This window comes from Rutidosis leptorrhynchoides, chromosome 10, assembly GCF_046630445.1.
Source record: "Rutidosis leptorrhynchoides isolate AG116_Rl617_1_P2 chromosome 10, CSIRO_AGI_Rlap_v1, whole genome shotgun sequence".
Taxonomy (NCBI): Eukaryota; Viridiplantae; Streptophyta; class Magnoliopsida; order Asterales; family Asteraceae; genus Rutidosis; species Rutidosis leptorrhynchoides.
The window spans coordinates 346,262,156-346,334,244 of NC_092342.1; the positions used below are offsets into that span (position 1 = coordinate 346,262,156).

Here is a 72,089-nt window from a genome sequence, read left to right on the forward strand (position 1 = left end):
AGTATTTCCTAGTAAAAATAATACTATTTCGTACCCTCACGCTACATCATCAATAATGTTATAGTAACTATCATTATTAATATTAGTGTAATTAAAACAAATATTTGTAACACCTAATTATTTTGATTACTATTATTATCATTATTACGAACACGATATAAAAGACGATTAAAAGCAATTAAACGAAACGATTAGGAAATAATGGGTAAGAGTATCATGATGAAATTAAAATATTATAAGATATTGATTTAGATAAAATTATCGTTCTTATTATTTTTATCATTACTATTATTATTAAAATTATCGTTAGTATTAAAACTATCATTTTAACAAAAATTATCATTTTAATAGAAATGTCATTGTTACTATAAAATATCATTATTATTATTATTATTTTAAATAGAATTATTATTTTAAAGATAATATTAAAAATTATCGTAAATATTAAAGTTATCATAATTTGAATTATCGTTTTATCATAATGTCATCTTAGTAATTATAAATATTGATATTTTTATAATAATTATTATTATTACAAAATAATACAACTTTTACTTACTATCATTATAGATATTATTTTATCAAATAAATATTTGATACAAACATATTTTACTACGTGTAATAACTTACTTTAATAATACCTATCATATTATCTTTATAATATTAAATGGACCCTATAAATTTTATTACTTAATATATATAAAAGTATATTTTATTATATAAATATAATATAAAATTTTATTTATTAATAAATAAATTATATTATTTACTCTAATAAATCTTTTAAAAATATTTAAAAATATAAAACGATGATATTTAAACTATATATTAATCATGTATAGATTTTTGGAAATTATTTTGAGTCAAATTTACTTTTGTTGACTTTTGCATATTAGTCTCGAGCATTAGGATTGTGGTACACTATGACTTGACCTAAATTGTTAGACAAATATTGACCAACACATAAATATATATAATTAATTTAGGTTCGTGAATCCGAGGCCAACCTTGCACTTGTTCAATGACGTTATATGTATTTTTACTACGAAATACAGTATGGTGAGTTTCATTTACCTTTTTACCCTTTATATTTTTGGGACTGAGAATACATGCATTTTTATAAATGTTTGACGAAATAGACACAAGTAATTGAAACTACATTCTATGGTTGAATTATTGAAATCGAATATGCCCCTTTGTATTAAAGTCTGGTAATCTAAGAATTAGGGAACAGACACTCTAATTGACGCGAATCCTAAAGATAGATCTATTGGGCCTAACAAACCCCATTCAAAGTACCGGATGCTTTAGTACTTCGAAATTATATCATGTCCGAAGGAGGATCCCGGAATGATAGGGGATATTCTTATATGTATCTAGTTAATGTCGGTTACCAGGTGTTCACCATATGAATGATTATTTTTTGTCTCTATGCATGGGACGTATATTTATGAGAACTGGAAATGAAATTCTTGTGGTCTATTAAAATGATGAAAATAAATGATTATGATAAACTAATGAACTCACCAACCTTTTGGTTGACACTTTAAAGCATGTTTATTCTCAGGTGTTAAAGAAATCTTCCGCTGTGCATTTGCTCATTTTAAAGATATTACTTGGAGTCTTTCATAGCATATTTCGAAGAACGTTGCATTCGAGTCATTGAGTTCATCAAAGATTATTATTAAATCAATTTATAGTTAGATAGTGGATATTTGAAATGGTATGCATGCCTGTCAATTTTTGATGTAAAGAAAGATTGTCTTTTAAAAACGAATGCAATGTTTGTAAAATGTATCATATAGAGGTCAAATACCTCGCAATGTAATCAACTATTGTGAATCGTTTATAATGTATATGAACGGGTCCTTTCACTATTGGACTTAAAAAAACTTCTTTAAAAAAGATGAAAGTAATACTTACCATCATTAATAATTTAACATTAACGAAAACGTATATTTACAACTTCAATTTAACAGACGGGCTCATAAAACACTATCAGAAATAAAAACTTTTTAAAAAACATGAAAATAATACTATTATTATTACAATAGCGAAAACGTATATTTACAACTTACGTTCACCAGACGAGTTAATAAAACGTTATCAAAATTAATTTTTTTTAAAGAAACTTGAAATAGATTTTATTGTATATTTGACATTTGCGAAAACCTATATTTACAATTTCCGTCCAACGGACGGGCTCATAAAACTAGTTGTAAATTCACATATAGGTAATTTGGAATTAGTTGTTAAGGTAATGGTAAGTTTAATTCTCTAGTATTTATCGACTCTTTGTAACCTTGTTTGGTACCTTGATAAATTAATTCAATACACAATCAATTAAATTGATTAAACAATATTAACATGACCTATAATTCTAATCAAAATGTTTAAATCGATTACCTCCTTAACAATGATCATGACTGAAAGTAGCGGCGGCGCTATCCAGATCTCCTCTTCGCAAAGGTTTCATAGTGTCGGGTGAAACCTAGAAATACAAATAAATTGCATATCTAGTCCTCGCGAGCTTTCATTACGCACGTTTGTATTCATTATGCACGTTTGTTTTCATTAATCACTTTTCTTTCCTCTCTTTTATCATCTAAACTAGTTAAAAATATGTTTTCCACTTTTATCTTATAAATGTATGTTGTAAATTCTCTAAAAAGTGTTAGGATTTGATTCGGGGATTCCAATCTTTTGCTAAATGGGGCTTTCGAATTCTTTTGGACCTTAATTAGTTTTTAACAAAAGACACCCAAATCTAAAAATAAAAAATAAAATAAAATTTAGGTACTTTACGTAATTTTTCATACATATGTCCAAAACTAATTAGTTTTCGAGATTGTAACGGTGTTATCACTAGAGTCTTGATGATGAAAGGTCTACGAGGGTGTCTGTTAGATTTTTTATTAATACTAATTCTAGGTAGACTAGTTAACAAATATGAAGTTGATTCAATAACATTTACTAACTTTCAATTGTAGAATATGAATTTGGCCTAGGTTTAATCCTTCAGGCACTACGTTTTATATTTCTTTTGTTCTTTTTTTTTACAGCCACTACTTTTTTCTATATTTTTTTTGTGATTTTGTTTACAATAGTGTATTGCTAATTAACTTATAATTATTTAACTATGATATATATACCAACTAAATTATGATTATTTAACTATAAATATACATGGAAACAAAAAATTGACGTTTAAAATATATATTCGTTTTACATGATATCTAATAAGCTATTTGATTTATATAAATATTCATCGTATCGTCAATATTAACCTTCCGAAAATTATATTCAAGATTGGCCCCATCAGAAATTGTGTCCAAGATCCGCCACTGAAGATTGGGTTATTACTCAACAGTGTATTTTGGTGTCGAAAGACTTCCTTCCCACAGACGGGAAACCGGTGGAGAAGTGCGGCGTATCCCGGATAGTTTATCCGGCGGTATTAAAAGGAGTCATAGTCAGCAAATCACGAATTGTTGGGGTGTTTAACATAATTGACAGACAAGTTCGATTACGTTTTGGCGAGTGTAGTTGAAGTGCTCTTTATCGAAAGCTACCAGTTTGATGGGTTGGAATGTGCGTGTCCCAAGAAGCTTTCTTGGCGGTATAGATGAGTACGTTCAATGAAGTCGACTATTCTTGGCAGTATATATATATATATATATATATATATATATATATATATATATATATATATATATATATATACATTATTATAAAGCGTGTGCCAATAAGTTTATGTGTAATTTTCTCAATTAAATTGATATTAATAAGCTTATGTGTCATTTTCTCAACTTAATTGATTTAAATATTCATTAGTAATGCTTACATGTAATTTTTTGAATTTAGTAAAAATAATAACGAGTAGATATCTTAGGAATGGATCACTGTTAATCTTTTCTTGAATATACTTTGCTTATATAAACTAAAGATAAGCATGCATATATAAGGTGTCATGCTTTTTTTCGGTGAGATATATTAGGAATGGATTTTTGAGTATATATATTAAACCTTAGATAGAATTAACTCGGAGAACTAGACTATATTTACATTTATAACAAATATAGATAAATAATAAATAATAATAAAAAAATATAAGCGATAAATAATAATATAACTTGCTTTTCAAAAAAATAAAATAATAATAATAATAATAATAATAATAATAATAATAATAATAATAATAATAATAATAATAATAATAATAATAATATAACTCAACTTTAAAAATAGAGTAGCTATCTATTCTAACATGTGATTTGTTAATTAGCCAAATACAATGTAAATTTAATACTAGACAAAGTTAGGCGGATGATCGGTATCATATTTCACGAATAGTCAAACTATCATTTTTTTAATCTATATATACTTTATATTATTTTATATCACGTGTCACTCCATTATTTTTTATCTGAATTCTTTTGATCTATTTCTTTTTAGTATAAATAACGATTTAAATAAACAATATACCACATAAACAGGCTCATAATATATGCATTAGCATTCAATACTAATGTTTTTTTATATAAATGCTATTAGTAATAAACGATTTTTTTTTTATTGTAATAAATTGATATTGATATTTTCACCATTAGATTTACTTATTCCACTCAAAATTCCTATAATACCCTTAACGATAGGCTTACACAAAATTTTTAAAACTTTTTGTTCTAATTTATTAAGGGTATGTTAGGAAAAAAAGCATGAAATTATGGTGGAACAAGTAAAAATCATTTTGGATATATCTTCTAATACTAATATTATCGAATATTAATTTACAAAATTGTCGTGCAATGCACGTGCTCACGTTAGTATTCAATACTAATGTTTTCGATACAATTATTATTCAAAATATATGATTTATACATTTGATAAAGTACAATATCGAATACTAATTTGTACAACAGCCGTGCAACGCACGGGCTCATAAAACTAGTATATATATATATATATATATATATATATATATATATATATATATATATATATATATATATATATATATATATATATATATATATCCATCACATAAAGCGTGTGGTTTACATGCACGTGTCTGCAGCTGAGTGATTAAAGGAATTTTTAATGACGTGGATTTATTCTAATTAATCATGATTATTGTTAATTAATCTGACATTATGACACCTGTCACTGTATAACTTGCGGATTAAATTAATTATTAATCAATTAACTAAAACATAAACCGTTTCTCAATCGTTTTTACGTTCTTCCTCCTCTTCAAAATTAGGGTTGCGAAATTCAAATCAAAGGAACACAACCAAATAACACAACAATGAATTTCCGAACACGATGATACAGATTTTGTTGGATTTTACATAAAAACGGCGTGCATTAGGGTTTCATATATTTGGATTTTATTGTTCATCTTATTCGCCAAAATGATGAACATCGTCTGTTTCGTTACTATTTCATCCGTTTGTATATTGAGTTGTTATTGAAAAGTTTGAGGTATTGTTAATTGTTGATTATCTTCTGTTGTTGATTTCCGTCGCAGGTTTTCCCTTTCAAATTCGTCCTTCTTATTTTGCCCTTTTTTTTTAATCATTGACCAATAGCTACAGAATTGGAATTCCTGGTAACCGTTAGGGTTTTCCTTTTCTCTGTTTATTGCAATTAACCCTAAGATTTGATTTTTTCGATTTGGTTTTAATAGATTTATGTATATAAATATATGTAGCATTTTTTATGCTCGTGATGTTTAGTAACGTCATGCTTATGTTTACAGTTTGTTTCCATAAGTATAAGAAGGAGGTCGCACCTATTGTTGTTGTCGGCAAATCTCGCTCCGATAAACTATTATTACAAGATTAATGACTTTAGTGTTTCACTGTTATGTTGTTTGTTTGTTGATTTTGAGTGTATAATTGAATTTCTCCTAAGCTGGCTATAGCTACAGAATTCACAATATATGTTTTTGCTTTTAAAACTATAGATTGAATTTACACTTAGATACTTGTATATGTGTGTATATGATGCAATTATTTTGTAGTTCATTATGAGTGTTTTATAGTTCATTATGACTGTTCGCATTGTTAAACATACCATGGAGATAATTTATCTCTTGACTGATGCCAACCCCATTCAAATCATCATTGATGCCATCTTCAATGGGTATAGTTAAACTCGTCGGTTGTTTTAATTTGGTTGTATAAACGAAAAATGATGTATTTTTGGTTATTTATGAATGCTAATTGATAATCTTATTGAAAAATCGCAGTGCACCGAGAGAAGATGCTACCAGAATTGGGTCTGCTGGTGTTGTTAGGCGTCAGGCTGTTGATATCTCACATTTAAGGCATGTTAACCGGGCTATCTATCTTCTCTCGACCATTGCTGAGTGCCTTGCTGATTAGCAGATTGCAGATTGGGTGAGGTCATACCAGATAATCTTATTGAAAAATCTGCCAAGGGTTCTTCTAACAGGTACATGTATGTCATACCAGATTGCAGATTGGGTGAGGTCACTACTGTGGTATACAGAATGTATGTCACTTTAAAGTCAGTTGATGAAAATACACTCATATATATGTACTTAAGTTTAAATGCCTCCTCTAATCAGAGTTTGTTGTAATTGCAGCGGATGTTGCGTCTCTTGAAATTATTCTTCAGATGAGAGGTATTACGTTTGTGTTTATTTCTTTACCAAAAGCTTTATGTTGTCAAATTTTGTGTATACTCTTTTTATGAAATTGTGGGTTTCAATGTAAGACTTAAACATAAACTTTCATGATAATGCAATTAGGTATCATTAAAGTGGATGATACATGTAATTTTTTAGTATCATTAGGTTATGATCATCATGTGCAATCAGTTGAATTATCAACCTTTTAAGTTTATGAAAACTAAATATTTTATGCCCTTTTGTTGCGGGTTATAAAACTTGGGTTTGGTACTTTAAGTTGTTTTAAGGGAAGATCACACAACATAACAAGGTACTTTAAGTTGTTGGGGGAAGATCTTGAAGAAATAAGGGAAACTGGGTATGCTAATGTTGGTACCATAACTTAGTAGGCTAAGTTAAGGCCTTTGTCAAAAAAGTTTAATTTCATTAATGATTTGTTTCATCAGTGTAAGTGTATAATACAAGAAATTTGTATCAGTATTAACGCATTCGAATACTATATTTTGGGTGAATTTCATGTTTTTTTTTAACTGGTAAATATAAAAAGTTAGTTTAAAATGGGTCAAACGGCCGAACTGGTTAAACGAGTAGAAATTTATCCACAATGTATATCGTAAATGCATTATCTTTCCTGAATCGTCTATTTAAATAGTTATGTTACTGTATTTAAATACTCAGTTCTATCTTAAATACCTTATTGACCTCGTTTAAATAGAAGTGCTGATATTTTTGGAGTGAAATTGTTTCCTATGAAGTACCCATAACGACAATTGGTTAACGTTACCCAACTCGACCATTTAGCCACCTGTAGCAGTTGGTTGTGTCCCTTTCTGAATCTAATTTAGTTTTTATTTTTATTTTTTTATTTATTTTTTTTTCTTTTGGGGGAATTCTTCGCTCTTTTAGACGAAGCTTGGTATGTGCACATTTCTTTTGTTTTTGCATACTATTCTATACTGTTATAGTATCTATTTGACTACTTATGTGTTCTATCTCAAGGCACCATTAGTCGTATGTATTATTATGCGGTTTGAGTTCATTATTACATGTCTCTTCTTCACAGAAACAACTGCAATCCTTAATTGAGACGCTCAGTCACACTGTGCCACATTATGTTCATTGTGTGAAGCCTAATAATTTTCGATGTGGGGTGAGTTTGCCATCTATGAGTTATATCATATTACATAACAGATCATAAGGGTTAAACTAAAAAAGTTCTTTAAAAGAGAATAAACCAAGTGGGTTGAAACTTGAAAGTTTCCTAATGTGTATATATTTGAATATTGTGATATATAATTTAGTAATGGATCATCAATGTAATATTATAGTTAAAGTCGTAGTTGTAAAAGTCGGCTGAGTCGGCCGACGCATTGGTTTGGGGACTAGCCCGTCCTGACTTGCCTAAAGGCGCTTTAAAAGTAGGTCAACGCTAAAAAGTCGGGTCAAAGTCAATAAAAACTGGCCGAGTCGGGTTTGAGTTGGTCAAAGTTAGGTCAACAAATTCATATTTTTTGAAATCAGATTTTATGCCATATATTTATATATTTATGTATTATGTTTGATGATATCAGTCTATCAAGCAGCTGGATTTTTCCATCAGGTGGCACATGTTCTAATGGTTGGTCATTGATACCTATTTTTTCCCTGCACTTTGCTACTCTTAAATTGGTGGGTTCTTTCTTATTTTATATCGGTTACAAGGTGTGTGGGTGGGTCGGGTTGGGTTGAGTAACAGTTAAAGGTTTAAACATGTCATATTTTATGAGTTGGGATGGGATAGTTCGGGTTGACCTACAAACATCTTTTGGTCCACTAATAAAAATTACAAGAACAATACTATTGCAATAATAAGAACCACCTATGGAAGTCTTCCTAATGCATCAATTGGTATATATATATATATATATATTAAGCAAGTGTTTTCCTACAAACTTTAATCTTTGTCTTTCGTAATATATGTGACTAGGTAAACACTTCTCCATGCTGGTTAATCGCCACCTATTGAACCTGCCATCACAAGTGAATAATGTAACAATATCACATGTTAGTTTGAGCAGCATTAGCCTACTTCATTGTAAAACAAAACATTTAAACAACATTAATCTAAGTCATATACATTATTTATGTCATTGTAGATCTTTTTTGAAATAATCCTTAACATTTGACGCAAGATTGGTGCAGTTGTAAGTTTGCCCGTGATTGATTTCTTCGCTGGCAAAAGGTATGTAACATTTCACTGTCTTCGTTGAAGGTTTTGATACGAGCTGAGATGCTCTATAGTTTCTTTAGCTCACTAAAGTTCTTTACCTAAGATGCAAAGGCTATACATTATTATTGTCTTCGTTGAAGATTGCAGTAGCCAATTGGGGGACTTCTTATTCTGTTTTTCTTTTGGGGACTTCTTATTCAGTTTTTCTTTTGGTAATGCGGGTAATAGACTTGGTTGATGCTACATGATGTGTAAGTATTTAAAATTTTGATGGTGGTACAAAACATATAATTATCAAAGATGCTACTTTTTGGTTGATCTACCATCCATATGCAAAGTTTTATATTTATGGGATTGGGTATAAACTTATTTGGTATTTGTATTATTTTTGAAAAGTGGAACTGAGATGTACATTAATAGTCCCTCCTAGGTTGTTTTTGGTCATTTTGTAGTTGTCATGTAATCGTCATTTTGTACTCTCTTTATCATACCGTTAATTGATATAACATATACATTTCCAGTTTGTTTTGATTAACAGTCGCCGTACAACGCACGGGCTCTTAAAGGCTATATATATTTCTAATGTCTAAATACAAGAGATCATTGAAAGATACAATTGCTTAGAATATTTGCTTGAGTTTCTAATTTTCTATGCTCAATATATAACAATTCTGGTTCATGTAAACCATGGGTCAAATGTAGCTTAATGTATAAGCCTAATAACTTTATCCCATGTATTATTTCATATTGGAGTACTTATTCTACTACAAAGATCACTTAAACCACTCATCGCATAGTTGTATCGAACATTAAAAAGGTTTTACAACATACACAATGACGTACTCATAAAAGCTAAAGTTTAAACCTTTCCAACACTGCTAATGTAAATGCTGCCTCACTATTGCTATTCAAATTCGGAGTTCATCCGCCTCTGAGTCAAGAGGTTTAAACAAAGCTTCCACTTCACCTGTTTCAACTTCCTCTAAGCTTGATGGATTCCACTTTGGGTTCTAGTACAGTTTTCAAGGGCACAATCGAAAAGTCAAAATACAAAAATCTATACGAGTTCATTCATTATATTTATCATATATCATATAATAATTTGCTTTATATTACAAGTAAACCTTTTTTGAATTTTAAATTTAAATTTGTTATAACTAGTTTTTTAAAGGGTGTAGCAAACCTGATCCTTATCCACCAACACTGCCCTCACCCCTTCAGCAAAATCACTTCTCAATGAAGACCTTATAGCAATGCGGTATTCAATTTTCATAACGCCATTCAACTGCATAAAACAAAAACCAGTATGTAACAAACAAATAAACATAACCAATAAACAATCAATCTTAAAGAAAGAGTGAATATAACGATAATTATAACGAAACTTACCCTGGATAGCTCATTTTCATTATTTTTGCACGCAGAGGCAACTCGAGAGAAGTAGTGTTGTGTGAGGTAAAGAGAAAATGGAGCACCTTTTTTAATCCCAAGAAGAGCATCTGTTGCCCACTGTGAAACTGCAAACTCAAATAAATAATATTACTACTAAATAAAGAGCCCCAACATTAGGTGTAAATGAACTGGTCGATTTCAGGGCTGATAATATTACTACTACCTGTTAAATCGGCATTTTGCTGATAATTTTCCAGAGCTTCCATTATTTCTTTAACAGATTTGTTTGAACCAAACGTTGAGACCACATGAGGCAGGAGTAATTTCAATCGGGACTCTGACTCAGGGTTACTAGCGTATGTTGCTAATATTGCTTGGAGTTCATGATGTGGATCCTCAGAACTGTAACATGATACATAATCACTTTGAAAAGGTTTCTTTACATATAGATATAGTTCAACTATACAAATTGGTCCCCCACTGCATCAGATAAAAAGCCTCTAGTATACGATAAAAGGAAGAAAAAAAAATGAACTTTAGAAGAACGCATATCCCTTTTGGATTTTTATTATTATTATTTTTTTTTAAATGAAGGCCCAAATTAAATCATAGAAGATCACTAAGGCAACATTTTTTAGCAAGATGGCTTATATAAATATCAGAATATGAACATAAAAAGGATGGCAGGAGATATACAAGGTAGCTGATAAGAGAGCCTCCTTAAGTGATCCAAGATTTGCAGACGACACAAAGTGTGCATCAGCTGGAGTTGATATCCTGTTTCCAGTGATTCCGAGATACGCACCTGTGAAAAACAGGCATTTTTTTAAACACATAAGAACACTAAGATGGACATAATACTTTGGTAAACGGATAAACAAATAAGATTTTTTAAATGTTGCAGATCTAAAATCTTTTTTGATAAATAGCTAAGCACATTGAACATTAAAACTTTATAACAAGTAGCAGAACTTATAGTATGTGGCAGAACTCTATAGCATGTACCAGAACTCTATAGCATGTACCAGAACAGAAATGTACAAATAATTATAAGTATGTATCCAAATTTTCAAAATGGATGTCCTATATTTTGTGTCTCCTTTTAGTGTCGGTATCAATACTTCAATATAATTCCAAACAGAAATAATTTCTAAAAAGAAGACATTTACATACCAACTGATCCTTCTCCTGGACTTTGTGCAGCTATGTTAGCAAACCCAACATCTGGGAACAAACCAATTCCACTCTCCAGCATAGCAAGAAGAGTTTTCTGGAAGAAAAAAAAAAATCATAAATCATTAATGTATAATATACAGTTAGTAATGCTATATGTTAACCATAAGCCTGTTATCAACATCTTACCTCCGTTACAATTCTGTAACGGCCATGTAAGCCGATACCAAATCCCATCGTCACACCATCCATGAAGCTTACATATGGCATTTTGTAGTCGGATATTTTACATATAAGAGAATACTCTTGGGGGATAAATATCCCCCATAATCATCAAACCACCCGTGACTCCATAACAGAAAGAGAAACTATTGTTGATAACCCCTTTATCCGAAAGGTTATCAACCATCTCGAGTTTTCCATGCCCAAATCTTATAATTCCATCAACTGATATGTGCGTGAAACCAAATTGCCTATAAATGCATGCGAAAGGCAGGATTTGTAGACTGAAGTCACTGTCTTTGCCAAAAGCTATCACATCTTTACCCATGTGCCCAATGAGAAAACTCTCATCTTAATAATGTGACTCACTCACACATTTGTTGTTTGGATACTCGCATTTATTGCACATTTTTTGTATTTGGTTCCTTTATATGTGGAAGATGCCAACGAGTTAAATGGTGAATTGTGTTAAAATAATAAATGGATTAGATCACTTAATTTATATATAATCATAATCTAATTAGACTATTTTAGATGTAGGTGTGACCTGATCCGTTTAATATTTTAATAAAATCCACCAATTAATCCATTGACAGCGTCCACATATAAAAGAACCAAATGCAATAAAATGTGCAATAAATGCGAGTATTCAAACAACAAATGTGTGAGTCACATTATCAAGATGTGAGTTTTCTCATCGGGCACATGAGTAAAGATGTGGTAGCCTTTGGCAAGAACAGCAACTTCAGCCCACAAATATTGTCTTTCACATGCATTTAAAGGCAATATGGTTTCACTCACATATTAGCTAATGAAATTACCGGACTTGATAATGGAAAACTCGAGATGGTTGATAGCCTTTAAGATAAAGAAGTTATCAACAATAGTATCTCTCTCTGTTATGGACTCACAAGTGGTTCGATGATTATAGGAGATATTTATCCTCCATGAGATATGTTGTTTACTCAATCAGATCCATCAATAAGGTTGCATTTTTATCTTAAAAATATAAATATATATATAATAAAGTAGATTTAATTTGAAGATAAATTAACTTTTCAAAACAACATTTATCACAACGTCAACCTGAAGGGCATCCGGGTTAGTGGAAAAATGTTGAACATTGACCCGAGTACTTTAATGGGGATTATGGTACCATCATTAAAAGCGATACAACACTCGCATATCTTCCAAGACATGCCTTAAGTTGTGGTAAGTTGCATTTTGTTGTGCTGAAAAACTAATTTTATTTACGTTTAATTTTTTTTTAACTATTTATGATGCAGATTACTTTATAATTTTTTATCAAAGACTAATTTGTTTTGATATTGTTAAGATGTGTTAAAAGCAATCGAAGTGTTTAGAATATAATTTTGCTACTAACCTCGCAAGAGTCAACATTTTCAAGGTGTTAGGGAGTCAACATTGCAGGGGTAGTAAAAAGGTGTTATAATAAGAAATGCACTGATACAAATAAGCATAAATGACTATTCGAACTATTGACCTTGGTTTTATACTGCATACTTACATAAATACCAAAAAGAAAGCAAGAATCGAAACATTTGAGTTGACAATCACGTTGGTTCTTATTGAATTTACTCTTGTATAGAAGTGTCAATTCTCACAAACTATAACTAATGTCAGTCATAAAATTATGTAAATGTAACATAGTTGCCTCCATTTAATTTTCCGAAATTCCTAATGGATTAACTATGGAAAATTTAGCAAGAAATTTTGGTTACAATCTCAAACAGTCAACAAACATCTTGGACACAACCACATGTCAATGATTAGCAACAGAATTTACATTAATTCATGTACTAATTATCTTTTTATAATAGATCAAATCAAATGAAATAAACAATATAAAAGAAAAAATCATCATCATATCTTAAGGGTACCTTTACAATGGCTACATTTGAAGCAAGATTTGAGATAATCAATACCATCAGCAGACAAAAGCTCCACAGGGTAAACTGTCTTTCCACAAGTCTTGCATTTTTGTTGGGTTCAAGTAAAAGACATAGATACCCTTTTCCCCTTTGGATCAGATCTGTTCTGATCTTTTACCTTACCACCCTGTTTTCAACAAAAAATCATATGTGAAATTTTGACACCCTTTTCAGTTCAATCTCAAAAAACACCAGAAACATTGTTATAAAATTTCACAAACTCGATGTCATAGCAGATGTGATTTTAAAAGCAGACCAGTCTGGTTGGATGAATAGTGCAAATGCGGAACGTTCAAATCCTGCTGCTTCTTCGCCTTTTGCTGCCTGCATATAAATCACATTGAAATGAATAATACGTGCTGAACGATATAGGTCCTAGTACACAATAACAACAACAACAAAACCCAATACCACATAAGTGGTGTATGGGATATAGGTCCTAGTAAATTTACTAATTTGTGACACCATGGTTTAGTTCAAATATAAAGTGGCAAGTTCAACACAATTACTTACAAATGGATAACATAAATCAAACAGCGCATTTGTTTTGAATTCTGGCTACCAGTTTATCGCCTCAGCTAATATCCACCACTTTTCAAGTAACTAAATCAAAGACTAAAACTCAAATTTAGTTTCACCCAAAATATTCAAACAAATGGAGAAAGATTTAGTCCCACTCGGAAATTAACCACCGGATACCGCCATTAACCACCAGATCTGAGAATGGAAGAAGATCTGAGCATGGAGGCGGTGGTGTGAGAGAATAGCGAGGGTTCGGCGAGAGGAATGAAGGCGGTTTGGGGTGGATAAGCATAGGGAGAAGTTGGATAGGAGATATTTCACACTAACAGCCGGAGATGATGGTGGCGGCTGCAGGATTTGTGAGTGAGGGAGGAGGTGGCGGTGTTCCATTTTGGGAGGGAGGGAGGGAATGGAGAGATTTTAGGTTTAGGGTTTTTTTTTGGAGATTGAAAGATAAAATAAAAATGAATTTTTGATTCAGCTTTGAGTTTTTTTTGGAGTAGGACAGCGGAAGGCTTTTGATTCACAATCACGTTGTGAACAGGAAAACTGTAAAAAACAGATCACCTAGGGTTTTCTTGATTCAAGAACAAGAAGAATAAAGAAACAAGTTCTTTGATTGATAATAAAATTCAGAATAAGTTTCTAGAAACTAAACAATAGAGCCCTATTTATAATAGACTAATTCTATATAAACCCTAATTAACTTTCCTAATAAAAAACAAAGTTTCCTAATTTAAATTATTCCAGCAGATTTCTTTCTTTCTCTTCAAGTAAACCCTTTTACTTGTTCCTCAAGTTTTCATCCCACATCATTCTCCCCCTGCTTGAAAAGGACTCGTCCTCGAGTTCTCGGTGTTATATCCGGGGGAATAGTAGTCGCACAAATCTCCTTTTTCTTCCTCTCATGCATGCATACCATAATCTTATTTGCTTTGTCCTCGACCAAAGTAGGGCATAGAGTAATTTTTTTTACCATCTTTAGAGAAGGTGTAGGTGTTCTCTTTTCCATTGTGTACGACACCTAGATCAAATTGCCAAGTTCGTCCTAGCAATACATGGCAAGAATCCATATCTACAATATCAAAAACAATCGTGTCTTTGTACTTGCCCATAGAGATCGGAACTTCACATTGTTCGGTTATCCCTACATCTCCAACGGCTTTAATCCAACCAATCTTGTACGGTGTCGGATGCTTTCGAGGTGACAACTTAAGTCGTGTGACAATATCTCGTGAGATGATGTTGTCACTACTTCCACCATCAATGATGACATCAACAATATCTTTATTAATTTTGCATTTGGTTCGAAAGATATTATGACGTTGAGTGTCTTCAGGCGTTTTAGGTGAAGCAAGCACTAATTTACGTACGACATATGAGTACCCTTCGTATTGATCTTCTTCCTCATTCACAACATCATCAGGACCAATAAAAATTTCATCATCATTTTGTTCAACATCATTGACATTATCTCGTTCCACCATGTTTACAGCTTTCATTGACCGACATTGACTTGATGTGTGACCTGTTTGTTGGCATTTATAACAGCGGTCCCCAACGGGTCGGGCATACGGGTTGGCTAAGGTTTTCTTGTTTCTCTCTTTAAAAGTACTAACGGTTGGAGGTTTATTCTTATCTCCTTCAGGGGCTGTTTTGAATGAGCTTGTATCACCTCCAGAGTTATTCTTTATATATGAAGGCTTATTCGTGTATGTAGTGTTGCTATAAGAGTCGCTCTTTTCCCCTTGTTTAGAGATTGTTTTCTCGGCTTTAAGGGCTAATCTGATAGCTTCATCAATCGTCCAAGTCGTCTGAAGAGACACAATTTCTCGAATCTCAACTCTTAAACCGTTATTAAAACGAGCCACTTGTTGTGAATCCGATTCGTTCAAATTATTTCGAGAAGCTAATCTAAGAAATTCTTCTGAGTATTATGTGACGCTTCGAGAATATTGTTTACAATTATGATAATTAGCATAAAGTGTTTGTTCATAATCAACAGGAAGAAAACGTGCGTACATCAACCTTTTCATCTTCCGCCAAGTGCGAACAGGTTGTTTTCGTTGGCAACGACGACCCGTTTGAAGGTTGTCCCACCACGATAAAGCTGCACCTTTAAGCTTGTAAGCAACATATTTGACTTGAATTTCTTCCTTAATATCCATAAGCTCAAAGTATTTTTCAGTTTCGGAAACCCAATCTAGAAAACCTTCAATGTCTAGTGACCCGGAGAAAGTTGGGATGTCAGCTCTAATCTTGGGTAATCGATCTCCTTGTCGATTTTGGTTATCAACAACCACTTCTTCCTCCTCACTTGACGAAGAGTCATAGATTTTATCAGCTCCAATAGGAAGACGATTTCGTGGTTGTCTTTCTTGATTCCTTGGTTGAACATTCAAGTTCGCGATTGCTTCAAGAATTCGGGTATTCTGTTCCACTTGTTGTTGTGATTGTTGTTGCAACTGTTGCTGAATAGCTTGTAGGGCTTGGAGTAGCGCTGTATTGTCATCCATTAGTAACAATAACCAAATAACAATCAGCAAATTTGAATATCACCTCAATATCCGCTGCTAATAACAGTAGCAGTAGTAGCAGCACAACAGATTTTTTTTTTATTATTTTCTATTTTTTTCTACTGAAGACAGAAAGTAAAAGCTAAAAAAAAATTAAAAATTCGATGAACAGTACCGCCGGATGAATAGTGCTGCCGATGAGCAGTGCTGCCTGATGAACACTAACTCGTGAACAATAAATCTGATGCGTTTTCTGACGATGAACAGTGCTTTGATGAACAGTAGCGTCGATGAACAGGAACTTTTTTTTTCATATATATATATATATATATATTTTTTTTTTGCAGAATAACTGAAACGGATAGGTAAATCTGGGGTAAACCCTGATTTATGAGTTTCGATAGACTTGATTCAAGATATCAATTTGAGAGAAACCCAGATTGAATGAACTAGAATCGATTGCTGCTCTGATACCACCTGGAGTAGGACAGCGGAAGGCTTTTGATTCATAATCACGTTGTGAACAGGAAAACTGTAAAAAAAAACAGATCACCTAGGGTTTTCTTGATTCAAGAACAAGAAGAATAAAGAAACAAGTTCTTTGATTGATAGTAAAATTCAGAATAAGTTCCTAGAAACTAAACAATAGAGCCCTATTTATAATAGACTAATTCTACATAAACCCTAATTAACTCTCCTAATAAAAAACAAAGTTTCCTAATTTAAATTATTCCAGCAGATTTCTTTCTTTCTCTTCAAGTAAACCCTTTTACTTGTTCCTCAAGTTTTCATCCCACATCATTTTTATATGTGAAGGATGAGGGGATAATTAAATTACGGATAACGGAGTACTCTCTCCGTTTCCGTTTCATTACAAGTGATTACTTATTTTTTTTTTACAATCTTAAAAATATCACTAAGTATGTTTATATATGACTTAACAGTTAAAAAACAAATTAAATACTAAGTTAAGGTCTCATACGTATATATTTGTAAAATTTTAAAGTTCAAAACGCCATTTTCACAACGTCAAGATTCCGATGCTTACATTCAACACCGGCAGGGTGTTGACTTTAGTTGCATCCCGGATGTCTACTTTGCAAAATGGTGAAAACACTCTACGATACATCGTGCTCATATTACATTAACACAGTATTTTTATTAAGCTTTAGAAGTTGAGAACCATCTTTTACTTCTTAAATCTTCGGACTTCCAAGCAATCAGAATTATACTCTACTAAACTAACGGAATGACAATTTTCTAATTGCCTCACAAACAATGAAAAGTAAATTTTAAGTATTTAATGTGTTGATGGACGATCCATAAATATATATTGTCTCAATTTAAGTTTATGTTCCAAGTCTACCAATCATTTTCCAACACAAATACTTGGGTTGATACATTAATATATTTATTTCTAATGTCTAAATATAAGAGATCATTGAAAGATACTACAATTGCTTAGAATATTTGCTTGAGTTTCTATCCTCAATAGTATACTTAGCAATTGAGACTTATACTCTCAAATTTGAGTCAAATGGGTCAAACTTTAGGGTCAATTAGGTCTTAAAAAACATTTAGCCTCACAATATAAACCAAAACTTAAAAAAAGGTCTAATGAATTTTTCTCCAACTTATTGGGTCATATACAAAATATAAAAGAACGGGTCAAATGGGTATCAAATGCTAAATTTCAATAAATATAAACAGGTCTAATGAGTCTTGTGAATGGGTCAAATGGGTCGAGCATAACAAATTTTATCCATCAATTATTCATGAAAGCATTAATGGTTATATCAATTATTATGTATATTAATATTTTTTTTATAAATATAATAAAAATATTAATAACTAAAACAATATAATAAATGTGAAAAATCAAATGTAAAAGTATATTACCCGATTGACCTATTTGACCCATTACCCGTTTTGGCCTGTTACCCAAACCAATCCGACCTGACCCGTTTGGACCCGTTTAAATTTTTTTACCCGTTTGACCCATGACCCATTTCAACCCAAAACCGTTTTGACCCGTTACCCAAACCGACTCAACTTGACCCGCTTGCCAGGTATACTCAATATATAACAATTTTCGTTCATTTGATCCATGGTCAAATGTAGCTTAATGAATAAGCCTAATAGCTTTATCCCATGTGTTATTTCATATTGAAGTATTTGATCTACTACAAAGATCACTTAAGCGACAAATCGCAAAGTTGTGTCGAACATTAAAAAGGTTTTACAACATACACAATGAGGTACTCGTAAAAGCTAAAGTTCAAACCTTTCAACACTCCTAATGTAAATACTAAGGCCTCACTATTGCTATTCAAACTTTGAGTTCATCTGCCTCTGAGTCAAGAGGTTTAAACAGAGCTTCCACTTCACTTGTTTCAACTTCCTCTAAGCTTGATGGATTCCACTTTGGGTTCTAGTTCAGTTTTCAAGGACAAAACCGAAAAGTCAACAACATACAAAACTTTATACAAGTTAAGTGATTATCATTAATCATCATATATCATATAATAATTTGCTTTATATTACAAGCAATTTTTTTTTATTAATTTAAATTCAATTTTTTTTATTTGTTATAACAAGTTTTTGTAAAGGTTGTAGCAAACCTGATCCTTATCCACCAACACTGCCCTCACCCCTTCAGCAAAATCACTTCGCAGTGAAGACCTTAGAGCAATGCGGTATTCAGTTTTCATAACGCCATTTAACTGCATAAAACAAAAACCAGTATGTAACAAACAAATAAACATAAACATTTAATCTTAAAGAAAGCATGCATAGAACAATAATTATAAGGAAACTTACCCTGGATAGCTCATTTTCGTTAGTTTTGCACGCGGAGGCAACTTTCAAGAAGTAGTGTTGTGTAAGGAAAAGTGAAAATGGTGCACCTTTTTTAATCCCAAGAAGAGCATCTGTTGCCCACTGTGAAACTGCAAATTCAAATAAATAATATATTATTACTAAATAAAGAGACCCAACATTAGGTGTAAATGAACTGGTCGATTTCAGGGCTGATAATATTACTACTACCTGTTAAATCGGCATTTTGCTGATATTTTTCCAGCGCTTCCATTATTTCTTTAACAGATTTGTTTGCACCGAACGTTGAAACTATATGAGGCAGGAGTAATTTCAATCGGGACTCTGACTCAGGGTTGCTAGCGTATGTTGCTAATATTGTTTGGAGTTCATGATGTGGATCCTCAGAACTGTAACATGATACATATCACTTTGAAAAAGTTTCTTTACATATGGATAGTTCAACTATACAAATTGGTCCAACTGCACCAGATAAAAGCCTCTAATATACATATCCCTTGTGGATTTATTATTATTTGTTTTAATATGAAGGCCCAATTAAATCATAGAAGATCACTAAGGCAATATTTTTTAGCAAGATGGCTTATATAAATATCACAATATGAACATAAAAAAGGATGGCAGGAGATATACAAGGTAGCTGATAAGAGAGCCTCCTTAAGTAATCCCAGATTTGCAGACGGTACAAAGTGTGTTCCAAAACCTGCATAAAGTGCATCTGCTGGAGTTGATATCCTGTTTCCAGTGATTCCGAGATACGCACCTGTGAAAAACAGGCATTTTTTTAAACACATAAGAACACTAAGATGGGCATAATACTTTGGCAAACAGGTAAACGGGTAAACGGATAAGGTTTTCACAGTTCAGGCTACCCGGGGAAGGGGAGTATTTTTTAAATGTTGCAGATGTAAAATCTTTTTTGATAAATAGCTAAGTACATTAAACATTAAAACTGTATAACAAGTAGCAGAACTTCATAGCATGTACCAGAACAGAAATGTACAAATAATTATAAGTATGTATCCAAATTTTCAAAATGGATGTCCTATATTTTGTGTCTCCTTTTATTGTCAGTATCAATACTTCAATATAAATATAAACAGAAATAATTTCTAAGAAAAAGACGTTTACATACCAACTGATCCTTCTCCTGGACTTTGTGCTGCTATGTAAGCAAACCCAACATCCGGGAACAACCCAATTCCATTCTCGGGCATAGCAAGAAGAGTTTTCTGAAATAGTTTATCAATCATTAATCATTAATGTATAATATACAGTTAGTAATTAGTAATGATGTATGTTAAACACAAGCCCGTTGTCAACTTTAACGACAGTTTACCTCCGTTACAATTCTGTAACGGCCATGTCCAGATAGACCAATACCGAATCCCATCGTCACACCATCCATGAAGCTTATGTATGGTTTTTTGTAGTCAGATATTTTACATATAAGAGAATATTCAGCAGCAAATACCTGGTAAAATAGCATTCACATAATCACAACAAATGCTGATAAACAGGGCATTTCTAACACAACGAGCATTAAAAAACCTTTTTCACGAGAGGTGTGTTCTTGTCCTTTTGAATTTCTGCAACAACACCCTTAATATCCATTCCTGCATAAACATCGTCACGAAATGATTACCCAAAAAACTTTCCGTAAAACTCGTGCTTTTAGAGACAATCTAAACGAAGAACCAGAAATGCACATAACCAAATTTTATACACATAGTCCTTGCACATAAACTATGATTCTTGTTACCTGCTGAAAAAGCACGTGATGAGCTGCCTTCAACCAAAACACATTTCACCTTCGGATCCGTCTCCCATTCATCAAGATAGCTTTTATATCTTAAATCCATATCTGCAGTCAGCAAAATAAATCGTACCTAGTATAAGCTAACAAGCATAAAGCATTTAAATTTGAATCTCAATTATACAAAGCCAAATATATTGACTAAACCTAAAAAAAAAAAAAAAAAAAGACAAGTTAAGCAACATACTACATCAACAGGATTTATAACACGTAACCAATATAAGCATATCTAACTCCAACGTAATAAACTACTAGTCCAGTATATCAGAATCCCAATCTCCAAAACCTTCCATTGAGAACTATATTTCGTATAAAATGTCAATTTGTATCTTCCTAGAAGATACAAGACTAACAGTAAAATATATACAAATAACAACTATGATGCTAAAATCAAAAAAGTAGATGCTAATTTCTTTGTGAGACTAGACAATTACACAGGAAGACTAAATAAAACCTAGAGTATGAACAATATATACTGGACCATTACTAATGCGTAGAATACGACACTGTAAACGATTTAAGTACTGTACTACGTATTAGGAATGGAGATATTTAACAAGTGAATTCCATATATTCTCTATCTATAGCTGAATTTATATAATTAAAATAAACAATATTAAAAAATAAAAGTGTAACCTAGATTCATGGCGTTAAGAGCTTTAGGACGATCGAGAGTGATAATAGCTACACCGTTGGGTGATATGCTTCCTTTAACAAATTCATCGCCAGCTGCCATCATCTCGATTGTTTACTGTTTACACACACACACACACACAGGTAAACAGAGAGTTTTGGGAGTGAGGTTGAGGGAAGAGTGAAACACAACTGATAGATGTTCTTATACTATGAGAGTAGATCAAAATATTACAGCAAAACAGGATTTTTTTTATTATTCCGTAAATTATCAAAAATACACTTTTTTTTTTTTTTTCTTATTAAGTTTGTATCGAAATACATTAAAAAAAAAAAAAAAACTTGTCCAAAAACATTACTCCCTCTGTTAAAAAAAAAACAGGCCGCTTTAACTTTTCGTTGAATTTAATATATAATGATGAATTGTCTAATTTTACTTTCATTTAATTTAGTTATAAAAAGTAACTTATAAATTAATTGTTATATTTAAAGTTAAATTTTCAAAATTAAAAAGGACATAATTAGAAATATATATATATGAGGAATATTCAAATGAGACCAATTTTTAAGTTGAGATTCAAGGGACCAATCAGATTGCGACACGTGGCGCGATAATAACATGTGATTGGAAGAAAAAAAAATTAAATTTTTTTTTTTTGAAAAAAAAAAATCAAAAAATTTTTTTTCAAAATTTTTTTTTTCAATTTTTTTTCAATCACATGTGATTAAATTTGACATGCAGTAAATCACATGTGATTGGGCATGCCAATCACATGTGATTGTAAAACTCAATCACATGTGATTATTGCATGTCAAATTCAATCACATGTGATTGAAAAATAAAATTCAGTAAAATGACGAATAATGACGAATTTCACTAAATTTGTGCTAAAACCTTCAAACACCAAGTTTTGGATCAAAACTTGATCAAATCACCGAATTAAAGTCTAAAATTTTGAAGATATGATCACGAAACGCTAACAAACTTGATCAAATCACCGAATTAAAGTATGTTTCCGGTTGAATTTTTTTTTAAAAAATTGTAATTTTTTTAATCACATGTGATTGGATTTGATATGCAGAATCACATGTGATTGAGTTTCCCAATCACATGTGATTGGTTTTTACAATCACATGTAATTGGATTTGACATGCTAAATTTAAAAAAAAAAAAAAAAAATTTCATAAAATAAAATTTCGAAAATTTTTTTTTTTGAAAAAAATTTTAATTTTTTTTGAAAAAAAATTTAATTTTTTTTAATTTTTTAATGTTTTTTCCAATCACATGTGATTGTCGCGCCACATGTCGCGCTCTGATTGGTCCATTGAATTTCAAGCAAATTTTTGGTTTCAAGGGAATATATATATATATATATATATATATATATATATATATATATATATATATATATATATATATATATATATATATATATATGTATATATATATATATATATGTGTATGTATGGGCAGGAACAATGAGGAAGTAACCAATCGGGGGAAGCAAATTTTTTTTTTCTTCGTTTTTTTGGAATTTTTTTTCCCGGCATCAAGATCACACGAAAATATGAACATTTAGAAGAGACACTTCGTGATGAATGTTATTATTTAGGCGAGAAAACGATCGACAAAAATAACATTAAAGATAATATTGTTCGTGAAGAATATGAACGTTTTTTTTTCTTCATGTTTTGTGAAGTAAAATTTAGCCCAATTTAGAGTTTAGGGTTTAGGGTTTGGTGTTTTGGGTTTATTCCATAAACCCAAAACACCAAACCCAAAACCCTAAACTCTAAACCGTTGGTGTTAAAAACTCAATCTAAATCCTAAATCTAAACCCTAAATCTAAACCCTAAACCCTAAATTTCTAAACCCTAATATCTAAACACTAATATCTAAACCTCAATAGCTAAAACCTCAACATACGCTCGAAAAACACGATAATTGTTATATATTACTTCTTCGAGCGTTTTCCCGCCAAAATAAAAACATTTATCACAAAGTGTCTCTACTAAATGTTCATATTTTCATCTCATCTATAATGTTCGTGAACAAAGTTTTTTCAAAAAACGAAAAAAAAAGTTTTTGCTTTCCCCCGATTGGTTACTTCCCTCTTGATCCTACCACTATATATATATATATATATATATATATATATTTTTTTTTTTTGAAAGACAAACTCACACACACCATTAACACGAATATTTACAACCACGAATATGTAAAGATATTGAATTGAGTTGCTTCTAAATGAAAATAAATTGTTTGATAATTATTTTGAACGAATAATTGAATGATGTAAAATTGTTTTATTAATCTTTGACCAGAACAAAAACTATAATATAGTTGTTTAATAAGTGTTCTTGATATGGTTTAAAGAATATATTACATAAAATATAGATGTTTAATGGTTAAGAGATAGTTCTAGCTCTAAATGGTTAAGCATTGACCATTTGTCATTCAGATGTCAAAAACAAACGCGTTAAATGTTGCATAGTTCAGCATTCAACGATAAACTATTCAGTTAAGAGGTAAACAAACGCACCTTAAATTTAAAACAATTGTTGTTTTAGCGATTTGAGCTCAGTTGTTTAGAACTGAGAATATACTAAAACGAAGTCTTTCACATTTAGTCTGTATAAGATGATGGTGAGAAATTTTTGAGTCGAAACTTGGGGTTTCATTCAATAAATGGTTTTCAGGAAAGCAACAAGGATTGAAAAACTTTTATTTTCTTTAAGAGCCTAACTGGTCGTGACTTAAACTTAAGTATCTCTAAAATAAAGTGTGACGATCGCTCCAAATCCATATGGACAATACGTCATTCATTGATTTCATTGCGAGGTATTTGACCTCTATATGATACGTTTTGTAAACATTGCATTCTTTTAAAAAGGCACACCATAATGAATATTTAAATCAAAGGTTTTCGACATCTGATAATTTCTACATATATACAATCACTGTAAATAATAGTTTACAATAGTACTTCCGTTGACAATGCAGTCAAAATAAGATACATGGTGATGATTTGGTGAATGCAACGTTTCCTTGAAAAATATGCCATGTATGACTCCATGCACATAGCTTGTCTAACATATAAGCAAACAGCGGAAGACTTCTAGGAAACCTGAGAATAAACATGCTAACAAGTGTCAACACAAAGGTTGGTGAGTTCATAGTTTTAATGTTTCGTATAATCTGTATATAAAGGTGGATCACAAGATTTCAGTTGTTTCATCCAGAAACGTTTATCAAAATATTCTACAAGATTGAGCACCCTGGTAACTAAACTTAACGTATATATATTTTATACCCTTTGTATAATCATCTTAATAATACACGCAAACCAACGTGTACGCTTCTCAAATAGCATACGTCCGTTAAAAGGCTAGTGCTCTAGCTCGAACGGGGATATCAAGCCCTATGGATCCATATACTACTACTCGCGCCCACCAGTTTTTATAACCGGCAGTTACTAGTTACCAAAGCTAAGGGATTTTCGGTTCAAACTCGGTGTAGAATTTAGTATGTACTTGTATCCAGTGCGTTTAAAATAAAGCGCATGTATTCTCAGCCCAAAAATATAGATTGCAAAAGCAATTAAAAAGGGAGCAATGAAACTCACGCATATAAATATTGTAAATTAGTTAATAAAGGATTTGCATGTATTCTCAGCCCAAAAATGTAGAGAGTAAAAGGGATCATATGAAACTCACACAAAATCAGTTTTAGTATTTGTATCCATTTAGTAAAACAGTTTATAAAACTGCGCATGTATTCTCAGTCCGAAAATATGTATAAAAAGGGATCAATTGAACTCACACAAAATCAGTTTTAGTATTTGTATCCATTTAGTAAAACAGTTTATAAAACTGCGCATGTATTCTCAGCCCAAAAATATATGTAAAAAAAGGGATCAATTGAACTCACACAAAATCAGTTTTAGTATTTGTATCCATTTAGTAAAACAGTTTATAAAACTGCGCATGTATTCTCAGCCCAAAAATATATGTAAAAAGGGATCAAATGAACTCACACAAAATCAGTTTTAGTATTTGTATCCATTTAGTAAAACAGTTTATAAAACTGCGCATGTATTCTCAGCCCAAAAATATATGTAAAAAAAGGGATCAATTGAACTCACACAAAATCAGTTTTAGTATTTGTATCCATTTAGTAAAACAGTTTATAAAACTGCGCATGTATTCTCAGCCCAAAAATATATGTAAAAAGGGATCAAATGAACTCACACAAAATCAGTTTTAGTATTTGTATCCATTTAGTAAAACAGTTTATAAAACTGCGCATGTATTCTCAGCCCAAAAATATATGTAAAAAAAGGGATCAATTGAACTCATACAAAATCAGTTTTAGTATTTGTATCCATTTAGTAAAACAGTTTATAAAACTGCGCATGTATTCTCAGCCCAAAAATATATGTAAAAAGGGATCAAATGAACTCACTGTTTAATATTGATATACAATATTGTAGGAAAGCACGTAGACGCATCGGAGATGATAAACACGAGGTTTGATTCACAAAAATACCCCCGAACATTACCCATAATTTCCTTGGCAATAACCCATAATTTCCTTAGCTCTAGCTCGCTTGGAAACCATTTTGAAAGTTACTTGGACAGCACTCCGTCGTAATATTTTAGGTACATTTTTATTTTTGTATCGCAAAAATAATAATACTAATAATAAAAATAATAAGATTAATAATAATCTTATTATTAATAATAATAATAATAATAATAATAATAAATAAATAAATACGGAGTAAAAATAAATATCTGTGTGTGTGTTTGTGTGTGATTATCATCGAGCAAAACGAGCAATTTATAGCAATCAGAGCTGAAATCTATCCCCATGCGATCGCATGGGGTTTCTTCTATATGGCCATGCGATCGCATGGCCTCCAATTACAGCTCACATTTCTTTTGTTTTTTGTTTGTCGACATGAATAAATAAATATATAATATATATAATTTAAATAATTAATTATATATTATATTAAATTCACATGCATAGTTGATTTGTAATTTTAGTTCCGATAAGTCGTACGTCATCACTCAACTTATGTCCCGGTTCCGGTTTTTCAAATGTCCTTTTGTACGCTGAGAAAACTTGCATTTAACGTTTCGTGTCACATACATTTGTCAAAATATAGCCCTAAATTATCCCTAAATTATATCACTCAAATTATAACTTATACATTTGAGTGTTTTGGTCATTTACTTCTATAAATCATCGTCTCGCTATTTGTTAAAATACATTTTAAAATAGTGTTTTACTGTAGCAAAGTCAATTTTTACTGTAGCAATTCACTGTAGCAAAGTCAATTTCACTGTAGCAAATAGTGATTTTCGAAAACACTGTAGCATTTTGAGTAATGTGGCAATTTGAAAACACTGTAGCAAATTAGTGTTTTACTTGTTTATTTTAAACGTTTTAGTTCACTTATCTAAATATCAATCGAATTAACAAACGAATGTTACTATCGTTTACTAAATAACTTGAATTCATATATATATATATGCACATTAAGTTATATATATATATTGTTCGTGAATCATAGGGAACAGTCAAAGAATAATTGATTATATGAATATAGTTCCAAAACTGTCGTGACTCAATATTACAGACTTTGTTTATCGTGTCGGAAATGTTAATCATACAAAGATTAAGTTTAAATTTGGTCAGAAATTTTCGGGTCATCACATAAAGTTTGTCTTTAAAGTTTAGTTATCTGATTACAAGATTTCAAAAGCATTAACCGAGCGTCACTACGACAGAAGTCCATTACTTTGTATAAGGTGCTTTTTCGAAATCAATGATCGTTGTATTCAGTGTTATAAAAAACTCGATTACTCGCCGATTAATCCCCGATTAATCATTTTTAAGAGCAATCCGTTCCGATTTCAAAAAATTCGTTTAATTAAACAGTCAACGTCAATTGATGGGTTAAAATCGAATTTAGTAATCAAAGTCGGTCAAAGTAAAAAATAATTAACATTTTAACATGAATTTAAACTAGAACTTTATACTTTTGAGCAAAATTAATAATTTTAGACAATTATATTAAGGTTTATTTTTATATTTATGGTTTATTTCTATATTTACACATAATTTTTAAAATTTAATATTTAAATGTATAAAGTACAATCCGATTAATCCTCGATTAATTCCCGAATTACCGATTAATCCTTCTAAAGTTCTGACCGATTAATCCACGAATAGCGAATTTTGCAACCTTGGTTGTATCTTTTTAAGATATTTCTCGAAAGAACGGATTTAGAGTACACGGAGTCGTGGCTTTTTTTCGCCGTTTCCACAATCCGACGTCGGGGACGGTGGGAGTGCCGACTCCGTCCTGGCGTTTTCCCGGCGTTAAAGCTCGCCATTGGGCCTCACCGTTGCCATGGTAACGTTGGTTTGAAGCGTATGATTTTGAAATATATTCGTTATTCAACGAATTGGACACTGAACGATTTCCTTTGTTTTTGGCTTCAATGTTAAATCTCATTATCATGGAGGACATTGAAATTGGACACCGAGTTTGGTATTACGACTTCTTGTGCTCTTATTCATCACAATCTTTCGTAATCATGTACAACGTCAAATTCTCAAACATGGTGTTAAAGTCATTTTTTCATGTACAAGTGTACAACTACAAGTATACAACCATTCTCAATTCCATATTTTTTTAAACCATCACTTTTTATAAACCAAGATTCAAATCACTTTACAATTCAAAGATGATCAAAGGTACCTATATATATATAATGATAAATGTGCTTATGTTGCTAACACAATGCAAGTACATCGACATCTAATCGCTACATAGCTGAATAATAAATTTGACCTATTTTTATTAAATGTTGATTAATATAAAAAAAGAATGAAATTCAGAAATTTGATTATTGTCTACCAATTTATAAATTAAAATCTCACAGTCAAACAGATCACTGATCACAAAAGTTCAGCCACTGTATCCCTGTATAGATCATTTTTCCTGTCAACGAAGATTAAATTCCTACAAAATTCATCACTTTAGTAACAAGAAAAGGATGTATCACTAACCCAAAATTTGACTTCCAATGTACATAACTTGCTAAATGTCTTTATTAAAACGCTTAAATCACTATTAGTCGAATATAGTATTTTGATCGATTTAAGTCATTAGTCAAATACGATATATAAAACAAGTATCTGTATATGAACCAATCAATTTTGATCTTTCCTGGAAATGATTTTTTTCGACCCAGCACCTCTTGACTCATTACTTGACCCACCCAAATTGCAACCTCTAATAAGCACAAAATGAATGAAGTATCTAAGGGACTCTCTAAGCCCTATAAAGTGAATAGTAACAGGGTTAATGCCACAGCTTACTGCAGAATCCATTTCTTGGCCGCTTGATACAACTGTTCAGCCAAGCGAGTGAACCAACTGTTCAGCCAAGCTACATGGATCGTCAATTAGTATTTGAATGAATAAATGTGTTAACTACTCTGCGTTCCTGCTCAGTTGACCTCAAACTAAACCAAGTTAGCAGTTTTAAACTAAACTCTTGCTTTATATACCCTTGACACTCTAGCCACCGGATGATCTTCACACAATATTCAAAGTTTTTGTCTAAGCTACTAGATCCTCTTTTGTGGGTCCCAATCGGTGAGCCGTTAATCAGAGTGCTATCACAGTCTTCGAATGTGCCAGCTGGCCGTTTTCGGGTCCAGTTTTCAGATTCACCATTCTCTTCATCCCCAGAAGAATCTACTGGACCCACCACTATCTCTTCATTCAAATAAGACACACTAGCAATATTCAAGTCAAGCCCATGGTTAGTTTCGGCTTTGACCACTTTACTACTAAGTCCACTCAAGTCCGCACCCGAAGTACCGTCCAAGTAACCTTGTTCCTGGGCCCAAGCTAACCGTAAGATCTTTCCTAGTTCCCGAACTTTAAAACCCGAGTCAGATTCAACATCTTTTGCACCAGATGTTCCTTCATTATGAGGACCGATAACCGAGCCCGGGTTCTTATGAACTACTTCCACACTTCGGGTGAAACATTTAGCCTCTGAGTGACCTAAGTCGCCTTTTCCAGTGTAAGATACAACCCTAAACATGTACTCAGTGCAAGGATGCAAATTGGATATTAAAATTCTTCTTTGAGATCTTGGGAATGTTTTTACAAGATCTTTTGTGTGTGTTGACTCGGTTGTTTTAGAATACCATAACTTTAAATCCAATAATATCGTTCGAGAGTGATGTAGATAGTTCTATTAATACAAGCACCACTGAAGAAGCTGTTACTTCTTCAAATATGAATTTGCATGCTGCTGGAAGTGAGCGTTCTGAATGTGACAACACAGATCAAACGAGTAAATTTTAAAAAAATTTACATAAAAAAGAAAAAGGCCGAACATGTCAAGAGCTCCCTAAATTTGTAACTTTACCTAACATTCTAAACACTACCAGTTTGATCTGAACCAGTTTTGACCTATTACCCAACCCCCCATTTTGACACCTTAATTAAGAACAGGAAAACTGTTGGAGGTACCTTTGCTTTTCACGCTCGTACTGGATATGTTAGCATAAAAATCATCTGCCTTTTTAATAGCAGTTGAACAGTGCTTGAATTTCACCAGCAACAGTGAGCCTGCTTACAATTCCCCTGGCCGATTTGGCCGAGACTCCACTTAGCAGCCCAACCTTAGTTTCCAATTTGGTCTTTGCTTCTTTAACGATTTCATGGAGTACTTGAACCTTGATGTGCCATCCAAAAGTCTAAAGCTTAAATATATTCCGTGGCAGAGCCTATCAACACGTTGTGCGTCCTTAGCAATCATCAATTGCTTCTTCCAGTACCTACAACATATAATTTTCTATATAGAAAAACAGAAGGAACTGAAACTAGAGAACGATAACCAATTAGTAGCGGTTGCAATTTGGGCACGTTACTTGTGATCAACTAGGTTAGGGTTATGTTGCATAATCCTAATGATATAGATAAGCATTTAGAAACTTTTGAAGTTGTTACAGGTCAACCCAACCCATTCAAACACATACCAAAACCTGACATGTTTCGACCCGTCGGTCAACCCGCCCATTTTACCACCTCTACCAATGGACCTGTACTTTAGTATTGCATCAATGTATAAGCGTATGTAATAAAAAATACAAAAACTCACCCCAAGTAATCCTGAAACTTTACCACAAGACGCACAACAATAACTCCCATCTAGTTGCATCAAATGGCCAAGATTAACGACCCCTACTTTTCCATGCTGTAGGGCACATTCAATGTGGCACGACAAACCACATGATTCCTCGTTTCCAGAATCTGATGTGCATTCTAACCAAAGACTGGGATCCTTGTTATCATCAAACAAGTGGCAAATGCAGCAAGAACATCTCTTGCAGAAAGTGTCTGACCACTGGCGAAAATTAGAAGGGACAGAGGGGGGCAGCCGCCCCCAGTGGATTTGCAAATTTTAGTGCAAAAATTCTGGATTTTTCGATTTTGCCCCGGTGGAATTTTTTTTTCCTCCAAAGTGTTCATATGTTGTCCCAAAACCACCATATTTTGCCCCAAAAACTCCATATTTTCCCCAAAAACCCCCAAATTTTGTCCAAAAACCTCCGTATTTTGCCCCAAAACCTCCCAATTTTGCCCAAAAGAAGTTGCTACGTTCTTAGGAAATTTTTCGCCCCCGGTGAAAAAACTTTCCGCCACTGTGTCTGACGCAGATAAAACCGCTCTGCAAGCAGAGTTGTTGCAGATCCATGTATCTGAAACCTTTTTACCACCATTTGATTCTGTAGAAGGGGGAAACCGAACAGGATTTTTCACTTTTATACTTTGTTTCCTGGACAGCTGGCACTTGCGACTAGGCGATGCCTTCTTGGGATCAGGACTTTTTAAAAGTTTTATATTCAGTTTGACAGATGCTTTGACAAAGCTCGATGTCTGCTATATGGAAAACACATTTAGCTTAATCATAACTTATTCACACAATCCTCTTCATACATGCATTGTTAAATATTAATTAAATACATATATAAAAAAAAATGCATAACAATAGTCAACATATCATTAATTACATAAACAAACGCAAAAGATCACAGCTTTCCAACATGACATTATGACAATGCATACAATATAGCAGAATATACAGATTCAACAAATTTAATGGATCTGAAAGAGAAATACGTACAATACGATCAATAATCCATACACGATAATACCTATAAATACATCATATGTATATGTATGTATATATTGTCATAAAGATGGTAGTTAGTCGTTACGGAGGTTGTGAGGTTGTTAGTCGTTAGGGTTTTTGATTACGGAGGTTGTGAGGTTATTTTTATTTGAACAAAAAGAATAAAAATTAAAAACAAAAATCAGAGACTTTTTACGAGTTTGTGAGAAATTTTGTTGAATACTTTTTTAACGGGGAAGCTGAGAAGTGTTTGATACATCACGCGAGCAAAAAGCGCGTAAAAATAGATTTAGTTAAAAAGGAAAGCAGTTGGTGCTGGACAGGAAAACGTAGACCTAACGTTTGACTTTAATGCTTGTAAGGTTTTTAAGCAGACGCTGTGTAGGCGCGTGGTTAAACAGTTACGTCTTACTCAATTGATTTTGAACTTGAGTATTGATGAGGCGTTTAGAGGAGGAGTATGTAATGTTAGCCTGTTAGGTTGTCGAGTATTAGTTCCAAGCTATGGCAAGCCGTTGAGTTGTGTTCATATTTAATTTGGTGGAACCGCAATCAAAAGGTATTCGCGAATAAATGTTGGACCGAACCAAATGCTCTATTGGAAATACAATTAAAATCGTTAGAATGGATATCTAAACGCTTCAAACGGAAGAAAATCTAGTTGATCTCATGGCAAAGCCTTGTTCATGCGAACGTCATGTCTAAGTATGGTTAGTGCTGTATGTTGCCTCCTTTGCAGCATGTGTAAAAAACCAACATGTCCTGCATGTATTCATGTTCGTAGTTTAGATTGTTGCTATTGTACTTGGACTGATGTAAGGGGTTATCCTTCCGTTCGTTTGGTATTTTAATGAAATGGTTGCTTTTAAAAAAAAATAATAATAAAAAAAAAAATTAAATATTATCTATATATATTATCCATATCCATGTATACTAATTATCATGAGAATGACACTATTCACGATGGCAAAATTGAAATTACCTTCAACTTTGAGGGTGTTTTAGTATTTAGGCATTTTGAAAAAAAATCTTCCCTTTTCTTTACAACCTTTTTTTACTTTTCTTTTCATTCTGTTTTTAAAACGTTCAATTAACTCACCGCTAACCGACAAACAATATCAACCGTTAGTGGACCGAGACCATCCCGCAGCGAAGTGCGGGTTTGTTTTCCTCGTTATATTCGATAATCAAATTCAAAGGTTAAAGTGTTCAACGCATTTTGTCATTTGGTATAGGTTCGGGCTAAATACATAACTACACTTAATAGATATGGGCTTCAAAAGGCTCAAGCCCGTAACATAACTAAAACAATGATACATAAATGAGCTGGGTTAATACATTACTCGTACCCCCAGTATTCTTTTCTTTTGGACTATCAAAACATACGAGTAATCACTAATTCACTAATCACAAATAACAACAATATATTATAAAATATACAAATGGGGGAAACCTTAGATACGAAATAACACAGTTCGATTTTCCTTAATGACGAATTTGCCCGACCCCAAAAATGTCTAAAACGACATTATTTTGGATGTTACATATTAATACCGTCATTTGAATATTTGACATGTATAAATATATTAAGATGATGATGTGATTGAAATTGGTGCAGTCCAAAGTTGTGCATTTTTAACCTTAGAAACACTCTCCAACACCTCAAATGGAACAATGTCTCCCATTACAATCACCATCTTGGTTTCCAAATCCACTTGATAAGATGTCACCCCTGTTACTTTTTTTTTTTTTTTTTTTTATCACCAAAATAAAATTTTATTATCATTATTGGGAAGATAACGCATCAAAAACTATTTTCTAGTTTCCTAGCTTTACTAAAAAGAAAAGCTAAAATATATGTTAAGAATCAATTATAACCATCTCAAAATAATCTAGTTACTGTAGCCCTAATTTTTTCACAAAAAATATCATGTTCAAACCTCATTAACTGCCAATTTTGAGGTGACCAAAGAAAGTTCTTGGAAAATAATTTCAGAATAATTCAATTAGATCGCGTATATCTATATAAAAAATATTTTCTATCCCCAAATATCGTAAATAGGTAATGCTTTATCCATTTACCCGTTTAAAAACATGATCGGTTTTAATCTTTCATTCATGTTTTCCCCTAGAATTTGAGTAGGTCATATTTTTCTGTAAGTAGAGAAACCAAATGATAGGAAATATGAAAACAATTATCAAAAATGTTACCTTCCATCTTTGATAAATGTCTTTGTACTTTTCTTGAACAACCATTGCAATGCATGGACACCCTTAACACCACCATCTATACACATGTATTATATGCAATGTAAGTTTTACATTAAAAAATATGCAAACTCAAAACACAAGTGAACATAATCAATCATTCATTATTAAGTTTTCAACAATTATTACCTTATGATAGAGAACTAGATATCGAAAATAACGGAATTCAAGAAAATACCTTTGGCTTTAGAAAGAAGGCAAGAGTTTGAGGTTTATCGGAAGCATCTTTAGACTGATCAACAAGTGGTTCGAACTCGATATCATCTTGTATTCCGAAATTGTTTATGCAACAAAGACAAGAACTTGCACCACCATTTGATAGACAAAAACTATCTAAAAACCTGCCAAAACTCATCATCTTCTTCCCCATATCTTTTAATTAAACAAAGCAATTATACCATATGAAAAGACAAGATTTTGAGAGGTGAGTATGTATAGATACTTGTTTGGGATTGACCCGAAAAAAGTGTGGGGAGAAAATGGGTCAAGACCCAAGTTTCAAGGTTAGATAAATGTGTGTGTTTGGATATTAAGGGTGTTGTTTTATAGTTGTAACATATACAATATAATACTCCGCGGAATATATAATAATATTTACTTCATATAATATAATATGATGAAATTAGCTAGTAAGTTTTATCATGTGATGAGGTACAAAAGACAAGTGAGGGGGCATCTAGGTTCATGTGGTTATGTGCTCTATTATTGGAGCCAATAAGAATTACTACTACGTATATGTTTGTAATCTTTGCATATCTCACATGACCAAGTTGTAAAGAATACATAGAGTGCGAAGACACAAGTGCCAAAGCTTAAAATATATTTATATTATATATACTCAAAATTCATTATCAAAATATATAAAGTAGCAACAAATTATAAGTTGCCATATCATCATCAATATATATATATATATATATATATATATATATATATATATATATATATATATATTACATTTTCTTTTTGCTAAATATTTGATACGTGGAAAAAATCTAGGGTAATTTTTTTTTTTTTTATCTTTTCTCTCTCTTTGAAAGGCGATTTGGGTGCGAATTCAATTTTTAACCATTTTTAGGTTTTTTCAAGCTTTCCTTCTAATTTTCATCACTCTTTCATCCCGATAATCACCTCTACTCACTCCAATCATGTAAATCTTCCATGAGAGGCGGTTAATTGGAGTTATCATGCAACCTACACGTAAATCTTCGCAGAGATCTGTAAAAATTCCGAATAAATTCGACAATTCAATTCATGGATTGGCGAAGAAAACTGGAGCTCCAATTACATCAACGAGTGTGAATTTGACAGGTGATTCAAATGCTATCGGTGGTAGTGGTAAAGGAAAGACGAATTTGGAGAATTTGAGTTGCCCTAATTCGGTGAATAAAGAGGAACCTGTGCCAGCGGTTGTTGTTGAGAAGATTATTGGTGAATCTGATAAAATCAATGTAAGTATTGATAATAATAGTCCTGTTAAGGCTACTGTTTATCATAATTCTGTGAATATTAGTCCTGTGAATACTGCTAATGTGCAACCAGATAAGATGTCATATGCTAAGGTTGTGAATGATGATAAAAGTAATATCAACAGAAATCTGACATTCATTCCTCCTTCTATTGACGAGGATGGTAATGAGTTTGTGATATTTGAGGAAGAATATGTACAGGAGAGTAGCAAAAAGTGGAAAAATACTGCTTGTGGTTATTTTGTAGGACATGATATGCCTTACAGTACGCTTAACTACAACTTAAGGAGGATGTGGAACAGATTTGGTTTGAGGGATATTATCATGGATGGACAGAAGGTTTGTTACTTTAAATTTGGTACTTTGGAAGGTATGAATCAGGTTATTGAGGCTAGCCCATGGATGGTAAATGGAAGGCCTCTTTTAGTTCAAAAATGGAATCCTGAAGACTGTGTTGAAAAAATTGATCCTGTGAAGCTGCCAGTTTGGGTCAAACTGTCTAATGTTCCACTTGAAGCATGGAACTCTAAAGGACTTAGTACTATGGCTAGCAGACTTGGTAAGCCTTTGATGATGGATAATATGACTGCTTCAATGTGTCAAAAGGGAGTTGGTAGAGCAGGATATGCTAGTATTATGGTTGAAATGGAGGCTGCCAAGGGTTTTGCAGATTGTATTCATATTCACTATCAAGACAAAGATAAGAATGTTAAAGGAGTAAAAAAAGTGAAAGTTGACTATTCTTGGAAACCAAGCCTTTGTAGCCATTGTGAGGTGTTTGGACATGATTTCAAGGTGTGCAAGAAGAGACCAAAAACAGAAGAAGAGTTGAAAGTTAAAGAGGATGAGATGAAAGTTGATAAAGATGGTTTTAAGGAAGTACAGTATAAGAAAAAAGTTGTTCAAATTAAAGATAATGGGAAGCAAAAAGCAGCTGAGCAGTCTAAGAAAGGGGATAATCATGCTTATATGCCAACAAAAGACAAAAAGCCTGCTAATAAATGGAAACTTAATGATAATGTGAAACATGCTTTTCAACAGAGTGTGAATAAGTATGCTGTACTTGATGAAGATAATGAATATGATGAGTTAGAAGATGTTATGGTAGATAAGAGGAAGATTGTTGATAGGTATATAGCAAAAAGGCAAAAGCCAACTGATAAGGAAATGAGTAATTGGTCTTATGATATGGTAACCTATTTTAAGCTTGAATTGGAAGCTTTGAAGAGAAAGCAGAATAAGGATAGTGATGTGGAAGATATCTTATCTGATGGGGATGCCAATGATACTGTGTTGGCAAATGAATTGGAGGGTTTGGACAATGAGGTATTGAAGTGATTCAGTACTTTTTCTCTCATATTCTAATGATGAAGGATTTGAAAATTACAGCTTGGAATATTCGTGGTATGTCTAATGATGATAAGCAGAATGAGGTGAAGAAATTCATTAAGGATGAGAGGCTAATGTTCTGTGCTATTCTTGAAACTCATCTAAAGCATAAGAATATTACTTCTATTTGTTGCAATGTATTTGGTAATTGGAATTGGCAGTCAAATGTGAGATATAGTGCTAATAGCTGTAGGATTATTGTTGGATGGGATACTAATGCTGTTAAGGTTATGGTTATTAGTATATCTAGACAAGCTATGTTATGTCTAGTGGAAGCTATTGATTCTCAAACCAAATTCTATTGCAGTGTGGTGTATTGATGTTAAAGCGAAGGGGTACAAAATACTATTAATTTTTACTAGGAAAAACTATTAAATACGATACAATTTTACACAAGTTATTTATTTATTTATAGAGTGGATATACCTAAACGTTGCTACAACACTTATAGGCAGTGTACCTAATCGTACAGTAGTGTAGTTTTTAGTAAGTCCGGTTCGTCCACAGGGAACTAGCCAAGTTTAACACTATATTATTTGTAAATATATAAATATATATAAGTAGTATTATTATTATAAAAGGGGGTTTTTACCGTTTAATGACCGGTTTGTCAATTTTAAAACTTTAGTCGCAGTTAAAACCTAATGTAAAATATTAAAAATAAAAATAACTTAATTTAAAGCGTAAAGTAAATGACAATAATTAAAGTACGATAAATAAAAATGCGATAAATAAAATGACAATAAATAAAATTGCGATAATTAAAAAGTACGATAATTAAAAGTGCAATTAAATAAAATGACAGTAAATAAAAGTGCGATAAAATATGAAATAAAGGAATTATGCTTATTTAAACTTCCATAATCATGATGTTCGACGTGTTGTTTTTTAGTTTAGTACCATGGGTTAATTGTCCTTTGTCCTGAATTATTTGATATGTCCATACGGTTTTGTCCATAATAGTCCATCAGTCATAAATATAAAGTGCGAGGGTCTTCGTCAAATTATCCTTATACCCGAAGTCAAATATTCCAACTAATTGGGGATTCGAATTGTAACAAGGTCTTAATACTTTGTTTAATGAATACACCAGGTTATCGACTGCGTGTAATCCAAGGTTTTATTACTTTGTTAACAATTACACCAATTACCCTTGAATGTAATCCACCCCTGTTTTAATGAGTCCATTAACTATTAATCCATTCCCGTGTCCGGTCAAATGAATAATTATTGGTATTTATAGATATTCCGCCCACCGTACCCAGTCAAGCGTATGTGGTTAAATATAAATACGTCAAATTATAAGTCTATATATTAAATTAACGAGGTATCATTTAGTTAATATAAAGCCCATTAATAGCCCATAGTCTAATTTTCACAAGTGTCGTTCTTTTATCCAAACCCCAATTATGGTCCAAAGCCCAATTATCCAATTTTAATATTTAGCCCAACATCACGATTACTTCGGCATTAAATAAGCATAATAATAACTTAGCTACGAGACATTAAATTAAAAAGGTTGAACATAACTTACAATGATTAATAATAGCGTAGCGTTACACGGACAGAATTTTGACTTACACACTTACAACATTCGCTAACATACCCTTATTATTATTAATCTTAAATTAAAATTAAAATTAAAATTAAAATTATAATATATATATGTATATATATATATATATATATATATATATATATATATATATATATATATATATATATATATATATATATATATATATATATATATATATATCAGAGAGTGAGATTGAAAAAGTGGTACAAAACTCGGCAGATTTCGTGGCCTTTTATAGGCAGATTCTGAAATGACTGCTCCGCTATCGCGAAGCAATTGTGCCTTCCAGCTCCGAGATCGCGAAGGCACGCCTTCCAGTTCACCAACTTTTTGCCATTTGCTTGTCGACGTTATATTATATAATATAATATATATATAATTTTATATAATTATTTATATATTATATTATATTCTTGTGCATAGTTGACTTGTAATTTTTGGTCCGTTGCGTCACGTGCTGAAAGTTGGTTCATGTCTCGGTTCCGGATTTTCGAACGCCTTTTCGTACGATTTAATATCTTGTACTTTGCGTTTCACAACTTGTACTCTTGTCATTTTTAGACGTTTCTCATCAATAAATTGAACCACTTTAATTGTACTTTGTACTTTTTAGCTTTTTGGTCATTTGCGTCTTCAAATCGTCGAATCTGTCTTTTGTCTTCTCCTTTTATTATTTAAACGAATATCACTTGTAAATAGAACAATTGCAACTAAAAGCTTGTCTTTCTTGAGGGATAATGCTATGAAATATATGTTCGTTTTTAGCATTATCAAATATTCCCACACTTGAGCGTTGCTTGTCCTCAAAGAATATAGTCTTGAAATAAAAACACTAGAATCACTTCTTTATTCTTCACACTTTGTACATCAGTGATTTCCATACGGCGGTATGAACAATGGTAGTAACGATGTGGTTTACAATCCCAGTTGACTATGAAAATTTAGATCCTTTAAGGAAATTGGATCTTAATGAAAACATTTGATCTTTTGAAAATTAAATCTAGCTTTTACCCTAGATACGTTTTCCGGAATAACCCTTCACCGGTGTTTGCAAATTGTTTTTGTGGGTTTGGTGGGTTTCAGATTTGAAAATTTTAGCTCAAAACTTGTGGTTTTGTGTCACCCACTTGCTAACCTTGTATTGGGAAAGCAACACGTCCAGTATACTTGCTCCGTATATTACCTTTCGGTAAACTACCGTTCGGTTATAAAGGAAAGCGTTGAACAAGCAAATGTTAAGGCAATGTCCCGTGACATGCTTTTGATTATGGTCTATATCGTGTCGGATGCAATTACTATCCTTTGTAGGAGCAATAGTAAAAATCACCCTATAGTTTTTCGGTCTGGCATAAGGTCCTGTCTTTGACCATGCTATGTAACCACCGTTCTTACGGTTGACACCCGATTTGGTTCAGTTGACCTAATGAATTCCAGGTGAATTCCTAGGATTTTACGTTCAATGGTAATGAACGCATTGAAAATGGTTTTTCAGAAAACAAATCGGTTTGTAATTTTGATCAAAATATTTTCTCGTTCAAGCTCAAGTTTAGATATCATCGAATTCCATGAGTTTGTAATTCTCAATCTTAAAGGTCAATCTCAAGGATTGAGTAATATCAGTCTTAAAAGCTGATTTTTGATCTTTAAGGAGATTATCCTTTCTGGAGATCTGATTCATTAGTCTTATAAGCTAATTTGCACGGTGCCCCCATTGTAAAGAGACAGATCCTCTCATGGTTATGATAAGTCTGATCACTTGGCGACCCTGTTTGATGCTGAGGTCCGTGGATTTCCAGCTGATTTTCGAGAAAACTTTTCAAGGTTTTTCGTAGACTCTACAACTGGTCTGGACGACAACTTCCTGACCTAAATCAAGAAGTGCGTTTCTTTTTTGGAAGACTTTACTTCCTTTTAATGATGAAATTGATTCATCGTGTAGATCCGTCTTTCTTTCAAATATATTACAATTTACCGGGTAAAACAGTTAATTTTGTCCAAAACAAAAGTATCTTCAATTATTTGTACAAAAATATGTGATATATGTTTTAAATAACTTGGTAAATTTTTCTCACACTTGGCTTTTATTTTCCTTTCTTTGCCTTTTTATTGTCCTCTATTCTATTTTAAATGAATTCTAACATTTTGGATTGTTTCTCAATTTATGTCTTTTACGAGGTAACAATAATTTCGGTGTTAACACCTAGTTTTATCGTTCATAAATATGTATAAACATGATTTTGAATTCATTTATTTGAAAATTTTGAAAATTTTTACTAGAATTGGGTAGTCAGTATATAAGACTAGGGCTGTTCTTTATTATCAGAGAGCACTATATTCTAATACAACTACTGCGTTACTAGTATTTTTAATGGTAACCAAGTCTATAAGTTAAAATTTTAAAAATCCGAAAGAATTTAACCCCTTCCCACACTTAAGATCTTGCAATGCCCTCATTTGCAAGAAATTAATAACAATTTAAATTATTGAGGGTGATTAATGTAGAAGATTGATTAAATTTTACCAAAGTTTCCAAACATATTGGCTTTTGTTTTAAAAGCAAAGATTTTTGGTTTTTTTTTAATGTTTTTGGCATACTTTAATTCAATAAGATTAAAAACAATGATAATAAAAGTTCTCGTCCCGCCCTCGAGTAAAGCAATTTCGGTTCAACGACCTAGTTTTCAACTCACGACGAATTTTAAAAATCACATTTTTAACTTAATGAAATAAAGTACATTTTGTTTTTAATTTCACCCCAAATTTAAATTTAAAATGCATAAAATTAAAAATTCATATTATTAAAATTAAAAATTCACACCAAATTTATATTATATTTTTGTTTTTATACATACAAACTTATATTAAAAATATTAATTTTTCAAATATTTACAAACTTAAATATATTAATTTAAAAATTTACAATATTAATTTAATATTAATTTTAAAACAAAGTAAAAATTAAAAATCTTTTTGGTCTTTTATCCCACTTTAATCAATCAAATATTATCAAAAATGTACGCCCCTCTTTTCGGTAAAGTAAATTCGGCTATATTACCTAGTTTTACTCCTGACGAATTTTTGAAATATTTTAGGTTGATTGATTAAAGATATTTATACCTTAAGAATAAACGGTAAATTTCGGAGTGATATCAATAATTTCGGTTACGCATACCTAATTTTATTGAATACCAATTTAATACTTTATAGCGAACGATTCAGCGTTTATTATCAAAAGGTTAAAAGCAATAAAATAAAAATAAAAATAAAAATTGTACATACTTACCTATGAGATAGAATTCTCAGAGACCTGCTTTAGCCGACTCATAGAAGAGTCGTGTGATTTCGTTCTCCATAGCTACGTAAGCGTAACCTCGATTCTTTAATATCTTTTCTTCTAAACATATGAACGGTCCTTCTCTGCATAGTGTAACAAATTCGGTATTTGAATATGTTTGATTATTTGAACATTTACCTTCGTGTGACCATTTTCCGCATTTATAACATCTTTCAAGGTGTCGTGCTCTTCTTTTTGTTGCGGATTTTGATTTTCCTTTACCAAAATGTATCTTATGATGATCTTTCCTGAGTTCTTTTCTTACTCTGTCCATTTTTTCTCTTATGAATGATACCAGTTCACTCGGAAGTGTGTCATTATTACGTTTAGTAATCATAGCGTGTAGCATTAGACCATGGTTCAGATCAAAGGAATTCTTCATCTCGTAAAACCTAAAAAAATAAAAATTCAGAATGGGGGGAGAAGACTAGTTCTTTAGGGTCTGCTAGGGAAAGACCATACAGATTCCATTCTCGGAAACTACACGAAAACAGAAAATCTAACTCTAACATAAATACATATTACCCTTAAAAGATTTAAATCTCCCCACACTTAGTTAGATGTGGTGTTGAAATTGTGATTAACGTTATTTTCAATTGGATCATCAACAACTTGTATATCTCTGACTTTTGCTTCAATCCATTTGTTGATTTCCTCCGTAACTTTCACAAATTCAACTAACATCGCTTTTTCTTTTGGCGATAAATTGGATACTAATCGGTTACATAACTTAAAGTTTCCCTTAATCTTAGCATCGTGAATCCGTTTATAAAGTTTCTTCGTTGAACTGTTAAAAACGGGTTCATCTAATTTCGTATCATCAACAGGGTTCTTTGTTATCGGATAATCATTAAGTGTTTCTTCATCTTCCCCACACTTATGTGTTTTTATTGGTTTAATAGTTTTAGTTGGTGGAGATCTAAACTTTCAGTTCACAAAGGTGACCGATTTATCACCATCCCTAAGTGTCATTCTACCTTCTCTTACATCAATGAATGCCTCGGTGGTTGCTAAAAATGGGCGACCTAAAATTAGAGGAATATCAAGGTTTTCCTCCATATTAATAACTATGAAGTTTGCAACAAAGGTCAAACTTCCCACTTTAACAAGTAAATTATTTGCTATTCCAACTGGGTGTTTAATGGTTAGGTCAAATGATTGAACACCTATTTTGGTTGGTTTTAATTTACCCATACCTAATCTTTTGTATAAGGAAAGGGGCATAATATTTGCACTTGCTCCTAAATCTGCGAGTCCATTATATATAGCACCATCATTAAGCAAGCAAGAAATGATAAATTCACCAGGTCTCCTACTTTAATAAGTCGAGTTGGTTTGTTAACCTTTTTCGGGTGTTCTTTTCTTGATTCTTTCACTTCTATTTGAACTTCTTTTTCTTCATTTCTTGGAATGGGAGGTTTGTATAGAAATTCTTCTTCATCACTCCAATTTGAATCATCTCCATTTTTCAATTTTGATTTTTCATATGTTGTTGATAACATATTTATGTTTTCATTTTGAAGGTTTTCTTGGGTGGTGAAATTATGATTGACTTCATTGTCAACCATCGGACCATGTATGTAATGTTTAACTCTGTGACTATTAACTTTAAATTCAATCCCATTTGAATTTATTAACTCTATTGTTCCGTATGGGAAAACTCTTTTGACTATAAATGGTCCAGACCATCTTGATTTCAATTTTCCAGGAAATAGCTTGAATCGTGAATTGAAAAGAAGAACTCTGTCTCCTTCTTTAAATTCTTTTGAACTTCTGATTCTTTTATCATGCCATTTCTTCATTTTTTCTTTATAGATTAACGAATTTTCGTATGCTTCATGTCTTAATTCTTCTAATTCATTTAATTGACTTAACCGTAGACGTCCAGCTTCATGTAAATCAAGATTACATGTCTTCAAAGCCCAAAATGCTTTGTGTTCAATTTCTAATAGAAGATGACATGCTTTTCCATAAATGAGTCTAAAAGGTGTGGTTCCAATTGGAGTTTTGTAGGCTGTTCTAAAAGCCCAGAGTGCATCCTTCAATTTCATGGACCATTCCTTCGGATTTGATCCTATGGTTTTCTCTAGAATACGTTTTTGTAACAGACTCGTCCCACATCGGTGGGAGAGGAAAAAAAAGCACTCCTTATAAGGGTGTGGATACCTCTTCTGGTATGACGTGTTTTGAGGGTGTTTACCCGAGAAGCAAATCCGTGAGGTAGAAGTGCGATCCGGGGTTGTACTCGTGCGTGGGTAGCCCGTCGGTGATCGGCTTGTGTCCAAAGCGGACAATATCATACTACGGGCTGATGGTGATGTTACTTATGGTATCAGAGCTAGGGCCCGCATCGATGTGCACTGCGGGGACGCAGTGTCCCGAAGGGGGGAGAGTTGTAACAGACTCGTCCCACATCGGTGGGAGAGGAAAACAAAGCACTCCTTATAAGGGTGTGGATACCTCTTCTGGTATGACGCGTTTTGAGGGTGTTTACCCGAGAAGCAAATCCGTGAGGTAGAAGTGCGATCCGGGGTTGTACTCGTGCGCGGGTAGCCCGTCGGTGATCGGCTTGTGTCCAAAGCGGACAATATCATACTACGGGCTGATGGTGATGTTACTGTTTTAAAGCTCGGTTGGTACTTTCAACTTGTCCACTTGTTTGTGGATGATAAGCGGTTGAGATTTTATGAGTTACTCCATATCTTTTAAGAACTTTCTCAAGTTGATTATTACAAAAATGAGTACCCCGATCACTTATTAAAGCTTTCGGTGTTCCAAATCTAGCAAAAAGATGTTTTAAAAAGGTGACTACAACTCGTGCATCGTTAGTTGGGAGAGCTTGTGCTTCCGCCCATTTAGATACATAATCAATGGCAACGAGTGATGTTATGCGAGGTGTATATGAAATAGCTTATATTTTACTAGGAAAAACTATTAAATATGATACAATTTTACACAAGATATTTATTTATTTATAGAACGGATATAACTAAACCTTGCTACAACACTTATAGGCAGTGTACCTAATCGTACAGTAGTGTAGTTTTTAGTAAGTCCGGTTCGTTCCACATGGAAAATCATTAAACAAAGCTTAACGCTATATTAGTTTTATTTTATAAAAATATATATAAGTAATATTATTATTATAAAGGAGGGTTTTTACCGTTTAATGACCGGTTTTTCGATTTTTAAAACTTTTAGTCGCAGTTAAAACTTAATGTAAAATATTAAATAAATAAAAGACTTAATTTAAAGCGTAAAGTAAATAACGATAATGAAATTGCGATAAATAAAAGTGCGATAAAATAAACTTGCGATAATTAAAGAGTACGATAATTAAAAGTGCAATTAAATACAATAACAATAAATAAAAGTGCGATAATTAAAAGTGCAATTAAATATAAAATAAATGTAACAACCCAACCCGCAATCCATACGATAAATTTTTTTATACAACACAATTACACGCCAATTAAATATGTAACCCATTTCACGAGTTCTATTTAAAGCGCCCCACAGTTAATTGTTTACAAAAGGCACGAGGGCCACGAATAAAGTGTAGTACAAGTTTGACCATCTACAAATGATAGTTTATAAGCCAAACGACGTTCCGAGCATGGTTTGGGACTAAACTACCCAAAACTAGGCCAACTTCCAAAAGCACCGACAAAGCATCATCACGGGACACCTAATGTCCGATAACCCCCTTGCCCTTAATTGCGCCTGCATCTAAAAAGATAAACAACGAGAGGGTAAGCTAACGCTTAGTGAATGCAATAATTATACACATACATATATAATCTACTCACATGCAACCACATACACAATTACCTCATACACGCTAGCAATTTAAAAGGCATAACAACGCAAGGCATAACGCTAAATCTCCAAGACCACAAGCTAGCACAACGAAAGCATATATAACTCGAACAATATAATATGCTACACTAAAACACATAACCATGGTTAACCAATAGTACAAGGGAATGGTACTTCATATTTCCCATCGGTGTTCCCAACAACCGTTAGTGTACAATGAAATATATCACTAACCCCCAAGTGGTATCGAACGCCCGAACTTTAAACCCACCCGTCACGTGTAATGTGGTATCGAACGCCCGAACTTTAAACCCACACTTCACGCCCACACACATATATGACATGGTATCGAACACCCGAACTTTAAACCCATATCATGTAATGACTCGATGTGGTATCGATCGCCCGAACTTAAAACCCACATCAAATCTCGTACAAGTAAATACATTATATACACACATGTATAATCATTCCACTCACCTCAAGTCTCTTGTGAAAGCTAACCGAGCTTGCAACCCTTCAATGTAATGTACCTATTACATTATGCATTTATTAATATACAAACTAGTTGATTAAATGCCAACCACAACCCATGAACATTTAATGACCCGTTTGCATTAAATGACTCAACTACACCAAAACGCCCATTAATGGCCATGCCCCGCCATAAATCACTAAAAGCTAGTGATTAGGGTTTAACAATATCAACTAACACAAACTTGGTGTATTTCATAACCATTTCCCCCGATTAGGTCAACTAGTGCTCTTTTGACTCTTTGACTTACAATTAAGTCAAACTTACACAATAACAACTCTTGGATCATTTTAAAAGTGTATTAATGACTAACAACATCATTTAACACTTACAACCTCAAATCACAAGACCAAACCCTAGATAATAGCTTTTAGGGTTTCCTTTCAACAATTCAATCCAAGACCCACCCATTTAACCCTCAAATGGGTCACACTAGCTCATATGAACCAAACCCTAGCCATAAATCAATTAAAACTCAAAAACATAAAGTTAAGACTTACCAAGACTATGAACGTGTAGCTAGAGATACGATGAACAACTTTAATTCTCGTTTCTAGGATCGATTCACAAAACTTCACCTGCAAATCTTAAGTTTAATCTAAGTGGGTTTTAGGATTTGAGAGGAAATTAAGAAAGAAAAAGGAAAAGAATATAAGAAATGAAGATAAGTGGTTGATATTAAAGGCTCCATCCAGATCTACACGCGAAAAGACCAAAATGCCCCTAAACCCTATTAAATTTGAGCTGAATTCGGAGTCTGAACTGCAGACCTGCCGCGGTGCGGCTCCTTTGTCGCGGCGCGACATAAAGAGGGAAAACCTACCCTTCTTAACACAAGTTCTGATCTGGATTTGCTTTATTCATCGCGGCGCGGACCCGTTTGTCGCGGCGCGGCGTTTGCCTTGTCCTGGTCCCTTCGAACGTTTAACATAAAACAAGGTTCAAACACAAACACAACAACTTTCACTCTTCCTATGCACGTCTAAACCTCAACCTTAAGTCTCGCACGACTAGACGCCAAATCACGTCACATTTATATACACGTATACGCACGCATTCAAATATACCCATATATATATATGTATATACTCATATACATATATGCACTTACAACTAACTAACACTTTAGTTCATTTAATCACATAACGAGTAAGCTATAAGCGTGCTAATAATTTAGGTTGTACCTTTAAACGCTCACGGGAAAACAGGGTGTTATAATAAAAGAAATTAAATATGAAATAAAAGAATTATGCTGATTTAAACTTCCGTAATCATGATATTTGACGTGTTGATTTTAGTTTTATGCCTATGGGTTAATTATCCTTTGTCCTGGATTATTCAATATATCCGTCTGGTTTTTGTTCATAATAGTCCATCAGTCATAAATATAAAGTGCGAGTATCCTCGTCAAATTATCCTTATACCCGAAGTCAAATATTTCAACTAATTGGGGACTTAAACTGTAACAAGGTTTTATTACTTTGTTTAATAATTACACCAGGATATCGACTGCGTGTAACCCAAGGTTTTAATACTTTGTTATCAGTTATGCCAAGTGTCCTTGTACATAATTTCACCCCTGTTTTAATCATTCCATAGACTGTTAATCCATTCTCGTGTCCGGTTAAATGAACGATTATTCGTACACATAAATATCCCGCCCATCGTGTCCGATCGAGTGTATATGGTTATTTATAGGGACGTCCAATTGTAAATCTTCATATTAAAATTAACAAACTATCATTTAGTTAAACAAATATAAAGCCCATTAATAGCCCATAGTCTAATTTTCACAAGTGTCGTTCTTTTGTCCAAACCCCAATTATGGTACAAAGCCCAATTACCCAATTTTAGTAATTAGCCCAACATCATGATTACTTCCGCTTAAATAAGCATAATAATAATTTAGCTACGAGACATTAAATTAAAAAGGTTGAACATAACTTACAATGATTAAAAATAGCGTAGCGTTACACCGACAGAATTTCAACTTACACCCTTACAACATTCGCTAACATACCCTTATTATTGGAAATTAAAATTAAAATTAAAATATAAATATATATATATATATACGTTTACATATGAGTGAATGAGAAAAAGATGTTGTTTGATGTTCACCAAGCTGCGAATTTTATAGGCATGTGGGCTGGAAAAGGTCCTCATGCGATCGCATGAGCTTTGCCCTTCAAGGCCATGTGATCGCATGGCCAGCTGGAGAGGCTCACATGCCTTTGTTTTTTCTGCCGACGATTTTTAATAATATAATATATATAATATATAAATAATTATAAGAATTATTTAAATATTATATTATATTTATGTGCATAGTTGACTTGTAATTTTTAGTCCGTTGCGTCGAGCGTTGAGAGTTGACTCTGGTCCCGGTTCCGGATTTTCGAACGTCCTTGCGTACAATTTAATATCTTGTACTTTGCGTTTTGAATCTTGTACTCTTGTAATTTTGAGACGTTTCTTATCAATAATTGGAACCTCTTTGATTGTACTTTGTACTTTTGAGCTTTTTGGTCGTTTGCGTCTTCAATTCGTCGAATCTGTCTTTTGTCTTCACCTTTTATTATTTAAACAAATATCACTTGTAAATAGAACAGTTGCAACTAAAAGCTTGTCTTTCTTGAGGAATAATGCTATGAAATATATGTTCGTTTTTAGCAGTATATAAGACTAGGGCTGTTCTTTATTATCAGAGAGCACTAGATTCTAATACAACTACTGCTTTACTAGTATTTTTAATAGTAACCAAGTGTTTAAGATAAAAATTTTAAAAATCTGAAAGAATTTAACCCCTTCCCACACTTAATATCTTGCAATGCCCTCATTTGCAAGAAATTAGTAACAATTTAAATTATTGAGGGTGATTAGCGTAGAAAAATGATTAAATTTTACCAAAGTTTCCAAACATATTGGCGTTTGTTTGCTGAATGATAAATGGTGCACATCATTTATTCATCCCGTCTTGTTGTTACATCACATTTATTTTTCATCTTGTCGTCAAAATTACTAGCTTTTGCTGAACTTAATGCCAGTCTTTGAAAATGCGCAGTTTTACCCTGTTTTGTACAATCGACAATATACATACATACAAATATAAACATGCATGACAATTTGAAATGGGACTTAATATCCCACTTTCAAATCCTAAATGTGAAATATTAGTACACAATAATAATAGAAATGATAAAAATTACACAAATATATCCAATAACATAAGTTTAAACATGAATAAGTAAAAAGATAAAAACATACAAATCATAAAAATAACCAATGGAACTAAATCAGTCTGGATAGGGGTTCCAGTTCATCTCGTCAGGTGGGTTCCATTGTTGGTTATAGGTGTTCTGATAGGCTTGGTTATAGTCATACCGGTTAAAGGGTGGTCGGATCTCGGGGCTGTGTGGCGGAAAATAAGCAGGTCGAGTAGGCACGTAATTATTTGGTACCTGATATGATAGCTGGCTCATGATTTGGTGCTGATGAACTAACCAGCTATCGTGTTGGCGTCGCCTATAATCCTCGTATACTCTCTCGGAGTTCCACTGCTCGTACATACTATGTCTGGCCGCGCTCATTATTGATTCCTCATCTATACGAATGTAGACGTCAAGAATAGCATCTCGAATGACATCCCTAATGTCTTCCGCTTCCTCCATTTCTTCGTCTGAACCCCTTTCTACCTGTGGATGATTACCTTCATAGGGAAGTGCCTGGTTGCGTCTACTCTTCAATACCTTAGCACCCACATAAACCCACAATCCTATGGTCTCATCCTGTTCTCTACAAAGCTGTAATGGACCCCCTTGGTTCCTATCAACACCTAAATACTCTCCAATGAGAGTAACAAAAATACCTCCTCCTATTATACTCCCTTTCTGCATTCCTTCTACCATTTTAGATAAATAAAAACCAACACAGTAAGGGATATTAACAAAGCTTCTCGGGTCTCGAATACACTTTAGGTAAAATAAATCATGTAAGGTCAGTTTCTCCTTATTGTGACCTCTTTGTGTAATCGAGTTAGCCAAAAATCCATGAATCACACGAAGCTCGGCTTTGTTAATATGTAAGTAGGAGTGTTTTCCTCCTAGTGTAAAAACATTATAGTTTGACATACGCCTCCAAACGGCGTCAGCGTCAAAGTTCCTATCTACCCTTTCCCCACGATAAATCAAACTCATACAATCGGGTAGTAGCAATTCACTAGGAGTGTAAATCTGTAATGCCCTGGCCATGTCCATCATGGACATTCTGTACATCCTACCGCCAAGGATAAATCTAAGAAAACTTCTATCATCTAACCTATCTACATCTACATTTAATGCTATAGTACTCATCAGCTCAACACACCATTCCTTATATACAGGTCTACGAATGGTGAAAAGACGTATCCAATCTGTAAAAGAAGAACTGCCATACCTTTGTACCAAATGCTGTCTAACACGGTCAGCTAGATGGACCGTTTCCAAAGGATTCCAATCAATTACCCTCGGCACCTCTACCTCTTTTGTTATCAATTTAAATTTATTACTTTGGTATGCCGGGTAATCTCTCCATCGTCTATCGAATCTCAGATTAGGATGTAACGTGTGTTCCGGAATTGTTGGGTATTCGACAGGCGGATGCGGGGGAAATACTGTGAATTCATTAGGTAACTGTAGCGGATCATAATAGGGTACATGCTGATCAGGCTGTTGTTGTGGTTCCTGTTGTGGTTGTTGTTCAGGTTCATATTGCATTTCTGGTTCTGGTTCTGGAGCTGGAGCAGGCTGTCTAGATGATGATGCTCCCGAACCTCCAGTATCGGCTTTCTGCAAAACACATTAAACACAAAATTTGTGCATCCAAATATGCATTAGTGTTAGCAAAATAACAATTTAAAACAATCATAATAACATGTTAAATCAAATTTAAACTTATACATATTTTCACAATTTTTCACAATTCTACACTTTTTTAAATAAGCACATATGAAAATGTATACAAAGTTCATAAGCATTTAACTCAAATAACATGTCAAAATAGTCATTATTAACAATTAAACAAGTCTCAAATGGCAAATATATCAAATTAATCAAGTTCATGAGTTTTGGACCTAAAAAGTCCACTTTAATCTTTAAAAATCATGTTTAGGATCAATGTTTGGATCATTTAACTACCTAAACATGTTACACTACTCAATTTAGCAATAATTCATGACAAAAATCGGCCATAACCTGTTTATATCAAAAAGCCCCAAATTGTTCAAGAACACAAACCCTAGATTTCTAAAAATTTTGAAGTTTTTGACTTCAAATCATGTTAAATAGCATCAATCTAGGTTATACATGCATAAAATACTAACAATTTAACACTAATTACACTAGAAATTAACAAAATTGCATTAGGAAAAATATTGGTAATTATCACAAAAACTAGAAAATTTGTAGAGTTTAGGGGTGTAATTTTTACCTTTTTGCTGAAGAATGAGAATCTAGGCATGATTAGAGCAAGAAATTTGACGAATTACGGTGGAAAAATGATGAAATTTGGTGAGGTTTTGAGAGATTTTCGGGTATGTGTGTGTGTTGTGGTGTAGAAGACAGAACAGGCGACTGCTTGTATCAGGCCTGATTTTTGCCTCCATGCGATCGCATGGAGGTATAATGAGAATCCCATGCGATCGCATGAATATCCGGCTACAGTACTTTGCTTTTTTTTTATATAAAAAACCTTATACTTAATAAAACATAAAATTAATAAAATTTTAAAAATTTGTTTCTTTTTAGGAGCGAGGGTGTTTCGGATTGTTGTCCTAGTCTATCCCTCGACAAAATTTTAAAATTTGTCAATTCAAAGCGCGGTTTTAAAAGCAAAGATTTTTGGGTTTTTTTTAATGTTTTTGGCATACTTTAATTCAATAAGATTAAAAATAATGATAATAAAAGTTCTCGTCCATCCCTCGGGTAAAGCAATTTCGGTTCAACGACCTAGTCTTCAACTTACGACGAATTTTAAAAATTATATTTTTAACTTAGCGAAATAAAGTAAATTTTTGTTTTTAAATTCACACCAAACTTAAATTTAAAATGCATAAAATTAAAAATTCATATTTTAAAAATTCACACCAAACTTAAATTATATTTTTGTTTTTATACATACAAACTTATATTAAAATATTAATTTTTTCAAATATTTACAATTTTAAAGAAGTTTACAATATTAATTTAATATTTATATATTAATTTTAAAAACAAAGTAAAAATAAAATTAAAAATCTTTTTGGTCTTTTATCCCACTTTAATCAATCAAATATTATCAAAAATATGCGCCCCTCTTTTCGGTAAAGTAATTTCGGTTCCATGACCTAATTTAACTCATGACGAATTTTTGAAATATTTTGAGTTGATTGATTAAAGATATTTATACCTTAAGAATAAACGTTAAATTTCGCAGTGATGTAATAAATTTTTGTATGATATCAATAATTTCGGTCGCAAGACCTAATTTCATCGAATACCAATTTAATACTTTATAGCGAACAAATTAGCGTTTATTATCAAAGGGTTAAAAATAAAAATAAAAATAAAAATGAAAACTGTACAAACTTACCTGTGAAATATATTTCTTAGTGATATGCTCTAGCCCACTCATAAGATAGTCGGACTAATTGGTTCTCCATGGCTACATAGGCGTAACCTCGAGCATTTAACGTTTTTTCTTCTAAACATATGAACGGTCCATCTCTGCATAAAGTAACAAATTCGGTATTTGAATAGGTTTGATTATTTGAACATTTACCTTCGTGTGACCATTTTCCGCATTTGTGACATTTTTCAAGGTGTCGTGCTCTTCTTTTCGCTGCGGATTTTGATTTTCCTTTACCAAATTGTAACTTATTATCTTCACATCTGGATTCTTTTCTTACTCCGTCCAATTTTTCTCTGATTACTGATACCAGTTCACTCGGAAGTGTGTCATTATTACGTTTAGTAATCAAAGCGTATAGCATTAGACCATGGTTTAGTTCACAGGAAGTCTTCATTTCGTAAAAACCTAAAAAAAATAAAAATTCAGAATGGGGGGAGAAGACTAGTTCTTTAGGGTCTGCTAGGGAAAGACCATTCGGGTTCCATTTTCGAGAACTACACGAAAACAGAAAATCTAACTCTAACAGAAATACATATTATCCTTTAAAAGACTTGATTCTCCCCACACTTAGTTAGTTGTGGTATCGAAATTGTGATTAACTTCGTTGTCGACTTCCATCGGACTATCTATGTAATGTTTAACTCTGTGACCATTAACTTTAAATTCAATCCCATTTGAATTTACTAATTCTACTGTTCCGTATGGGAAAACTCTTTTGACTATGAATGGTCCAGACCATCTTGATTTCAATTTTCCAGGAAATAGCTTGAATCGTGAATTAAAAAGAAGAACTCTGTCTCCTTCTTTGAATTCTTTTGAACTTCTGATTCTTTTATCATGCCATTTCTTCGTTCTTTCCTTATAGATTAACGAATTTTCGTATGCTTCATGTCTTAATTCTTCTAATTCGTTTAATTGACTTAACCGTAGACGTCCAGCTTCATGTAAATCAAGATTACATGTTTTCAAAGCCCAAAATGCTTTGTGTTCAATTTCTACTGGAAGATGACATGCTTTTCCGTAAACGAGTTTAAAAGGTATGGTTCCAATTGGAGTTTTGTAGGCTGTTCTAAATGCCCAGAGTGCATTCTCCAATTTAATGGACCATTCCTTCGGATTTGATCCTACGGTTTTCTCTAGAATACGTTTTAAAGCTCAGTTGGTATTTTCAACTTGTCCACTTTTTTGTGGATGATAAGCAGTGGAGATTTTATGAGTTACTCCATATCTTTTGAGAACTTTCTCAAGTTGATTATTACAAAAATGAGTTCCCCGATCACTTATTAAAGCTTTCGGTGTTCCAAACCTTGCAAAAAGACGTTTTAAAAAGTTGACTACAACTCGTGCATCGTTAGTTGGGGGAGCTTGTGCTTCCGCCCATTTAGATACATAATCAATGGCTACGAGAATGTAGAGATTATTATGAGATTTCGGAAATGGACCCATAAAGTCAATACCCCAAATGTCAAATACTTCACATACTTGAATGACATTTTGTGGCATTTCATCACGTTGACTTATTTTTCCGGCCCTTTGACAAGCATCACAGGATTTGCAAAGAAGGTGTGCGTATTTATAAACTGTAGGCCAATAGAATCCAGCATCATAAACTTTTCTTGCTGTGAGTTGAGGCCCATAATGCCCTCCTGTTGGTCCTGTGTGACAATGGTTTAAAATTTTACTAGCTTCATCTCCGAATACACATCGGCGTATTATTCCATCGGGACAACTTTTAAACAAATGTGGATCTTCCCAGAAATAGTGTTTTACATCACTAAAGAATTTTTTTCGTTTTTGGTACGATAATCCTGTTTCAAGGAATCCACATACTAAGTAGTTTGCATAGTCTGCAAACCATGAAATTTCATTATAATCTATCTTCAATAGATATTCATCAGGAAAGTTGTCTTGTATGGCCGATTCATTTAGAACTTCTAATTCAGGATTTTATAGACGAGAAAGATGATCAGCGGCGAGATTTTCTGCTCCTCTTTTATCTCGGATTTCAATATCGAACTCTTGTAAGAGTAAGATCCAACGGATTAATCTTGGTTTGACAACTTGTTTCGAAAATAGGTATCTAAGAGCAGAATGGTCGGTATAGACCACCGTTTTTGCTAGAACGAGATATGAACGAAATTTGTCAAAAGCAAAGACAATAGCAAGGAGTTTTTTTCCAGTAGTTATGTAATTCGTTTGTGCTCCTTGTAACGCCTTACTAGCATAATAAATAGGTTGAAATCGTTTTTCAATCCTTTGTCCTAAAACGGCTCCCATTGCAAAATCACTTGCATCGCACATAAGTTCAAACGGTAGATTCCAATTTGGAGTTATCATGATCGGTGCATTAGTGAGTTTTTCGCTAAGTATATTAAAAGATTTGATGCATTCATCTGAAAAGATGAATGGAGCATCCTTTTCTAGGAGTTTATTCATAGGAGTGGCAATTTTTGAAAAATCTTTTATGAAACGTCGGTAAAAACCGGCATGCCCTAGAAAACTCCTAACTCCTCTAACATTGGTGGGATGTGGAAGTTTAGCAATTACATCTACTTTAGCTCTATCCACTTCAATTCCTTCCTTTGAAATTTTATGACCAAGAACGATGCCTTCTTTAACCATGAAATGGCATTTCTCCCAATTAAGTACTAGATTTGATTGTTCGCATCTAATAAGCATTCGTTCCAGATTAACTAGACATAATTCAAAAGTATCACCGAAGACTGAAAAGTCATCCATAAAAACTTCCATGCATTCTTCTATAATGTCTTGAAAAATCGCCATCATGCACCTTTGAAAGGTTGCAGGGGCGTTGCAAAGTCCAAATGGCAAAAGTACCATAAGGGCACGTGAATGTGGTTTTCTCTTGGTCTTCGGGTGCTATTGGAATTTGAAAATATCCGAAAAAACCATAAAGAAAACAATAGTAACTGTTTCCAGCTAATCTTTCCAACATTTGATCAATGAAAGGTAAGGGAAAGTGATCTTTTCTGGTGGCGTCATTTAATTTTTTATAATCAATACAAACACGCCATCCTGTTACAGTCCTAGTAGGAATAAGCTCATTTTTCTCATTTGTGATGACAGTCATGCCACCCTTCTTAGGCACGCATTGAACTGGGCTTACCCATGGACTATCAGAGATTGGATAAATTAAACCTGCATCAAGCAGTTTAATAATTTCTTTCTTAACAACATCTTGCATATTAGGATTTAGTCTTCGTTGGCGTTGCACATACGTTTTATGACCTTCTTCCATAAGGATTTTATGTGTGCAATACAAAGGACTTATTCCTTTAATATCATGAATCTTCCATGCAATGGCTGGTTTATGAGCTTTTAACACAGAAATGAGTTGTGATTTCTCATTTTCAGTAAGAGAAGACGATATTATTACAGGTAATTCAGATTCACCATGTAAATAAGCGTATTCTAAATGGTTTGGAAGTGGCTTTAACTCTAGTGTTGGTGGTTCTTCTATCGATGATTTATATCGATATCTGTCTTCTTCTTTTAGCATTTGAATTTCTTCTGTTGTTGGTTCATATCCATTAGCCATAAGTGTAGCTAACATTTCAGTTTCATCAATTGGTTCAGTACTTTCTCCTAAAGAACATTCTCTTGTTCCTTGTAATTCTGGAAATTCTTCTAACAATTCTGCATGTGATTCTATAGTTTGAATATAATAACATGTATCATCTGCAGATTGCGGTTGTTTCATTGCACTATCAACTGAAAAGGTAACACTCTCGTCCTTTATACTTAGGGTCAGTTTCTTACCGAACACGTCTATCATTGCTTTAGCCGTGTTTAAGAATGGTCTTCCTAATATGAGAGGAACTTGAGAATCTTCTTCCATGTCCAGAACAACAAAATCTACTGGAAATACTAAAGTACCAACTTTAACTAGCATGTTCTCCATTATCCCTCTAGGATTTTTTACTGATCGATCGGCTAGTTATATGCTTATTCGTGTTGGTTTCAATTCTCCAAGGTCTAGTTTAGCGTATAGTGAATACGTCATTAAATTTATACTAGCACCTAAGTCTGCCAATGCTTCTATTGAACTAAGACTACCCAGAAAACATGGAATTGTGAAACTTCCTGGATCAGATGGTTTTTCTGGTATCTTATTCAACAGCACTGCAGAACAATTAGCATTCATAGTAACGGCCTAGAGTTCTCCCATTTTCTTTCTATTCGAGATTAGATCTTTCAAGAATTTAGCATATCTAGGCATTCCTGAAATCACATCAATGAAAGGAAAATTTACATTTATCTGTTTAAACATATCCAAAAATTTGGATTGCTCGGCTTCAAGTCTCTCTTTTTTCAACTTACCCGGGTAAGGAAGTGGTGGTTGGTATGGTTTAATATAAGGATTAGTCTTAACTGTGTTATCTTCAATAACCTTTTCAACTATCGATTCTTTTTCCTTATCTTGTTCAGGTTGTGGTTATTGTGGAGTAGGAATAGCTTCATCAGAAATTACAGGTATTTTAGGTGGTTTAAGTGTAATACCACTTCTTGTGGTAATGGCTTTAGCTGTTTCATTCCGGGGTTAGCATTTGTATCACTAGGTAAACTTCTCGGTTTTCTTTCACCTATTAACCTTGCTAGATTACTTACTTCTTGTTCCAAGTTTTGAATAGAAGCTTGTTGATTTCTAAATGCTTGAGCATTTTGTTCATTAGTTTGTTTCTGAGATGTGAAAAACTGCGTTTGAGATTCAACTAGCTTTGTCATCATATCTTCTAAATTTGGCTTTTTATCATCGGTTTGTGGTGGTTTGTTTTGAAAATTAGGTCTTTGCTGATTGTAAGTATTATTGGATACTTGTTGATTGCTAGGACCTTGTTGGTTGTTGTATGGAACATTTCGATTATAATTCTGGTTTTGATTGTCAATCGATCTTGGCGGTTGATAATTATTCTGAGACTATCTTTTGTCAAATGTGGTCCTCCACACTGCTCACAACTAATTCGTATTGAGTGTATATCCTTAGTCATCTTTTCCATTCGTCTCTTGACAGCATCTATCTTTGCGGAAATGGAATCTAAGTCATGGCTAGAATCGGCTCTAGCTGCTTTAGATGATCTAACGATATCTTTTTCTTGGTGCCACTCATGTGAGTGGGAAGCAGTGTTATCAATAATTTTATAAGCATCAGTTTCCGTTTTCTTCATAATGGAACCACCAGCTGCTATGTCTATGTCTTTCCTTGTAGTGATGTCGCATCCTTGGTAGAATATTTGTACTATTTGACAGGTGTCTAAACCATGTTGCGGACATCCTCTCAATAACTTTCCAAATCTTGTCCACGCCTCATATAGAGTTTCATTTGGTTTCTGTGTGAATGTAACAATTTCTCCTTGAAGTCTTACGGCTTTAGATGCCGGAAAGAATTGTTTAAGAAATTTTTCAACTAAAACGTCCCATGTATCAATCGCCCCTTCAGGTAACGATTCCAACCAATCTTTGGCTTCTCCCTTTAAATTCCAGGGAAATAACATGAGATATATCTGTTCATCCTCAACTTCTCGGATTTTAAATAGTGTGCAGATCCTATTAAAGGTACGAAGATGTTCATTTGGATCTTCCTTCGGCGCACCACTAAATTGGCATTGATTAGTCACCATGTGTAGAATTTGTCCTTTGATTTTATAATCTGGCGCATTAATGTCTGGATGAGTAATTGCGCGACCTTGGCCAGTGCGTTTAGCTCTCATTCGGTCTTCCATACTTAAAGGTTCCAGATTCTCCATGATTGAATTTGTTGAATCTGAATCACTAGAGGATTCTGATTTAATGGATCGTTCTTCAACAATCTCTGTTTGAATGATTGGTGGTTCTGGAGGAAAGATTAGTGGTTCAGGATCTATGAATCGTCCCTGAATATTCTCCGAATTCTCAATTGTGAGGTCGGGTTCAAAAAATGGATTATCGGAAATTTGAATTGGAGTACTTGGTCGACTGGATGACGATTCTAAGGAAAAATCAACGGCGACAATATTTGCTAGATGTCTTGATCGAGTTACAGGTGGTGAACGTACAAAAGGTGGTGAACGTTTTGCTCGGTGCATTCACTGAATATCCTACTAGTTTTTAAAAGGAAAGAAAAATTATATAAGTTATCCAATTAATAGACTTTTCTGATTTTGCCCACGTTTCGAATAGCCAAAAGATGCAGCAGAGGGGCAGGATTCGTTTGGTCTCAATATAATTGAGTACTGTTTGGCTCCAATAACCCGAACCACTTAAAATAAATTTTCGTAATTTAAAGAAATATTAGATAAGAAATAGAAAAATTCTATGTCCTAAAACTAGAATGTCGAGAAATAAGAAAGAAAAAGAGCGCGTCGGTATTAAAATTGGAGAAATAAGAAAGAAAAAGAGTGACTTATAAAACTTTAAAACACTCGACTAACCCAACCTTATTATTATCACTAACTTAAAATTAAAATTGCAAATTGAGATTACTAATTGGAATGATAATTGATACATAGGTAAAAGGCGTCGAAAAATAAAAATAAGAAAGTAGCGCGTCGAAACTTAAAAAGAAATTAAAAACTAAGAATTAAAAGTTGCGTCTAAAAATATTAAAGCTTACAAGTAAAACTATATCTCAAATGGCAATAACTTAAAAAGGTACTAAAACTTAAAAAGGCGTCGCAAAATTCTAAAGCACCTAAATCTTAGTCTAAAGAAAAAGCACTTAAGGGATTTTACGGCAAAGCCTAAAAATCTAGAAATAAAAAAAAATAACTATGGCAAAAATTATGACTTAAAACTAAATATAAGCGAAAAATACAAATATTACGCTAAAACAAATAAAAAGGGATAAAATATAAAAATATACTAAAAGTTGTAAAAAGTACAATTTTTATAAAAATATTATTTTTATATTTTTATAAAAATATTATTTTTATATTTTTTATTTCATAAAACTATTAATTTTATAATTTATTTAAACTAATTAAACAAAATAATAATAAAACTAAAACTAAAATAATAAAATAGGTAAAACCTAATTAGGGTTTTAAATTAATTATAATAAATAATACCCCGTAATTAATGCTGAATTAGGGTTGCAGTTGGCGTGTCAGACCCTCTCATGCGATCGCATGAGATTTTGCCTTCGGGATCACGCGATCGCATGAGCCAGGATTTTGGGCCACGGTCTGGGCTGCTACAGTACCAGCCGAGAGTTTTTTTTTTTTTCTTCTGTTTTGCTGTTTTAAATTTTCTGTTTTAAATAAATACAAAATATTTAAATAAAATTTAAATTTTTACAAACTTAAAAATTAAAATAAAGAAACTTTATAAAACTTATATATTTAACAAACTCTTAAAAATATTTATATTTTTATTTTTCTTTTTATATTTTCGAATATTTAAAACGTATTTTTACAAAAGAGTATTATTTTTTTTTAAAGTAAACTAAAAATAAAAATCTTTTTTTATATATATTAGCGTTGCGCTTTCGGCTTTTAAGCTAGATTAGATTCCCCGGCAGCGGCGCCAAAAATACTTGATGTTATGCGAGGTGTATATGAAATAGCTTATATTTTACTAGGAAAAACTATTAAATATGATACAATTTTACACAAGATATTTATTTATTTATAGAACGGATATAACTAAACCTTGCTACAATACTTATAGGCAGTGTACCTAATCGTACAGTAGTGTAGTTTTTAGTAAGTCCGGTTCGTTCCACAGGGAAAATCTTTAAACAAAGTTTAACGCTATATTAGTTTTATTTTATAAAAATATATATAAGTAATATTATTATTATAAAGGGGGAGTTTTTACCGTTTAATGACCGGTTTGTCGATTTTTAAAACTTTTAGTCGCAGTTAAAACTTAATGTAAAATATTAAATAAATAAAAGACTTAATTTAAAGCGTAAAGTAAATAACGATAATGAAATTGCGATAAATAAAAGTGCGATAAAATAAACTTGCGATAATTAAAGAGTACGATAATTAAAAGTGCAATTAAATACTATAACAATAAATAAAAGTGCGATAATTAAAAGTGCAATTAAATATAAAATAAAGGAAATTAAATATGAAATAAAAGAATTATGCTTATTTAAACTTCCGTAATCATGATATTTGACGTGTTGATTTTAGTTTTATGCCCATGGGTTAATTGTCCTTTATCCTGGATTATTCAATATGTCCGTCTGGTTTTTGTCCATTATAGTCCATCAGTCATAAATATAAAGTGCGAGTATCCTCGTCAAATTATCCTTTTACCCGAAGTCAAATATTCCAACTAATTGGGGACTTAAACTGTAACAAGGTTTTATTACTTTGTTTAATAATTACACCAGGATATCGACTGCGTGTAACCCAAGGGTTTAATACCTTGTTATCAATTATGCCAAGTGTCCTTGTACATAATTTCACCCATGTTTTAATCATTCCATAGACTATTAATCCATTCCCGTGTCCGGTTAAATGAACGATTATTCGTACATATAAATATCCCGCCCATTGTGTCCGATCGAGTGTATATGGTTATTTATAGGGACGTCCAATTGTAAATCTTCATATTAAAATTAACAAACTATCATTTAGTTAAACAAATATAAAGCCCATTAATAGCCCATAGTCTAATTTTCATAAGTGTCGTTCTTTTGTCCAAACCCCAATTATGGTACAAAGCCCAATTACCCAATTTTAGTAATTAGCCCAACATCATGATTACTTCGACTTAAATAAGCATAATAATAATTTAGCTTTTAGACATTAAATTAAAAAGGTTGAACATAACTTACAATGATTAAAAATAGCGTAGCGTTACACGGACAGAATTTTGACTTACACCCTTACAATATTCACTAACATACCCTTATTATTGGAAATTAAAATTAAAATTAAAATATAAATATATATATATATATATATATATATATATATATATATATATATATATATATATATATATATATATATATATATATATATATATATACGTTTACATATGAGTGAATGAGAAAAAGATGTTGTTTGATGTTCACCAAGCTGCGAATTTTATAGGCATGTGGGCTGGAAAAGGTCCTCATGCGATCGCATGAGCTTTGCCCTTCAAGGCCATGCGATCGCATGGCTAGCTGGAGAGGCTCACATGCCTTTGTTTTTTCTGCCGACGGTTTTTAATAATATAATATATAATATATAAATAATTATAAGAATTATTTAAATATTATATTATATTTATGTGCATAGTTAACTTGTAATTTTTAGTCCGTTGCGTCGAGCGTTGAGAGTTGACTCTGGTCCCGGTTCCGGATTTTCGAACGTCCTTGCGTACAATTTAATATCTTGTACTTTACGTTTTGAATCTTGTACTCTTGTAATTTTGAGACGTTTCTTATCAATAATTGGAACCTCTTTGATTGTACTTTGTACTTTTGAGCTTTTTGGTCGTTTGCTTCTTCAATTCGTCGAATCTGTCTTTTGTCTTCACCTTTTATTATTTAAACAAATATCACTTGTAAATAGAACAATTGCAACTAAAAGCTTGTCTTTCTTGAGGAATAATGCTATGAAATATATGTTCGTTTTTAGCATTATCAACGAGAATGAAAGATTATTATGAGATTTTGGAAATGGACCCATAAAGTCAATACCCCAAATGCCAAATACTTCACATACTTGAATGACATTTTGTGGCATTTCATCACGTTGACTTATTTTTCCGGCCCTTTGACAAGCATCACAGGATTTGCAAAGAAGGTGTGCGTCTTTAAAAATTGTAGGCCAATAGAATCCAGCATCGTAGACTTTTCTTGCCGTGATTTGAGGCCCATAATGCCCTCCTGTTGGTCCTGTGTGACAATGGTTTAATATTTGACTAGCTTCATCTCCGAATACACATCGACGTATTATTCTATCGGGACAACTTTTAAACAAATGTGGATCTTTCTAGAAATAGTGTTTTATATTAGTAAAGAATTTCTTTCGTTTTTAGTACGACAACCCTTTTTCAAGGAATCCACATACTAAGTAGTTTGCATAGTCTGCAAACCATGGAATTTCACTATAATCTATCTTCAATAGATATTCATCAGGAAAGTTATCTTGTATGGCCGATTCATTTAGAACTTCTAATTCGGGATTTTCAAGACGAGAAAGATGATCAGCGGCGAGTTTTTCTGCTCCCTTTTTATCTCGGATTTCAATATCGAACTCTTGTAAGAATAAGATCCAACGGATTAATCTTGGTTTAGCATCTTATTTTGAAATCGTTTTTCAATCCTTTGTCCTAAAACGGCTCCCATTGCAAAATCACTTGCATCGCACATTAGTTCAAACGGTAGATTCCAATTTGGAGTTATCATGATCGGTGAATTAGTGAGTTTTTCTTTAAGAATATTAAAAGATTTGATGCATTCATCTGAAAAGATGAATGGAGCATCCTTTTCTAGGAGTTTATTCATAGGAGTGGCAATTTTAGAAAAATCTTTTATGAAACGTCGGTAAAAACCGGCATGCCCTAGAAAACTCCTAACTCCTCTAACATTGGTGGGATGTGGAAGTTTAGCAATTACATCTACTTTAGCTCTATCCACTTCAATTCCTTCCTTTGAAATTTTATGTCCAAGAACGATGCCTTCTTTAACCATGAAATGACATTTCTCCTAATTAAGTACTAGATTTGATTGTTCAAATCTAATAAGCATTCGTTCAAGATTAACTAGACATGTTTCAAAAGTATCACCGAAGACTGAAAAGTCATCCATGAAAACTTCCATGCATTCTTCTATCATGTCGTAAAAAATCGCCATCATGCACCTTTGAAAGGTTGCAGGGGCGTTGCAAAGTCCAAATGACATGCGTTTGTAAGTAAAAGTACCATAAGGGCACGTGAACGTGGTTTTCTCTTGGTCCTCGGGTGCTATTGGAATTTGAAAATATCCGGAAAAACCATCAAGAAAACAATAGTAACTATTTCTGGCTAATCTTTCCAACATTTGATCAATGAAAGGTAAGGGAAAATGATCTTTTCTGGTGGCGTCATTTAATATTCTATAATCAATACAAAAACGCCATCTTGTTACAGTCCTAGTAGGAATAAGCTCATTTTTTCATTTGTGATGACAGTCATGCCACCCTTCTTAGGTACACATTGAACTGGACTTACCGATGAATTATCAGAGATTTGATAAATTAAACCTACATCTAGCAGTTTAATAATTTCTTTCTTAACAACATCTTGCATATTAGGATTTAGTCTTCGTTGACGTTGCACATACATTTTATGACCTTCTTCCATAAGGATTTTATGTGTGCAATACGAAGGACTTATTCCTTTAATGTCATGAATCTTCCATGCAATAGCTGGATTATGAGCTTTTAGTACAGAAATGAGTTGAGATTTTTTATTTTCAGTAAGAGAAGACGATATTATTACAGGTAATTCAGATTCACCATGTAAATAAGCATATTCCAAATGGTTTGAAAGTGGATTTAACTCTAATGTCGGTGGTTCTTCTATCGATGATTTATATCGATATCTGTCTTCCTCTTTTAGCATTTGAATTTCTTCTGTTGTTGGTTCATATCCATTAGTCATGAGTGTAGCTAACATTTCAGATTCATTAATTGGTTCAGTTCCTTCTTCTAAAGAACATTCTCCTGTTCCTTGTAATTCTGAAAATTTTTCTAACAATTCTGCATGTAAATCTATAGTTTGAATATAATAACATGTATCATCTGCAGATTGCGGTTGTTGCATGGCTCTATCAACTGAAAAGGTAACACTCTCGTCCTCTATACTTAGGGTCAGTTTCTTACCGAACACGTCTATTATTGCTTTAGCCGTGTTTAAGAATGGTCTTCCTAATATGAGAGGAACTCGAGAATCTTCTTCCATGTCTAGAATAACAAAATCTACTAGAAATACTAAAGTACCAACTTTAACTAGCATGTTCTCTATTATCCCTCTAGGATATTTTACGGATCGATCGGCTAGTTGTATGCTTATTCGTGTTGGTTTCAATTCTGCAAGGTCTAGTTTAGCGTGTAGTGAATACGGCATTAAATTTATACTAGCACCTAAGTCTGCAATGCTTCTATTGAACTAAGACTACCCAGAAAACATGGAATCGTGAAACTTCCTGGATCTGATAATTTTTCTGGTATCTTATTCAACAGTACTGCAGAACAATTAGCATTCATAGTAACAGCCGAGAGTTCTTTCATTTTCTTTCTATTTGTGATTAGATCTTTCAAGAATTTAGCATATCTAGGCATTCCTGAAATCACATCAATGAAAGGAAGATTTACATTTATCTGTTTAAACATATCCAAGAATTTGGATTGCTCGACTTCAAGTCTTTCTTTTCTCATTTTACTCGGGTAAGGAAGTGGTGGTTAGTATGCTTTAACATAAGTTTTAGCTTTAACTGTGTTATCTTCATTAACCTTTTCAACTACCAGTTCTGTTTCCTTATCTTGCTCAGGTTGTGGTTCTTGTGGAGTAGAAATAGATTCATCAGAAATTACAGGCATTTCAGGTGGTTTAAGTGTAATACCACTTCTTGTAGTAATGGTTTTAGTTGTTTCATTCCGGGGGTTAGCATTTGTATCGCTAGGTAGGCTTCCCGGTTTTCTTTCACCTATCAACCTTGCTAGATTACTTACTCCTTGTTCTAAATTTTGAATAGAGAATTGTTGATTTCTAAATGCTTGAGCATTTTGTTCATTCGTTTGTTTCTGAGATGTGAAAAACTACGTTTGAGATTCAACTAGCTTTGACATCATGTCTTCTAAATTTGGCTTTTTATCATCGGTTTGTGGTGGTTTATTTTGAAAAATAGGTCTTTGCTGATTGTAAGTATTATTAGATACTTGTTGATTGCTAGGACCTTGTTGGTTGTTGTATGGAATATTTCAGTTATAATTCTGATTTTGATTAAAGATTGGTCTTGACGGTTGATAATTATTCTGATAATTATTTCCAGGCCTTTGGTTTATGTATGAAACATTCTCTCTTTGTTCCATTGTTTGTTCAATACTGAGACAATCTTTTGTCAAATGTGGTCCTCCACACTGCTCACAACTAATTCGTATTGAGTGGATATCTTTAGTCATCTTTTCCATTCGTCTCGCGACAGCATCTATCTTTGTAGAAATTGAATCGAAGTCATGGCTAGAATCGGCTCTAGCTGCTTTAGATGATCTAACGATATCTTTTTCTTGGTGCCACTCATGTGAGTGGGAAGCAGTGTTATCAATAATTTTGTAAGCTTCAGTTGCGGTTTTTTCATAATGGAACCACCAGCTGCTATGTCGATGTCTTTTCTTATAGTGATGTCGCATCCTTGGTAGAATATTTGTACTATTTGATAAGTGTCTAAACCATGTTGCGGACATCCTCTCAATAACTTTCCAAATCTTGTCCACGCTTCATATAGAGTTTCATTTGGCTTTTGTATAAACGTAACAATTTCTCCTTGAAGTCTCACGGCTTTAGATGCCGGAAAGAATTGTTTAAGAAAATTTTCAACTAAAACGTCCCATGTATCAATCACCCCTTCAGGTAACGATTCTAACCAATCTTTGGCTTCTCCCTTTAAAGTCCAGGGAAATAACATGAGATATATCTGTTCATCCTCCACTTCTCTTATTTTGAATAAAGTACAAATCCTATTAAAGGTACGAAGATGTTCATTTGGATCTTCCTTCGGCGCACCACTAAATTGGCATTGATTAGTTACCATGTGTAGTATTTGTCCCTTAATTTCATAATCTGGCGCATTAATGTCTGGTTGAGTAATTGCGTGACCTTGGCCAGTGGGTTTAGCTCGCATTCGGTCTTCCATACTCAGATGTTCCAGATTTTCCATGATTGAATTTGTTGAATCTGAATCACTAGAGGATTCTGATTTAATGGTTTGTTCCTCAACAATCTCTGTTTGAATGATTGGTGGTTCCGGATGAAAGATTAATGGTTCAGGATCTCGAAATTGTCCCTGAATATCCTTCGGATTCTCAATTGTGAGGTCGGGTTCAAAAAATGGATTATCGGAAATTTGAATTGGAGTACTTGGTTGACTAGATGACGATTCTAAAGAAAAATCAACGGCGACAATATTGGCTAGATGTCTAGATCAAGTTACAGGTGGTGAACGTATAAAAGGTGGTGAACATTTTGCTCGGTGCATTCACTGAATAACCTATTAGTTATAAAAATAAAAATTATATAAGTTATCAAATTAATAGACTTTTCTGATTTTCCACGTTTCGAATAACCAAAATATGTAGCAGGGAGCCAGAACCCTTTAAATCGGAAGCCCACAACTCGCCACTAACAAATCCAACTATTACTACGAACCATAAAATTTTGGATGTCTATCAATTTAACCACTTAAAATAATTTTTCGTCGAAATTTAAAGAAATTATAGAGAAGAAATAAAAAATTCTATGTCCTAAAAACTAGAGCGTCGAGAAATAAGAAAGAAAAAGAGCGCATCGAAAAACGTCGAAAAATAAAAGGTTAAAAAATAATAAAAAGAACGTAGCGCGTCGAAACTTAAAAGGTCGAAAAACTAAGAATTAAAAGTTGCGTCAAAAAATATTAAAGCTTAAAAGAAATATTATATCCAAAACGACAATTACTTAAAAAGTACTAAAATCTTAAAACGGCGTCGCAAAATTCTTATGCACCTAAATCTTAGTCTAAAGAAAAAGTATTTAAGGGATTTTACGGCAAAGCCTAAGAGTCTAGAAATAAAAATAACTACGGCAAAAACTATGACTTAAAACTAAATACGAACGAAAAATACAAATTTTACGCTAAAACAAATAAAAAGATACAAATTATAAAAATAAACTTAAATTATAAAAATACAATTTTTATAAAAATATTATTTTTATATTATTTATTTTATAAAACTATTAATTTTATATATTAATTAAAACTAATTATAACTAAATAATACAAATTAATTAAAAACTAAAACTAAATAAATAAATAAATAACCCTAATTTGGGTTAAATAATAATAATAATAATAATTAAAAATACTCCGTAATTAATGCAGATTTAGGGTTTTGTGGCCTGTCAGGTACGTCTACGCCATAGCGTAGCGTTTTGCCTTATAAGCTCCGAGATCGCGGAGTACACAGTACTGGACTCTGATTTGGGCTTAAAACAGACTCGGCCCACTAGTATTTAATTATTGTTTTGGGCTTCTAATTGGGCTACGATTTAGGACTCGGCCCACTACGAATTTTAATTAGTTATTTGATTTTAATTTTTTTTATATATAAAGTAATAGATAGATAATTTTTTTATAAAATAAAAATAAACTTATATTTTAAAAATCTAAATAAAAATACTTATTAATTTTATAAATAAAAATCTTAAAAATAAATATATATGTATTATTATTATTATTTTTTTAAGACTTATTATTAATACAAAATATTTTTACGAAATAAGAAATAACATATTTTTACAAAAATATCTTTTAATATAATATAGTGTTTTGCTTTGGCGTCCCCGGCAGCGACGCCAAAAATACTTGATGTTAAAGCGAAGGGGTACAAAATACTATTAATTTTTACTAGGAAAAACTATTAAATACGATACAATTTTACACAAGTTATTTATTTATTTATAGAGTGGATATACCTAAACTTTGCTACAACACTTATAGGCAGTGTACCTAATCGTACAGTAGTGTAATTTTTAGTAAGTCCGGTTCGTCCACAGGGAACTAGCCAAGTTTAACGCTATATTTTTAAAACTATATTTGTAAATATATAAATATATATAAGTAGTATTATTATTATTATAAAAGGGGATTTTTACCGTTTAATGACCGGTTTGTCGATTTTAAAACTTTAGTCGCAGTTAAAACCTAATGTAAAATATTAAAAATAAAAATAACTTAATTTAAAGCGTAAAGTAAATGACAATAATTAAAGTACGATAAATAAAAATGCGATAAATAAAATGACAATAAATAAAATTGCGATAATTAAAAAGTACGATAATTAAAAGTGCAATTAAATAAAATGATAGTAAATAAAAGTGCGATAAAATATGAAATAAAGGAATTATGCTTATTTAAACTTCCATAATCATGATGTTCGACGTGTTGTTTTTTAGTTTAGTACCATGGGTTAATTGTCCTTTGTCCTGGATTATTTGATATGTCCATACGGTTTTGTCCATAATAGTCCATCAGTCATAAATATAAAGTGCGAGGGTCTTCGTTAAATTATCCTTATACCCGAAGTCAAATATTCCAACTAATTGGGGATTCGAATTGTAACAAGGTCTTAATACTTTGTTTAATGAATACACCAGGTTATCGACTGCGTGTAATACAAGGTTTTATTACTTTGTTAACAATTACACCAATTACCCTTGAATGTAATCCACCCCTGTTTTAATGAGTCCATTAACTATTAATCCATTCCCGTGTCCGGTCAAATGAATAATTATTGGTATTTATAGATATCCCGCCCACCGTACCCAGTCAAGCGTATGTGGTTAAATATAAATACGTCAAATTATAAGTCTATATATTAAATTAACGAGGTATCATTTAGTTAATATAAAGCCCATTAATAGCCCATAGTCTAATTTCCATAAGTGTCATTCTTTTATCCAAACCCAAATTATGGTCCAAAGCCCAATTACCCAAATTTAATATTTAGCCCAACATCACGATTACTTCGGCATTAAATAAGCATAATAATAACTTAGCTACAAGACATTAAATTAAAAAGGTTGAACATAACTTACAATGATTAATAATAGCGTAGCGTTACACGGACAGAATTTCGACTTACACACTTACAACATTCGCTAACATACCCTTATTATTATTAATCTTAAATTAAAATTATAATATAATTATATATATATATATATATATATATATATATATATATATATATATATATATATATATATATATATATATATATATATATATATCAGAGAGTGAGATTGAAAAAGTGGTACAAAACTCGGCAGATTTCGTGACCTTTTATAGGCAGATTCTGAAATGACTGCTCCGCTATCGCGAAGCAATTGTGCCTTCCAGCTCCGAGATCGCGAAGGCACGCCTTCCAGCTCACCAAATTTTGGCCATTTGCTTGTCGACGTTATATTATATAATATAATATATATAAATTTATATAAATAATTATATATTATATTATATTCTTGTGCATAGTTGACTTGTAATTTTTGGTCCGTTGCGTCGCGTGCTGAAAGTTGGTTCATGTCTCGGTTTCGGATTTTCGAACGCCTTTTCGTACGATTTAATATCTTGTACTTTGCGTTTCACAACTTGTACTCTTGTCATTTTTAGACGTTTCTCATCAATAAATTGAACCACTTTAATTGTACTTTGTACTTTTTTAGCTTTTTGGTCATTTGCGTCTTCAAATCGTCGAATCTGTCTTTTGTCTTCTCCTTTTATTATTTAAACGAATATCACTTGTAAATAGAACAATTGCAACTAAAAGCTTGTCTTTCTTGAGGGATAATGCTATGAAATATATGTTCGTTTTTAGCATTATCATGTATGCATGTAATAGTAACAGAGATAGACAGAAGTTATGGAAGGAGTTGGTTGGTCATAAACATATTACAAATAGTTTTCCTTGGGTACTTATGGGGGATTTCAATGTTACTAGAACAGTAGAGGAACACTCTGCAGGTGGGTCTTTTATTACTGAAGTTATGAAGGAATTCAATGATTGCATCAATTCTATTGAAGTGGATGACATTGGTAGTACAGGATTCAACTTTACTTGGACAAAATCTTTAAAGAACCCTAATTGTGGTGTTTTAAAGAAACTGGACAGAATTATGATCAATGAAGTTATGCTTAACAAATTTCCTCATTCTCATGGTATTTTTTTACCTTACTTGATATCAGATCATAGTCCTGCTATGCTTGTGATTCCTAAAAGTGTGAAGCAAAAGCATAAGTCATTTAGATTTATGAATCATACTGCTAATAAAAAAGAGTTTATGCCACTTGTTCAACAATGTTGGGGCTTGCAAGTGCAGGGTTATGCCATGTATAGTGTTGTTAAAAAGTTGAAAGCTCTTAAAAGAAGTTTAAAGGATCTGAATTGGAGTTATGGTGATGTTTTCTCTAAAGTGACAGAGCTAAACCTCAAGTTGAAAGAGTGTCAAAGTAAGATTGATAAAGATCCACATAATAGTCAACTGAGATGTGAGGCTACTGAAACCTTAAAGCAGTATGAGGAAGCAAAGCATGATGAATTCATTCTTTTGAAACAAAAGTCTAAAATTAAATGGTTGGAGGAAGGTGATAAGAATACCAAGTATTTCCATGGTATCTTAAAAAGTAGGCAGCAAAAGGCTAGAGTGGACAGTATTTGTGATGAGCATGGGCAGAGATATTATGGGAATCAAGTTGCTAACCAGTTTGTTGAACATTTTAAAATGTTTTTGGGAACTAGTCAAACTGCTACTCCTCTTGAAGAGATTGGAATTACTTTTACAAAAAGATTAAGTGATGAAGAGGCACTCAATATGGTGTCTAATATTAGCGATGAGGAGATAAAAAATGCTATGTTTGATATAGATAGCAACAAAGCTTCTGGTCCTGATGGTTACACTTCTCATTTTTTCAAAACTGCTTGGAATATTGTTGGAAGTGAGGTTTGCAAAGCTATCCATGAGTTCTTCAATACTGGAAAGTTATTGGGTGAAGTTAATGCTACTTTGATTGCACTCATTCCCAAGGTTGATACTCCAAATAAAGTCTCTGAATTCATACCCATTGCATGTTGTAATGTACTTTACAAGTGCATTAGCAAAATAATTGTGAATAGATTGAAAAGTAGCTTGGATAAGCTTGTTAAC

General features: G+C 32.6%; 3 protein-coding genes, 1 long non-coding RNA gene and 1 pseudogene across 16 annotated transcripts; 1 reads left to right on the top strand and 4 right to left on the bottom strand.

Annotated features, from left to right (window-relative positions):
• Nucleotides 1-5,244: 5,244 nt before the first annotated feature.
• Nucleotides 5,245-9,368, top strand: LOC139871822 (uncharacterized). Of its 3 annotated transcripts, XR_011766778.1 has the most exons (7): nucleotides 5,245-5,484; nucleotides 6,254-6,519; nucleotides 6,614-6,652; nucleotides 7,722-7,808; nucleotides 8,230-8,276; nucleotides 8,625-8,701; nucleotides 8,794-9,368. It is a non-coding gene; the product is annotated as an uncharacterized lncRNA (long non-coding RNA). The 3 variants fall into 3 exon arrangements; XR_011766777.1 differs by lacking the exon at nucleotides 5,245-5,484 and having other exon boundaries at nucleotides 5,510-6,519; XR_011766779.1 differs by lacking the exon at nucleotides 5,245-5,484 and having other exon boundaries at nucleotides 5,510-6,459.
• A 158-nt stretch (nucleotides 9,369-9,526) lies between these two features.
• On the bottom strand, nucleotides 9,527-14,528 carry LOC139871820 (3-hydroxyisobutyryl-CoA hydrolase-like protein 3, mitochondrial). 8 transcript variants are annotated; one of them, XM_071859563.1, is made up of 10 exons: nucleotides 14,116-14,528; nucleotides 13,863-13,930; nucleotides 13,556-13,733; nucleotides 11,622-11,688; nucleotides 11,433-11,529; nucleotides 10,956-11,064; nucleotides 10,480-10,661; nucleotides 10,257-10,384; nucleotides 10,051-10,152; nucleotides 9,527-9,877 (listed from the first exon to the last, which is right to left on the bottom strand). In XM_071859563.1, the coding sequence occupies exons 4-10, from the start codon at nucleotides 11,682-11,684 to the stop codon at nucleotides 9,776-9,778; spliced, it is 783 nt and encodes a 260-aa protein (XP_071715664.1). In that variant the 5' UTR covers nucleotides 11,685-11,688; nucleotides 13,556-13,733; nucleotides 13,863-13,930; nucleotides 14,116-14,528; the 3' UTR covers nucleotides 9,527-9,775. The 8 variants fall into 8 exon arrangements, with proteins under 8 accessions (XP_071715664.1, XP_071715662.1, XP_071715667.1 ...); XM_071859561.1 differs by having other exon boundaries at nucleotides 13,828-13,930; XM_071859566.1 differs by lacking the exon at nucleotides 11,622-11,688 and having other exon boundaries at nucleotides 13,828-13,930.
• Nucleotides 14,529-18,764: 4,236 nt separating this feature from the next.
• LOC139871818 (3-hydroxyisobutyryl-CoA hydrolase-like protein 3, mitochondrial) lies at nucleotides 18,765-22,099 on the bottom strand. Of its 3 annotated transcripts, none has more exons than XM_071859556.1 (10): nucleotides 21,935-22,099; nucleotides 21,245-21,346; nucleotides 21,034-21,098; nucleotides 20,822-20,956; nucleotides 20,618-20,714; nucleotides 20,116-20,245; nucleotides 19,690-19,871; nucleotides 19,465-19,592; nucleotides 19,266-19,367; nucleotides 18,765-19,075 (listed from the first exon to the last, which is right to left on the bottom strand). In XM_071859556.1, exons 1-10 carry the CDS (start codon nucleotides 22,035-22,037, stop codon nucleotides 18,974-18,976), a joined length of 1,146 nt encoding a protein of 381 aa, XP_071715657.1. In that variant the 5' UTR covers nucleotides 22,038-22,099; the 3' UTR covers nucleotides 18,765-18,973. The 3 variants fall into 3 exon arrangements, with proteins under 3 accessions (XP_071715657.1, XP_071715659.1, XP_071715658.1); XM_071859557.1 differs by having other exon boundaries at nucleotides 18,766-19,075; nucleotides 19,693-19,871; XM_071859558.1 differs by lacking the exon at nucleotides 20,822-20,956.
• Nucleotides 22,100-29,316: 7,217 nt separating this feature from the next.
• Nucleotides 29,317-32,087, bottom strand: LOC139871450 (VIN3-like protein 1; annotated as a pseudogene).
• Nucleotides 32,088-33,503: 1,416 nt separating this feature from the next.
• Nucleotides 33,504-34,957, bottom strand: LOC139873549 (protein SODIUM POTASSIUM ROOT DEFECTIVE 2). Of its 2 annotated transcripts, none has more exons than XM_071861472.1 (3): nucleotides 34,616-34,957; nucleotides 34,381-34,456; nucleotides 33,504-33,901 (listed from the first exon to the last, which is right to left on the bottom strand). In XM_071861472.1, exons 1-3 carry the CDS (start codon nucleotides 34,805-34,807, stop codon nucleotides 33,756-33,758), a joined length of 414 nt encoding a protein of 137 aa, XP_071717573.1. In that variant the 5' UTR covers nucleotides 34,808-34,957; the 3' UTR covers nucleotides 33,504-33,755. The 2 variants fall into 2 exon arrangements, with proteins under 2 accessions (XP_071717573.1, XP_071717572.1); XM_071861471.1 differs by having other exon boundaries at nucleotides 33,504-33,907.
• Nucleotides 34,958-72,089: the final 37,132 nt, after the last annotated feature.

What these genes read in the sequence shown, in the direction of transcription:
- LOC139871820 (XM_071859559.1), bottom strand. Translation starts at nt 11,702, where the DNA reads ATGCCATATGTAAGCTTCATGGATGGTGTGACGATGGGATTTGGTATC. An exon ending in GTTACAGAATTGTAACGGAG is followed by an intron (nt 11,530 to 11,621) that starts GTAAGATGTTGA and finishes TTTTTCTTCCAG; the next exon opens with AAAACTCTTCTTGCTATGCT. An exon ending in TGTTGGTGGATAAGGATCAG is followed by an intron (nt 9,878 to 10,050) that starts GTTTGCTACACC and finishes AAACTGTACTAG; the next exon opens with AACCCAAAGTGGAATCCATC.
- LOC139871818 (XM_071859556.1), bottom strand. Translation starts at nt 22,037, where the DNA reads ATGATGGCAGCTGGCGATGAATTTGTTAAAGGAAGCATATCACCCAAC. An exon ending in TCTTAACGCCATGAATCTAG is followed by an intron (nt 21,347 to 21,934) that starts GTTACACTTTTA and finishes TGCTGACTGCAG; the next exon opens with ATATGGATTTAAGATATAAA. An exon ending in ACACACCTCTCGTGAAAAAG is followed by an intron (nt 20,957 to 21,033) that starts GTTTTTTAATGC and finishes CTATTTTACCAG; the next exon opens with GTATTTGCTGCTGAATATTC.
- LOC139873549 (XM_071861471.1), bottom strand. Translation starts at nt 34,807, where the DNA reads ATGGGGAAGAAGATGATGAGTTTTGGCAGGTTTTTAGATAGTTTTTGT. An exon ending in CCTTCTTTCTAAAGCCAAAG is followed by an intron (nt 34,457 to 34,615) that starts GTATTTTCTTGA and finishes ACATGTGTATAG; the next exon opens with ATGGTGGTGTTAAGGGTGTC. An exon ending in ACATTTATCAAAGATGGAAG is followed by an intron (nt 33,908 to 34,380) that starts GTAACATTTTTG and finishes AAAAAAAAAAAG; the next exon opens with TAACAGGGGTGACATCTTAT.